Below are 72,089 nucleotides of genomic sequence, written 5' to 3' on the forward strand. Positions count from 1 at the left end.
GTGGTTCTATTGGTGGTTTTCTGGGTAGCTTGAATGTTGGTTCCTGGTGGCAGAGGGCTCTGAAAACTTGCAGAACCCAGCGGCAGAGGCAGAACAGGGGATAAAAATGACCATTGACATGGATGAATTGCTTCAGAACCAGAATAATATCCTCAGCAAGCTCCAACGACCTTCCCAGAGACAGCTACGGTGGTGCAGTGGTTTGGCGACGGCGTTACAGCCCTTGTCAAGCTGCGGTGTCAACAACAGTGATGTCTCTCAGTACCGTCGAGTTCTATTTGGTGACGGCCAAGCCTCCTTCCCAGCGACGGCATTCGGGCTCCCTTCCTCACCGGCGGCTGAAGCTTCATCGACGGTGAAAAACTCTAGTAGCAGCATGATGACAAGTCATCTTATGCTAGTTTTACAAGCATTTTTCATTATTTTCATTAAGTTTTATGCACTTTCTTACACCATAAGTAAGTAATAGGAGTGGATTTTCATGATTATCTTGAATCAATCAAACATCATTCATTTTACACAAAATCATAGGTTTTGTGCTAGAATTAATTAATTTTTTTAATGATGCAAAGATCTAGTGATTTTGGTGAGACTTTGATTTGTTGTTTGGTTGCTTGTAGGTGAAGAAATGGTGAAAAGAGGAATTTTTGGCACACTTTTGAAGTTTGAGCACACTTTGGACCTTAGGCCACGCTTTAAAAAGCGTGGCCCATAAAAATAAAGCGTGGCGCATCGAAGCTCACACGGAGCGCCCAAGAGGAAGCACCGAATGGTGCAACAAAAGCAAAGGCCAAGGCATAGCATTCGAGGAAGAGAACGCTACGTTGCCTTCCCTTCACTTTTTTGTGCCTCATCAAGAAAAGCAAAGCGCTGCACAATAGGAGAGGCTCGAAGAGGGAACAAGCGCATGCCAAGGAATAGCGCTCATAAGACTGAACATGGCGCTCATTCTTTTCACCTTTTTTGTGACATCCTTGGCAAGGAAACAAGGGAGCAAGGCCAGTGCTAAAAGGGTGCAACGTAGCGCTCGAAGAGGGGAACCAAGCAAGGCTAAGCACATCAAGACAAGGAGGAGTAGCGCTCAAAAATTCGAGCGTAGCGCTCCCTTTTGCTCACTTTTTCGAGCTTGGAACCAAGGGAAGCCAAGCATGCACAAAGCAAAACACAAGGGCAGCGTTTGAAAAAGGCAACATAGCGCTCCCTTTTGCTACCTTTCTCGTGCTCTTGGAACCAAGGAAATCTGAGTTCAAAGCAAACCAAGGCAGCGTTCACAATTTAAACGTAGTGTTCACTTAGTGAACGCTATGTACAAGGAGCTATGGGAAAGGAGACTTGGCACATGACAAGGCTAAGTGAACGTAGCGTTCACAAGACCAAACGGAGCGCTCCCCTGGGAGCGGACGCATACCTCCAACTCATTTGAACCAAGGCCAACCGGACCCATCTCTCTTCAAATCCAAAAACCAAAAGGCCCACTCCAAGCTTTGAAGACCAAAAAATAGAAAGTGTATAAATAGGAGTTTATTCAATTTGTAAAGGACCTTTTTGCTCATTTTTAGTTTTCACTTCTAATTTTCATTTGTCTTTGAATTTGGGATTTGGGAATTGGATCTAGCTTTCTGTTTTCATTTTTCTTTTCTTCTACAACTTCTACAGTCTGTTCTTGGATTTCGAATTGCGATTGAAGAGCTCCATTGATTCTAAATCTGGGAATCATCTTTCACTCTTCTTCTCAATTGTTCTAAGAATTGGATCTAAGTTTCATTTACTGTTTTCCTTTTCATTTCTTCTGCAATTATTTTTCTGCTTGATCAAGAGAGAAATTGAGATCTAGATCCGCTTTCTAATCTCATTTCTCTTCTTCGATCTTCAATTTCTCCTTAGGATTTCATAATTAAATCTGGTTTTCTTGCTGTTTGTTTCTTCAAGAAATTTTCCTTTCTGTTTTGCTACTGAACTAAATCCCTTCATCTAATAGCTTTTTGAGTTGCTTCAATTTACATTTTCTGGTTGAGTTCTGAATCCCAGCACCCAAATCCCTTTTACTCTTCAAGCAATTTACATTTCTCAGCAATTTAGATTCAGCAAATTTAAGTTTCTTGCACTTTAAGTTTCTGCAATTTATATTTCTTGTAATTTAAGTTTCAACTCATTTACTTTCTTGCACTCTAAGTTTCATGCAATTTACTCTTTCTGCACTTTAGATTATGTCAATTTCCCCTCTCCCTTTCATTTACATGCAATTTAACTTCTGTTAATCAAAATTCACTCAAATTATCAACTATTTGCTTAACTAAATTCATCACCTAACTAAAATTGCTCAATCCATCAATCTCTGTGGGATCGACCTCACTCTTGTGAGTAATTATTACTTGATGCGACCCGATACACTTGCCGGTGAGTTTGTGTGGAATCATTTTTCCCTCATCACAGCAGCGGCAGGAGTTGCTTCAACAGTAGCACCCAGGCGCGACAATGGCACGGTGGCGATGCAGTAGAGGCTCCCTCCTCCCCTGGTCTTCACGCGGTTCCTCCTTCCTCCTTGAACAGCGTCAACGGCATCCCTCTTCGTCGGCAATAATAGCGACAGCGGTGGCGAGGTAGGCTGGATGCGATGTAACTCTATTCACGGTGTGTGGGTATGTGACGGAAGGAGTGTGGGCTGAGTGGGTGTAGTGTCCTGAGTGTGTGTGTGCCGCGGTGAAGCTGAGGGAGAGAAGGTGAGTTCGTGTGTGTGTTGTGGGTGATAATAATGAGCGGTGCAGTGCTGAGGAGAGTGGGAGAGGGTTAGGGTTTCTCAATTAATTCGGGAATTAGGGTTAGAAATTAGGAATTTTATAAAAGAATATGGATAGATATGAATAGATATTTTGATAAAATTGGAGGATAGAGTAATTTTAAAACCAAATATACTCTCTTAAAAATATTTAAGAACATTATTTATCAACATATTGCTAAGTTGTATTAATTATTTCTAATTTAAATTATAAAATAAGCATATTAATCACATTTTTATAAAATATAGTTTAAACTCAATTTAATGAATAAATAAATTGAATTTATTTCATAATAAGATTTTCTAAAAATTATGGGTCTTACATAAGGTGTTTGTATTATTGTCTCACTAAGAAATCTTTAGTTGCGACATAAGGAACTTCAATTTCTCTTGGTGAGTGTGTTTGATACAAAATATTTTCAAGTACGAATGGTGGTTACCTCGTCTTTTGATCAAGCAAATTTCATGGGATATTGCCCACCACCACAAAATGATTTAAGTCATTATCCTAATGGTGGCTGGGAATTTCAACAAGGAATTATAGAGTATGAGCAATCAAACCAAATGGGATATTTCTCAGGGCCACAAAAAGATTCATATTTTGATGAATTTAACAATTACTCAGGTTGTGGCTAGGAAGATCAAAACCAAAGAGATTTTAATGCTCCACATTCTATTCATCAAGAGCATCATCACTTGATTGTGCCTTAAATACATTCATGCAAAATTGTCTAATCCCACCTCATGATTTTTCATATCAAAACTCTTCATCACTTGAGTATGCCTCAGCACAAAATTTTTTTCAAAATCTATACAATTTACTTCACCAACTACAAAATTCATTTTACTATGCACAAACTTCATTTTAGAATCCACAAAATTTATTTTGCTACCCACAAAACTCATTCTATACCCCTTCAAAACAACTTTATCACAACATACACATATCCACAGAAGTATTATCAACCTTCATCTCTTGAGCTAGCAGTAGAAGATCACCTTCAAAGGTCCAGAGAATCCTTGGAAAGATAAGAACAATCCTAGAAAAAATAAGAAATCTTCTTTCCAAGGTGAGAGGTCTCCTAGAAGCAAGGAGAGAGGTCTCCACCTCGGGTGACATTGATGAGAGAACTCTTCGAAGAATAAGAAGAGAAGCTAGAGGAAAGGGAGTTATTGGTGGAGAGGAATCAGAGGAAAAGAACCAGGAAATGAAAGGAAATGCTCCTAATCCACCAGAGGGAGTGGCTAACAACAATGGCCAGTCTCATAGGAGGATTCTAGCCTCCTACACTTTCCTAATCCAAGGCACTGTGGGAGTAGCATTCTTACTCCCAATATCAATACAAACAATTTTGAAGAAGCCTCAACTCATTACTCTCGTGTAGAACAATTGTTCTTATGGAGGAGGCCCACTTGAAGATCCAAACCAACACTTATCCACCTTTCTGAGAATATGTGACACAATGAAAACCAATGGTGTGCATCCTGACATTTACAAATTATTGCTGTTTTCTTTTTCCCTAAGAGACAAAGCTACTCAATGGTTAGAGTCATTTCCAAGAGAAAGCATCAACAATTGGGAAGATCTAGTGAACAATTTCTTAGCCAAGTTCTACCCCCCTAAAGGATCATCAGACTCAAAACAGAGGTCCAAACATTCACTCAGATGGATGGAGAGTCATTGTATGAGGCATGGGAGAGATACAAAGCTCTAGTTAGGAAGTGCCCACCAGAAATGTTCAGTGAATGAGATAGACTCCAAAACTTCTATGAAGGATTGACATTGAGAGCTCAAGAAGCACTTGATTACTCTGCTGAAGGCTTAGTATAACTCATGAAGACAGCTGAAGAGGCTCAAAATCTCATTGACACTGTAACAAACAACCAATACTTCTATGGTCATCAGAGGCAATGCCAACCAGGTCAAAGGAAAAGTGTATTGGAGCTTGAAGGTGTGGACACTATTTTAGCTCAAAACAAGGTGATGCACCAACAAATTCAGCAGCAAATGGAGATGATGGCCAAGAGGATTGATGGCCTCCAAGTTGCAGCAGTGAATATAAGTCAACCATCACCCACATGGGGGCAAAATGAAGAAAACCAAGAAGATCAACAGCAGGAACAAGTTTAATATGTGCACAACCAAGGTTTTGGATCAAATGACTTTCATAGAGATACCTACAATCCTTCTTGGAGAAACCACCCAAACTTGAGATGGGGAGACAGTCAAAACCAGCAACCATGGCAAAGAAACTCAAACCAAAATAACTCCAGAAACACAAACCACCAAAACTATCAAAACACTAACCAAAACCAGTACAAAAAACTACAAAATAACCAACCTCAACCCAACCACTATCCACCCAACAATTCATCTACTAACCAAAATAACTATCATCTACCCTCAACTACATCCTATAACCAACCACAACCACCCCCAGAGTCTCAAAGGATCTCCAACTTGGAGATACTGATGGAGAAGATGATGAAGCATCAGGAGATAACCAAGCAAGCAGTAATTGAAAGACCAACCAGTTCACTTCCAAGTGATACCATTTCTAATCCTAAAGAAGAATGCAAGGCTATCTAATTGAGGAGTTGAAGAACTTTGGTGAATGACAAAGAAGCCACCAAAAAGCCAATAGAGGATGACAAGACCAGTAGTAAAGAGCAAGTGACAATTGAAAAAAAGAACCAAGAGAAGATCAAGGAGAAAGAGGAACCTCAAGCTTCAAAGAAGGGGAAGCAAATCATGGAGGGGCCATCACAAGAACAGAGGAAAATGGTGAAGACATACACTCCTACCATTCCATACCCTCAAAGGTTTAACAAGGAGATCAAAGACCAACAATTCCCTAAGTTCTTAGAGGTATTCAAGAAGCTAGAGATCAATATTCCACTTGATGAAGCTCTAGAACAAATGCCTCTATATGCTAAATTCCTCAAAGAGCTCATCAACAAGAAAAAAGAGTTGGAATGAGAAGGAGACGGTAATTTTAACACAAGAATGCAACGTTGTCATCCAAAGAGGCCTTCCTCCAAAGCTCAAAGATCCAGGAAGCTTCATCCTATCCTGTACTATAGGCAATAGAACATTGGATAAAGCTCTCTGTGACTTAGGAGCTAGCATCAATTTGATGCCCCTCTCATTAATGAAGAAGCTTGCAATAGAGAAAGTCAAGCCCACCAGGATGTCACTCCAAATGGCTGACAGATCACTCAAGATACCAAATGGGGTTGTGGAAAATTTATTAGTGAAGATTAGAGAGTTTATTTTCCCTACTGACTTTATTATCCTAGACATGGAAGAAGAGGGACACAGTTCGATTATATTGAGACGGCCTTTCTTAGCAATAGCAAGAGCCATTATTGATGTGGAGAAAGGGGAGATGACACTCAGGGTGCATGATGAAAAGATGATCATCAATGTCTTCAAGGCCATGCAATACCCTCTAGAGAAGGAGGGGCATATGAGAGTGGAGATGATAGAAGAAGTGGAGGAGGAACTACTAGAAGATGACAACCAGGAGGAACAAGAAGAGGAAATAGAGGTGGAACAAGAGTTCATAGAAGAGAAAGTGGTAGAGATCTCCATTGAAGGCAAGGAAGAGGAAAAGCCAAAACAAGAGTTAAAGCCTATTCTCCCTCATCTCAAATACGTGTTTCTTGGAGAAGCAGAGGCCCTGCCAGTGATCATAAATTCCTCATTGAACATGGAAGAAGAAATAAAGCTGATTGAAGTGTTAAAAGCTCACAAGACAGCCTTGGGTTGGACAATTGATGATATCAAAGGCATCAACCCTGCCATTTGTATGCATAAAATTCTATTGGAGGAAGATTCAAAGCCTGTAGTTCAACCCCAAAGAAGACTTAACCAAACCATGAAGGAGGTGGTTCAGAAAGAAGTGATGAAGCTATGGAATGCTGGGATAATCTTTCTAATCTCTGACAGCTCATGGGTGAGTCCGATTCAAGTTGTACCAAAGAAGGGATGAATGAAAGTCATCTCCAATGAAAAGAATGAGTTGATTCCCACCAAGATAGTGACTGGGTGGAGGATGTGCATAGATTATAGAAGACTAAATGATGCTACAAGGAAAGATCATTTTCCTCTCCCATTCATCGACCAGATGCTAGAAAGATTGGCTGGTCATGCCTATTATTGCTTCCTGGATGGGTACTCTGGGTATAATCAAATAGTGGTGGATCCCAAGGATCAAGAAAAGACTTCCTTCACCTGTCCATTTGGAGTTTTCGCTTACAGAAGGATGCCCTTTGGTCTGTGTAATTCCCCTGTAACTTTTCAAAGGTGTATGCTTTCTATATTCTCTGACATGGTGGAAAAAATTTTAGAAGTCTTCATGGATGATTTTTCTGTCTTTGGCAATTCATTAACACTTGCTTGCATCATTTAACTCTTGTTTTGAAAAGATGCCAATAAACTAACCTGGTATTGAATTGGGAGAAATGTCATTTCATGGTTCCTGAAGGGATAGTTCTTGGGCATAAAGTTTCAAGCAAAGGTATAGAATTTGACAAAGCTAAAATAGAAATCATTGAAAAGCTTCCTATACCTGTTAATATGAAAGCAGTAAGGAGTTTTCTTGGGCATGCTGGTTTTTATAGGAGGTTCATCAAAGATTTTTCAAAAATAGCAAAATCATTGAGCAATTTGCTAATGATTGATAGTCCTTTCATCTTTGATGACAATTGCAAGCATGCCTTTGAAACTTTAAAGAGAAAACTCATTACAGCACCAATTATCACACCCCCTGATTGGGAATTACCTTTTGAACTTATGTGTGATGCAAGTGACTTTGCAATTGGTACTGTATTGGGGCAAAAGAAAGACAAGCTGCACCATGTTATATATTATGCTAGCAAGGTGTTAAATGAAGCACAGAAAAATTATACCACCACTGAGAAAGAGCTTTTAGGAATTGTATATGCATTTGATAAATTTAGACAATACTTGATTGGTTCAAAGGTTATAGTGTATACTGATCATGCTACTCTCAAGTATCTAATGTCTAAACAGGATTCAAAGCTAAGGCTTATTAGGTGGGTGCTGCTACTACAAGAGTTTGATATTAAAGTAAGAGATAGAAAAGGGAATGAAAACTAAGTAGCAGACCATTTGTCAAGAATATCACAAGAAGCTAATCAAGCTCCACACTTAGTGAATGAAAGCTTTCCAGGTGAACACCTCCTACAAATCCAACAAGCTCCATGGTTTGCAGACATTGCAAACTACAAGGTTGGAAGGAAGATCCCTCAAGAATTCACCAAGTAATAAGTGAAGAAGCTGCACAATGAATCCAAGAAGTTCCTATGGGATGAACCATTCTTGTTCAAGAGGTGTCCAGATGGAATGATTAGAAAATGTGTTCCTGAGAGTGAAATGAGGGACATACTATGGCATTGTCATGGTTAAGCTTATGGAGGACACTTTGGACCAGAAAAAACAACAGCCAAAGTACTTCAAAGTGGATTTTATTGGCCAACCATCTTCAAGGATGCTAGAGAGTTTGTTCATCAATGCAATGAGTGCCAAAGAACTGGAGGAAAGAGATGCCTCAGAACTACATCTTAGAAGTAGAACTCTTTGATCTGTGGGGAATAGATTTTATGGGCCCCTTCCCATCCTCATATTCTTTCAAATACATACTTGTGGCAGTAGAATATATCTCGAAGTGGGTGGAAGCCATAGCAACAACCACATGTGATGCACAAATTGTCCTTCAATTCCTTAAGAAGTACATTTTTACTAGATATGGAGTGCCTAAGGGTCTTGTCAGTGATGGTGGTAGTCATTTTTGCAACAAACAAATGGAGAAACTACTTCACAAATATGGGGTGATGCATAAAGTAGCTACACCATACCATCCACAGACCAATGGCCAAGCAGAGCTTGCAAATAGGGAGTTGAAGAGGATTTTGGAGAAAACAGTGGGGAGTACAAGAAAGGATTGGGCCAGAAAACTAGAAGATGTACTCTGGACATATAGGACAGCCTTCAAAACTCCTATTGGAAAGTCACATTTTCAGTTTTTGTATGGCAAGTCATGCCACCTTCCTGTAGAACTTGAACACAAAGCCTTCAGAGCCACTAAACTCCTCAACCTTGATTTTCAAGCAGCAGGAGAGAAGAGGTTATTGCAATTAAATGGGTTGGATGAGTTTAGACTGGAAGCCTATGAAAATGCTAAGATATACAAGGAAAAAGCTAAAAGATGGCATGAAAAAAAGATCTCAAAGAAGGAGTTCAAACCAGGACAGCAAGTACTCTTGTACAACTCCAGACTCAAAGTTTTTCCTGGCAAAATCAAGTCTAAATGGACTGGTCCCTACTTGGTGACAAAGGTTCTTCCTTATGGAAGCCTTGAACTATTAGATGAAACAACAAAGAACAATTTCACAGTAAATAGTCACAGGACAAAGCATTACTTGGGAGGCCATTGGGACAAAGAGAAGGAGAATCAGAAATTAAGCTGAGCAAGAATGAAGGATGTCAAGCTAGTGTTAAAACAGCGTTTGTTGGGAGGCAACCCAACCAAAGGTAGTTTTCTTTTCTTAACTATTTTAATAAGAGGATTAGGTAGTTTTATCTGTATTACAAGGAGCTAAGTTTGGTGTTACACACCAAAACAATTTAAGGGGGAATGAAGGATGCTAAGTTTGGTGTTCTGCCCATTTAAAAAGACATTTAAACCCTCTGCACAAATGGTTACTAGCTCTAAGCAATCAGGAAAACCACTAAACCACTGTTTGTTTTCTAGTTTTTAGCTTTATTACTTTCAACAAAAGCACAAGGTTTCATGTAACTGATGCATCATAGACAGTAGCTAGGAACTAAGTTTGGTGTTCCCTTACCAAAGTAAGTTCAAGTTCATGCTAACCATTTGCCTAAGTACTTGGAAAAACAAGCAACTTTCAAAAATTTATGCAAAAAAAGACACTCAGCATCTTCAAAGGATCATCACTAAGAGAAAGGCAAAGGTAAAAGAAGATGATGACAAAAGAGAAGCTGCAAGACATTCCTAAGAGGTTGTATTGTCACAAAACTCACTTTGTTTTGAAACATTCTGCATAAGAAGTTGCTGGTTGCCTTGATGCTTAGTTCAAATAATGCAAATTTTGATGTCTGCCCTAGTATGAATGCTTGTTATCAATCATCTGCTTTAAATTCATGTCTTGTTTCCCCGTTGCATGAATAAAGAGAAAATGTCTGAAATAGAAAATGAATGTTCAATGTTGTAGAAATTAGAATGAAACTTGTGGCAGTGATTGCTTGATTTAAATGGAAAGCTCAATAATAAAAGCTGCATAATAGAGTGTTCTTTGTAGTGTGAACTTGGTTGCTGTCATAGAACCTTTCATAAATGAAATTCCCTGGAAAATGAAGCAAAGTGAGGAAGAAAAAAAAAAAGAAAAGCCAAGAATTGGCAAAGAAACAAACAATAAAGCTAGACACCAATAGCTTGGACCTTAGGACATAAGTCTGTGGTGCTTTTTGTACTAGGATATGCTTGGACAATTAGGTTCTATGGAGTCTTTTAAAACTTGGTAACTTGGATTAACTAATCTGGGATTATCAACTGAAAGTCCATTATCAAGAACAACCTAGCTACAAAGTATTTAGTTATCCAAAGAGATGCTGGGCATCAATGTTCCTAAGAGAATTTGTGAGCCAAGTGTCTGTAGTGAAGGAGTGTTGAGCAAAATTGAGCCAAAAGGTTGCTGCAACATTTGACACTGAGTATCATCAAGAAATAAGCTTGCTAAGCAAAAGAAAGAAAGGAAATCAAAAGGGGATCAATCAGAGAGCAAGGCATTATGACAGCAACTCTAGTGAATCATCAAAAAGGCATTTCTTATCTATCAGCAAAGAATAATTGAGCTGCAATTTTATCTGCATAAAACCTCATGGTTCAAATTCTATTATCTGCTAAATAAGGACATGTATGCTTCCCTGTTTCATTTCATTTTTTCTCATGTTTAGTGCTTGCTTGGGGACAAGCAAGTTTTAAGTTTGGTGTTGTGATGACAAGTCATCTTATGCTAGTTTTACAAGCAATTTTCATTATTTTCATTAGGTTTTATGCACTTTCTTACACCATAAGTAAGTAATTGGAATAGATTTTCATGATTATCTTGAATCAATCAAACATCATTCATTTTACACAAAATTATAGGTTTTATGCTAGAATTAATTGATTTTATTAATGATGCAAAGATCTAGTGATTTTGGTAAGACTTTGATTTGTTGTTTGGTTGCTTGTAGGTGAAGAAATGGTGGAAAGAAGAATTTTTGGCACACTTTTGAAGTTTGAGCACGCTTTGGACCTTAGGCCACGCTTTTTAATAAAGCGTTGCATTAAAGCTCACACGGAGCGCCCAAGAGGAAGCACCAAATGGTGCAACAAAAGCAAATGCCAAGGCATAGCGATCTAGGAAGAGAACGCTACGTTGCCTTCCCTTCACTTTTTCGTGCATCATCAAGAAAAGCAAAGCGCTGCACAATGGGAGAACCAAGGCTCGAAGAGGGAACCAGCGCATGCCAAGGAATAGCGCTCACAAGACTGAACGTAGCGCTCATTCTCTTCACTTTTTTCGTGACATCCTTGGCAAGGAAACAAGGGAGCAAGGCCAGCGCTAAAAGGGTGCAATGTAGTGCTCAAAGAGGGGAACCAAGCAAGGCTAAGCGCATCAAGACAAGGAGGAGTAGCGCTCAAAAATTCGAGCGTAGCGCTCCCTTTTGCTCACTTTTTTGAGCTTGGAACCAAGGGAAGCCAAGCATGCACAAAGCAAAACACAAGGGCAGCGTTTGAAAAAGGCAACGTAGCGCTCCCTTTTGCTACCTTTCTCGTGCTCTTGGAACCAAGGAAATCTGAGTTCAAAGCAAACCAAGACAGCTTTCATAATTCGAATGTAGCGTTCCCTTAGTGAGCGCTATGTACAAGGAGCTATGGGAAAGGAGGCTTGGGACATGACAAGGCTAAGTGAACGTAGCGTTCACAAGACCAAACGGAGCGCTCCCCTGGGAGCTGACCCATGCCTCCAACTCATTTGAACCAAGGCCAACCAGACCCATCTCTCTTCAAATCCAAAAACCGAAAGGCCCACTCCAAGCTTTGAAAACCAAAAAATAGAAAGTGTATAAATAGGAGTTAATTCAATTTGTAAAGGACCTTTTTGCTCATTTTTAGTTTTCACTTTTAATTTTCATTTGTCTTTGAATTTGGGATTTGGGAATTGGATCTAGCTTTCTATTTTCATTTTTCTTTTCTTCTGCAACTTCTACTATCTGTTCTTGGATTTTGAATTGCGAGTGAAGAGCTCCATTGATTCTAAATCTGGGAATCATCTTTCACTCTTCTTCTCAATTGTTCTAAGAATTCGATCTAAGTTTCATTTACTGTTTTCCTTTTCATTTTTCTTCTTCGATCTTCAATTTCTCCTTAGGATTTCATAATTGAATCTTGTTTTCTTGCTGTTTGTTTCTTCAAGAAATTTTCCTTTCTGTTTTACTACTGAACTGAATTCCTTCATCTAATAGCTTTCTGAGTTGCTTCAATTTACATTTTCTGGTTGAACTCTGAATCCCAGCACCCAAATCCCTTTTACTCTTCAGGCAATTTACATTTCTCAGCAATTTAGATTTAGCAAATTTAAGTTTCTTGCACTTTAAGTTTCTGCAATTTATATTTCTTGCAATTTAAGTTTTAGCTCATTTACTTTCTTGCATTCTAAGTTTCATGCAATTTACTCTTTCTGCACTTTAGATTATGTCAATTTCCCTCTCTCTTTCATTTACATGCTTAATCAAAATTCACTCAAATTATCAACTATTTGCTTAACTAAATTCATTACCTAACTAAAATTGATCAATCAATCAATCTCTGTGGGATCGACCTCACTCTTGTGAGTAATTACTATTTGATGCGACCCAGTACACTTGTCGGTGAGTTTGTGTGGAATCGTTTTTCCCTCATCACAGCAGCGGCAGGAGTTACTTCAACAGCAGCACACAGGCGTGGCAATGGCACGGTGGCGACGCAGTAGAGGCTCCCTCCTCCCCTAGGCCTCGTGCGGTTCCTCCTTCCTCCTTGAATAGTGTCGACAACATCCCTTTTCATCGGCAAGAATGGCGGCAGCGGTGGCGAGGCGGGCTGGACGTGATGTAACTCCGTTCACGGTGCGTGGGTGTGTGATGGAAGGAGTGTGGGCTGAGTGGGTGTGGTGTCCTGAGTGCGTGTGTGCTGTGGTGAAGCTGAGGGAGAGAAGGTGAGTTCGTGTGTGTGTTGAGGTTGATAATACTGAGGGGTGCAGTACTGAGGACAGTGGGGGAGGATTAGGGTTTCTCAATTAATTCGGGAATTAGGGTTAGAAATTAAGGATTTTATAAAAGAATATGGATAAATATGAATAGATATTTTGATAAAATTGGAGGATAGAGTAATTTTAAAACCAAATATACTCTCTTAAAAATATTTAAGAACATTATTTATCAACATATTGCTAAGTTGTATTAATTATTTCTAATTTAAATTATAAAATAAGCATATTAATTACACTTTTATAAAATATAGTTTAAACTCAATTTACCGAAATTTGCTTTAATTATCTTTAATAAAATAAGTTCTGAGATTAAAGTCTTTAATGAATAAATAAATTGAATTTAGTTCATAATAAGATTTTCTAAAAATTTTGGGTCTTACATAAGGTGTTTGTATTATTGTCTCACTAAGAATTTCTTAGTTGTGATATAAGGAACTTCAATTTCACTTGGTGAGTGTGTTTCATACAAAATATTTTCAAGTACGAATGGAGGTTACCTCATCTTTTGATCAAGCAAATTTCATGGGATATTGTCCACCACCACAAAATGATTTAAGTTATTATCCTGATGGTGGCTGGGAATTTCAACAAGGAATTATAGAGTATGAGCAATCAAACCAAATGGGATATTTCTCAGGGCCACAAAATGATTCATATTTTGATGAATTTAACAACTACTCAGGTTGTGGCTAGGAAGATTAAAACCAAAGAGATTTTAATGCTCCACATTCTATTCATCAAGAGCATCATCACTTGATTGTGCCTTAAATACATTCATGCAAAATTGTCCAATCCCACCTCATGATTTTTCATATCAAAACTCTTCATCACTTGATTATGCCTCAACACAAAATCCCTTCCAAAATTTATACAATTTACTTCACTGGTGTGCGAAATTGTGATCACTACTTTTCACAACTCAAATAATCCCTAGTAATGGCCCAAAAAACTTGGTGCTCAATACCATGGCATAAACACAACTTTGCACAACTAACCAGCAAGTGCACTGGGTCGTCCAAGTAATAAACCTTACGCGAGTAAGGGTCGATCCCACGGAGATTGTTGGTATGAAGCAAGCTATGGTCACCTTGTAAATCTTAGTCAGGCAGACTCAAATGGGTATAGATGATATATGAATAAAAAATAAAGATAAAGATAGAGATACTTATGTATATCATTGGTGAGAGCTTCAGATAAGCGTATGAAGATGCTTGTCCCTTCCGTCTCTCTGCTTTCCTACTGTCTTCATCCAATCCTTCTTACTCCTTTCCATGGCAAGCTTATGCAAGGGTTTCACCGTTGTCAGTGGCTACCTCCCATCCTCTCAGCGGAAATGTTCAACGCACCCTGTCACGGCACGGCTATCCATCTGTCGGTTCTCGATCAGGCCGGAATAGAATCCAGTGATTCTTTTGCATCTGTCACTAACGCCCCGCCCTCAGGAGTTTGAAGCACGTCACAGTCATTCAATCATTGAATCCTACTCAGAATACCACAGACAAGGTTAGACCTTCCAGATTCTCTTGAATGCCGCCATCAGTTCTTGCCTATACCACGAAGACTCTGATCTCACGGAATGGCTGGCTCATTTGTCAGGCGAGCGCTCGGTTGTCAGGCGACCAACCATGCATCATGTATCAGGAATCCAAGAGATAAACATTAGAGCCTTGTTGCTTGTAGAACAGAAGTGGTTGTCAGTCACTTGTTCATGAGTGAGAATGATGATGAGCGTCACATAATCATCACATTCATCATGTTCTTGGGTGCAAATGAATATCTTGGAATAAGAACAAGCAGAATTGAATAGAAGAACAATAGTAATTGCATTAATACTCGAGGTACAGCAGAGCTCCACACCTTAATCTATGGTGTGTAGAAACTCCACCGTTGAGAATACATAAGAACAAGGTCTAGGCATGGCCGTGAGGCCAGCCTCCCAAAGAGGGTTCAATCATAAAAACATGATCAAAAGCTCCTAAGATTGAAAGATTCAAATACAATAGTAAAAGGTCCTACTTATAGGGAACTAGTAGCTTAAGAATTACAAAGATGAGTAAATGACATAAAAATCCACTTCCGGGCCCACTTGGTGTGTGCTTGGGCTGAGCAATGAAGCATTTTTCGTGTAGAGACTCTTCTTGGAGTTAAACGCCAGCTTTTGTGCCAGTTTGGGCGTTTAACTCCCACTTTGGTGCCAGTTCCGGCGTTTAATGCTGGGAAATCTAAAGGTGACTTTGAACGCCGGTTTGGGCCATCAAATCTTGGGCAAAGTATCGACTATCATATATTGCTGGAAAGCCCAGGATGTCTACTTTCCAACGCCGTTGAGAGCGCACCAATTGGGCTTCTGTAGCTCCAGAAAATCCACTTCGAGTGCAGGGAGGTCAGAATCCAACAGCATCTGCAGTCCTTTTCAGTCTCTGAATCAGATTTTTGCTCAGGTCCCTCAATTTCAGCCAGAAAATACATGAAATCACAGAAAAATACACAAACTTATAGTAAAGTCCAGAAAAGTGAATTTTAACTAAAAACTAATAAAAATATACTAAAAACTCAACTCAAACTACTAAAAACATACTAAAAACAATGCCAAAAAGCGTACAAATTATCCGCTCATCACAACACCAAACTTAAATTGTTGCTTGTCCTCAAGCAACTGAAAATCAAATAAGATAAAAAGAAGAGAATATGCAATGAACTCCAAAAACATCTATGAAGATCAGTATTAATTAGATGAGCGGGGCTTTTAGCTTTTTGCCTCTGAACATTTTTGGCATCTCACTTTATCCTTTGAAATTCAGAATGATTGGCTTCTTTAGAAACTCAGAATCCAGATAGTGTCATTGATTCTCCTAGTTAAGTATGATGATTCTTGAACACAGCTATTTTATGAGTCTTGGTCGTGGCCCAAAGCACTCTGTCTTCCAGTATTACCACCGGATACATACATGCCACAGACACATAATTGGGTGAACCTTTTCAGATTGTGACTCAGCTTTGCTAGAGTCCCCAATTAGAGGTATCCAGGGTTCTTAAGCACACTCTTTTTGCCTTGGATCACAACTTTATTTCTTTCTTTTTCTTTCTTTTTCGTTTTTTTTTTCACTGCTTTTTCTTGCTTCAAGAACCATTTTTATGATTTTTCAGATCCTCAGTAACATGTCTCCTTTTTCATCATTCTTTCAAGAGCCAACATTCATGAACCACAAATTCAAAAGACATATGCACTGTTTAAGCATACATTCAGAAAACAAAAGTGTTGCCACCACATCAAAATAATTAATCTGTTATAAAATTCAAAATTCATGCAATTCTTCTCCTTTTCAATTAAGAACATTGTTAATTTAAGAAAGGTGATGGATTCATAGGACATTCATAACTTTAAGGCATAGACACTAAGACACTAATGATCATAAGACACAAATATGGATAAACATAAAGCATAAATTTTCGAAAAACAAGAAAATAAAGAACAAGGAGATTAAAGAACGGGTCCACCTTAGTGATGGCGGCTTGTTCTTCCTCTTGAAGGTCTTATGGAGTGCTTGAGCTCCTCAATGTCTCTTCCTTGTCTTTGTTGCTCCTCTCTCATGATTCTTTGATCTTCTTTAATTTCATGGAGGAGGATGGAATGTTCTTGGTGCTCCACCCTTAGTTGTCCCATGTTGGAACTCAATTCTCCTAGGGAGGTGTTCAGTTTCTCCCAATAATCTTGTGGAGGAAAGTGCATCCCTTGAGGCATCTCAGGGATCTCATGATGAGAAGGGTCTCTTGTTTGCTCCATCCTCTTCTTAGTAATGGGCTTGTCCTCATCAATGGGGATGTCTCCCTCTATGTCAACTCCAACTGAATAACAGAGGTGACAAATGAGGTGAGGAAAGGCTAACCTTGCCAAGGTAGAGGACTTGTCCGCCACCTTATAAAGTTCTTGGGCTATAACCTCATGAACTTCCACTTCTTCTCCAATCATGATGCTATGAATCATGATGGCCCGGTCTAGAGTAACTTTGGACCGGTTGCTAGTGGGAATGATTGAGCGTTGGATAAACTCCAACCATCCTCTAGCCACGGGCTTGAGGTCATGCCTTCTCAATTGAACCGGCTTCCCTCTTGAATCTTTCTTCCATTGGGCGCCCTCTTCACAAATGTCAGTGAGGACTTGGTCCAACCTTTGATCAAAGTTGACCCTTCTTGTGTAAGGATGTTCATCTCCTTGCATCATAGGCAAGTTGAATGCCAACCTTACATTTTCCGGACTAAAATCCAAGTATTTCCCCCGAACCATAGTAAGCCAATTCTTTGGGTTCGGGTTCACACTTTGATCATGGCTCTTGGTGATCCATGCATTGGCATAGAACTCTTGAACCATTAAGATTCCGACTTGTTGAATTGGGTTGGTGAGAACTTTCCAACCTCTTCTTCGAATCTCATGTCGGATCTCCGGATATTCACTCTTTTTGAGTGAAAAAGGGACCTCGGGGATCACCTTCTTCAAGGCCACAACTTCATAGAAGTGGTCTTGATGCACCCTTGAGATGAATCTCTCCATCTCCCATGACTCGGAGGTGGAAGCTTTTGCCTTCCCTTTCCTCTTTCTAGAGGTTTCTCCGGCCTTGGATGCCATAAATGGTTATGGAAAAACAAAAAGCAATGCTTTTACCACACCAAACTTAAAAGGTTTGCTCGTCCTCGAGCAAAAGAAGAAAGAAGAGAGTAGAAGAAGAAGAAATGAGGAAGAAGGGAATGGCTTTGTGTTCGGCCAAAGAGGGAGAGAAGTGGTGTTTAGGTTGTGTGAAAATGAAGGGGTGAAGAAGGGTTTATATAGGAGAGGTGGGCTCATGGTTCGGTCATGTATGGGTGGGTTTGGGAGGGAAAGTGGTTTGAATTTGAAGGGTGAGGTAGGTGGGGTTTTATGAAGGATGGATGTGAGTGGTGAAGAGAAAGATGGGATTTGATAGGTGAAGGGTTTTTGGGGAAGAGGTGTTGAGGTGATTGGTGAATGGGTGAAGAAGAGAGAGAGTGGTGGGGTTGGTGGGGATCCTGTGGGGTCCACAGATCCTGAGGTGTCAAGGAAAAGTCATCCCTGCACCAAATGGCATGAAAAAAACACATTTTGAGCCAATTCTGGCGTTAAACGCCGGGCTGGTGCCCATTTCTGGCGTTTAACGCCAGGTTCTTGCCCTTTCCTGGCGTTTAACGCCAGTCTGGTGCCCCTTTCTGGCCTTAAACACCCAGAATGGTGCCAGACTGGGCGTTAAACGCCCACCTGCTAGCCTTACTGGCGTTTAAACGCCAGTAGGTTCTTCCTCCAGGGTGTGCTGTTTTTCTTCCTGTTTTTCATTCTGTTTTTGCTTTTTCAATTGATTTTTTGACTTCTTATGATCATCAACCTACAAAAAACATAAAATAACAAAAGAAAATAGATAAAATATAACATTGGGTTGCCTCCCAACAAGCGCTTCTTTAATGTCAGTAGCTTGACAGAGGGCTCTCATGGAGCCTCACAGATACTCAGAGCAATGTTGGAACCTCCCAACACCAAACTTAGAGTTTGAATGTGGGGGTTCAATACCAAACTTAGAGTTTGGTTGTGGCCTCCCAACACCAAACTTAGAGTTTGACTGTGGGGGCTCTATTTGACTCTGATTTGAGAGAAGCTCTTCATGCTTCCTCTCCATGGTGACAGAGGGGTATCCTTGAGCCTTAAACACAAGGGATTCTTCATTCACTTGAATGATCAGTTCACCTCCATCAACATCAATCACAGCCTTTGCTGTGGCTAGGAAGGGTCTGCCAAGGATGATAGATTCATCCATGCATTTCCCAGTCTCTAGGACTATGAAATCAGTAGGAATGTAATGGTCTTCAACTTTTACCAGAACATCCTCTACAAGTCCATAAGCTTGTTTTCTTGAGTTGTCTGCCATCTCTAGTGAGATTCTTGCAGCTTGTACCTCAAAGATCCCTAGCTTTTCCATTACAGAGAGAGGCATGAGGTTTACACTTGACCCTAAGTCACATAGACCCTTCTTGAAGGTCATGGTGCCTATGGTACAAGGTATGGAAAACTTCCCAGGATCTTGTCTCTTTTGAGGTAATTTCTGCCTAGACAAGTCATCCAGTTCTTTGGTGAGCAAAGGGGGTTCATCCTCCCAAGTCTCATTACCAAATAACTTGTCATTTAGCTTCATGATTGCTCCAAGGTATTTAGCAACTTGCTCTTCAGTGACATACTCATCCTCTTCAGAGGAAGAATACTCATCAGAGCTCATGAAAGGCAGAAGTAAGTCCAATGGAATCTCTATGGTCTCATTTTGAGTCTCAGATTCCCATGGTTCCTCATTGGGGAACTCAGTGGAGGCTAGTGCACGCCCATTGAGGTCTTCCTCAGTGGCGTTCACTGCCTCTTCATCCTCTCCAAGTTTGGCCATGTTGATGGCCTTGCACTCTCCTTTTGGATTTTCTTCTGTATTGCTTGGAAGAGTACTAGGAGGGAGTTCAGTAATTTTCTTACTCAACTGTCCCACTTGTGCCTCCAAATTCCTAATGGAGGACCTTGTTTCAGTCATGAAACTTTGAGTGGTTTTGATTAGATCAGAGACCATGGTTGCTAAGTCAGAGTGGCTCTGCTTAGAATTCTCTGTCTGTTGCTGAGAAGATGATGGAAAAGGCTTGCCATTGCTAAACCTGTTCCTTCCACCATTATTGTTATTGAAACCTTGTTGAGGTCTCTCTTGATCCTTCCATGAGAAATTTGGGTGATTTCTCCATGAAGAATTATAGGTGTTTCCATAGGGTTCTCCCATGTAATTCACCTCTTCCATTGAAGGGTTCTCAGGATCATAAGCTTCTTCTTCAGATGAAGCATCCTTAGTACTGCCAGGTGCATTTTGCATTCCAGACAGACTTTGAGAAATCAAATTGACTTGCTGAGTCAATATTTTGTTCTGAGCCAGAATGGCATTCAGAGTGTCAATCTCAAGAACTCCTTTCTTCTGACTTGTCCCATTGTTCACAGGATTCCTTTCAGAAGTGTACATGAATTGGTTATTTGCAACCATTTCAATTAGCTCTTGAGCTTCTGTAGGCGTCTTCTTCAGATGAAGAGATCCTCCAGCAGAGCTATCCAAAGACATCTTGGATAGTTCAGACAGACCATCATAGAAAATACCTATGATGCTCCATTCAGAAAGCATGTCAGAAGGACATTTTCTGATCAATTGTTTGTATCTTTCCCAAGCTTCATAGAGGGATTCTCCTTCCTTCTGTCTGAAGGTTTGGACTTCCACTCTAAGCTTACTCAATTTTTGAGGTGGAAAGAACTTTGCCAAGAAGGCATTGACTAGCTTTTCCCAAGAGTTCAGGCTGTCTTTAGGTTGTAAGTCCAACCATATTCTAGCTCTGTCTCTTACAGCAAAAGGGAATAGCATAAGTCTGTAGACCTCAGGGTCAACCCCATTAGTCTTGACAGTGTCACAGATTTGCAAGAATTCAGCTAAGAACTGATGAGGATCTTCCAATGGAAGTCCATGGAACTTGCAATTTTGTTGCATTAGAGAAACTAATTGAGGCTTAAGCTCAAAGTTGTTTGCTCCAATGGCAGGGATAGAGATGCTTCTCCCATAGAAGTCGGAAGTAGGTGCAGTAAAGTCACCCAGCACCTTCCTTGCATTGTTTGCATTGTTGTTGTTTTCGGCTGCCATGTCTTCTTCTTCTTTGAAGATTTCTGTTAGGTCCTCTACAGAGAGTTGTGCCTTAGCTTCTCTTAGCTTTCGCTTCAAGGTCCTTTCAGGTTCAGGGTCAGCTTCAACAAGAATGCTCTTGTCTTTGCTCCTGCTCATATGAAAGAGAAGAGAACAAGAAAATGTGGAATCCTCTATGTCACAGTATAGAGATTCCTTGAGGTGTTAGAGAAGAAGAAAAATAGAAGGAAGAAGGAGAAGAATTCGAACTTAATCAGATAGAGTTCGAATTGTGCATTGAGAAAGAGTGGTACTCCATAAATAGAAGGATGTGAAAAGAGAGGAAGAAATTTTCGAAAATTAAGTGAAAGATTTTGAAAACATTTTGAAAAACTTTAATTGATTTTCGAAAACCAAGAGTGGGAAAGAAATCAAGTAATTTTTGAAAAAGATTTTGAAATTAGAAATAAAAAAGATATGATTAAAAACTGTTTTGAAAAAGATGTGATAAAAAAAATTATGCTTTTAAAAAGATATAATTGAAAAGATATGATTTGAAAACAATTTAAAAAGATTTGATTTTTAAAAATTAATGACTTGCCTAACAAGAAAAGATATGATTCAAACATTAAACCTTTCTCAACAGAAAAGGCAACATACTTAAAATGTTGAATCAAATCATTAATTGATAGTAAGTATCTTTGAAAAAGGAAAGAAATTGATTTTGAAAAAGGTTTGATTGAAAAGATATGATTTGAAAAAGATTTGATTTTGAAAAACTTTGAAAACTTGGAAAAAATTGATTTGAAAACAAAATCCTCCCTCTTGTGCCATCCTGGCGTTAAACGCCCAGAATGGTGCACATTCTGGCGTTTAACGCCCAATGCACTACCCTTTTGGGCGTTAAACGCCCAACCAGGCACCCTGGCTGGCGTTTAAACGCCAGTCTGTCCTTTTTCACTGGGCGTTTTGAACGCCCAGCTTTTTCTGTGTAATTCCTCTGCTGCATGTTCTGAATCTTTAGTTCCCTGTACTATTGACTTGAAAATAGAACCAAGATCAATTAAACAATGCATGCAAGACACCAAACTTAAAATTAGACACTAGACTCAAACAAGAAACATAAAATATTTTTGGTTTTTATGATTTTGAAATTTTTTTTTTGGATTTTTTCGAAAATTATATGAAAATAGAAAATAAAGGTTTCAGAATTCTCAATTTGGATTCCAGGAATCATTGCAATGCTAGTCTAAGACTTCGGTCCAGGAATTAGACATGGCTTCACAGCCAGCCAAGCTTTCAAAGAAAGCTTCGGTCCAAAACACTAGACATGGCCAATGGCCAGCCAAGCCTTAGCAGATCATTGCTCCAATAGCAAGATTGATAGAAATCAACAAGCTCTTGTGATGATAAGTTGAAACCTCGGTCCAATAAGATTAGACATGGCTTCACAGCCAGCCAGACTTCAACAGATCATCATGAAACTCTAGAACTCATTCTTAAGAACTCTGAAAAAAATACCTAATCTAAGCAACAAGATGAACCGTCAGTTGTCCATACACGAAACAATCTCCGGCAACGGCGCCAAAAACTTGGTGTGCGAAATTGTGATCACTACTTTTCACAACTCAAATAATCCCTAGTAATGGCCCCAAAAACTTGGTGCTCAATACCATGGCATAAACACAACTTTGCACAACTAACCAGCAAGTGCACTGGGTCGTCCAAGTAATAAACCTTACGCGAGTAAGGGTCGATCCCACGGAGATTGTTGGTATGAAGCAAGCTATGGTCACCTTGTAAATCTTAGTCAGGCAGACTCAAATGGGTATAGATGATATATGAATAAAATATAAAGATAAAGATAGAGATACTTATGTATATCATTGGTGAGAGCTTCAGATAAGCGTATGAAGATGCTTGTCCCTTCCGTCTCTCTGCTTTCCTACTGTCTTCATCCAATCCTTCTTACTCCTTTCCATGGCAAGCTTATGCAAGGGTTTCACCGTTGTCAGTGGCTACCTCCCATCCTCTCAGCAGAAATGTTCAACGCACCCTGTCACGGCACGGCTATCCATCTGTCGGTTCTCGATCAGGCCGGAATAGAATCCAGTGATTCTTTTGCGTCTGTCACTAACGCCCCGCCCTCAGGAGTTTGAAGCACGTCACAGTCATTCAATCATTGAATCCTACTCAGAATACCACAGACAAGGTTAGACCTTCCGGATTCTCTTGAATGCCGCCATCAGTTCTTGCCTATACCACGAAGACTCTGATCTCACGGAATGGCTGGCTCGTTTGTCAGGCGAGCGCTCGGTTGTCAGGCGATCAACCATGCATCATGTATCAGGAATCCAAGAGATAAACATTAGAGCCTTATTACTTGTAGAACAGAAGTGGTTGTCAGTCACATGTTCATGAGTGAGAATGATGATGAGCGTCACATAATCATCACATTCATCATGTTCTTGGGTGCAAATGAATATCTTGGAATAAGAACAAGCAGAATTGAATAGAAGAACAATAGTAATTGCATTAATACTCGAGGTACAGCAGAGCTCCACACCTTAATCTATGGTGTGTAGAAACTCCACCGTTGAGAATACATAAGAACAAGGTCTAGGCATGGCCGTGAGGCCAGCCTCCCAAAGAGGGTTCAATCATAAAAACATGATCAAAAGCTCCTAAGATTGAAAGATTCAAATACAATAGTAAAAGGTCCTACTTATAGGGAACTAGTAGCTTAAGAATTACAAAGATGAGTAAATGACATAAAAATCCACTTCCGGGCCCACTTGGTGTGTGCTTGGGCTGAGCAATGAAGCATTTTTCGTGCAGAGACTCTTCTTGGAGTTAAATGCCAGCTTTTGTGCCAGTTTGGGCGTTTAACTCCCACTTTGGTGCCAGTTCCGGCGTTTAACGCTGGGAAATCTGAAGGTGACTTTGAACGCCGGTTTGGGCCATCAAATCTTGGGCAAAGTATGGACTATCATATATTGCTGGAAAGCCCAGGATGTCTACTTTCCAACGCTATTGAGAGCGCGCCAATTGGGCTTCTGTAGCTCCAGAAAATCCACTTCGAGTGCAGGGAGGTCAGAATCCAACAGCATCTGCAGTCCTTTTCAGTCTCTGAATCAGATTTTTGCTCAGGTCCCTCAATTTCAGCCAGAAAATACCTGAAATCATAGAAAAACACACAAACTCATAGTAAAGTCCAGAAAAGTGAATTTTAACTAAAAACTAATAAAAATATACTAAAAACTCAACTCAAACTACTAAAAACATACTAAAAACAATGCCAAAAAGCGTACAAATTATCCGCTCATCATTCACCAACCACAAAATTCATTTTACTATGCACAAACCTCATTTTAGAATCCACAAAATTTATTTTGCTACCCACAAAACTCATTCTATACCCCTTCAAAACAACTTTACCACAACACACACATATCCACAGAAGTATTGTCAACCTTCATCTCTTGAGCTAGCAGTAGAAGATCACCTTCAAAGGTCCAGAGAATCCTTGGAAAGATAAGAAGAATCCTAAAAAGAACAAGAAATCTTCTTCAATAAGATTGAGGGATATTTAGATCAAATGAGGAAACACTTAGGATTGCTAAGTAAGCAGGATGAAGACCACATGGTGGGTACAAAGGAGGAATTAGAAGATAAAAAAAGAGGCCCCTATATCAACTGAAACTTCAATGAAGAAGGAGGTTGTGGAGGCATATGAGCCTAGGAATCCATATCCCCAGAGGATACTAGAGGTAACAAAAGAACATGCAAACTCACTCTCAAAAGAAGCAATGCAAGATCTCACAAAAGAAAAGGAGAAAATCAATCAAGAGAATGAATCAGAGAGTTGCATGATGGATGACTTCTTTGAAGCATTACCCCAAGAAGTTCTTGACAAAGGAAACACTCCAAACATCACACAAAAACCAAGTCTGGATATCAAAGAAGTGAAGGCAACCATTAAAAGCACTAAAAAGAGAATTGTGACCAAGATACGAAGGACAATATCCATGAAGAAGAAAAGGTCAACCATAAACAATCCAATCCCTACCCCAAAAAGCAAAGCAAATCACGCCAATAATAAAAGAAAGCTTGCTGGGAAGAGGCCAAAACAGGGGACATTAACTTACTTTTTTTTCCCTTGAGTTATTTCCTCTTAACCAACTGGAAGAAGAGGAAGAAAGTCATGAACAACATGTCAAGCTAATGACATTAAAAGAGCATTTGTTGGGAGAAAACCCAACCGTAGGTAATATTTTCTTTCTTTGCTTGGTTTATTTTCAATAATTTGGCATATAATTGCATTCTAAGTTAGGTGTTGTCATGCAACAAATTGATTATCAATCTTTATTGGGTAACTGCATCATTCTAAAATGAAAGTGTCACATTAAGTTTGGTGTTGCCACTTACCTTTCATGCAAAGTACCATGCATACACCATTTATTAATGCAATCACATTGTCTCTGTTTTCTTTCTTGTGCCTTTATTGTTAGTCTTAATTTTGCTTGGTTAAGCACATGCATTACTCACATTTCATTGTTTAAGACATTAATGACCCATCATAAACCCCATCACCACTGTTTTATTTACTGTTTAAGGACAAGCAATCATTCTAAGTTTGGTGTGGAAAGGGGAAGAATAGGAGGAAAGTGACAACCACAATGAAGATGAATTACAAGGTGGTAAAGTTCCTTTTCCTCTTATTTGTTTTCAGTACTTTAAATTGTATGATTGTCTTCTATTCTTTTTATATGCATGTGTGGGTATTCCTTGTGAATAAGTATAGTTTGATTCTTGAATTGTAACATGTTGCTGTGACATTGATGAGCGGATAATTTATACGCTTTTTGGCATTGTTTTTAGTATGTTTTTAATATGTTTTAGTTAGTTTTTATTATATTTTTATTAGTTTTTAGTTAAAATTCACTTTTTTGGACTTTACTATGAGTTTGTGTGTTTTTCTGTGATTTCAGGTATTTTCTGGCTGAAATTGAGGGACCTGAGCAAAAATCTGATTTAGAGGCTGAAAAGGACTGCAGATGCTGTTAGATTATGACCTCCCTGCACTCGAAGTAGATTTTCTGGAGCTACAAAAGCCCAATTGGCGCGCTCTCAATTGCGTTGGAAGGTAGACATCCTGAGCTTTCCAGCAATGTATAATAGTTCATACTTTTCCCGAGATTTGATGGCCCAAACAGGCGTTCCAAGTCAGCTTAAGAATTTTGGCGTTTAACGCCGGAACTGGCACAAGAATGGGAGTTAAACGCCCAAACTGGCACAAAAGCTGGCGTTTAACTCCAAGAAAAGTCTCTACACATGAAAGCTTCAATGCTCAGTCCAAGCACACACCAAGTGGGCCCGAAAGTGGATTTTTATGTCATTTACTCATTTCTGTAAACCCTAAGCTACTAGTTCTCTATAAAATAGGACCTTTTGCTATTGTATTTTCATCTTGGTTCTTCTGGTTCCCTCTCTGGGGCCGAAGCCAATGATCACTATTATCACTTATGTATTTTTAACGGTGGAGTTTCTACACACCATAGATTAAGGTGTGGAGCTCTGCTGTACCTCGAGTATTAATGCAATTACTATTGTTCTTCTATTCAATTCAGCTTATTTTTGTTCTAAGATATTCATTCGTACCCAAGAACATGATGAATGTGATGATTATGTGACACTCATCATCATTCTCACTTATGAATGCGTGCCTGACAACCACTTCCGTTCTACAAGCAAACAAGGCTTGAATGTTTATCTCTTGGATTCCTTAATCAGAATCTTCGTGGTATAAGCTAGAATTGATGGCGGCATTCAAGAGAATCCGGAAGGTCTAAACCTTGTCTGTGGTATTATGAGTAGGATTCAAGGATTGAATGACTGTGACGAGCTTCAAACTCGCGATTGTGGGGCGTTAGTGACAGACGCAAAAGAATCACTGGATTCTATTCCGACATGATCGAGAACCGACAACTGAATAGCCGTGCTGTGACAGAGCGCGTTGAACATTTTCACTGAAAGGACGGGACTGTAGCCATTGACAACGGTGATGCCCAACATACAGCTTGCCATGGAAAGGAGTAAGAAGGATTGGATGAAGATAGTAGGAAAGCAGAGAGACGGAAGGGACAAAGCATCTCCATACGCTTATCTGAAATTCTCACCAATGAACTACATAAGTATCTCTATCTTTATTTTATGTTTTATTCATCTTTTAGTCATTAATCCTCCATAACCATATGAATCCGCCTGACTGAGATTTATGAGATGACCATAGCTTGCTTCATACCAACAATCTCTGTGGGATTGACCCTTACTCGCATAAGGTTTATTACTTGGACGACCCAGTGCACTTGCTGGTTAGTTGTGCGAAGTTGTGATAAAGAGTTGAGATTGCAATTGAGCGTACCATGTTGATGGCGCCATTGATGATCACAATTTCGTGCACCAAGTTTTTGGCGCCGTTGCCGGGCATTGTTCGAGTTTGGACAACTGACGGTTGATCTTGTTGCTTAGATTAGGTAATTTTTTTCAGAATTTTTAAGAAAGAATTCTAGAGTTTCAAGGTGATGTTTTCATCATCACCAAAGCTGATTGATTCTCATCAATTTAGCCCTTGAATGTAATGTCCTGCTGAAGCTTGGCTAGCCATGTCTAATTTCTTTAGACTAAAGCTTTAGACTAACATTGCATGATTCCTGGAATTCTCATTAAGAATTTTGATATCCTTATTTTCTTTTTCACTCAATTTTCAAAAAAAAAATCCAAAAAAATTTATAAAATCTTAAAACCAAAAATATTTTTATTTCTTGTTGAGTCTAGTGTCTCATTTTAAGTTTGGTGTCAATTACATGTTTCTATTCTTCTTGCATTTTTTTTCGAGTTCATTCATGTGTCTTAATTGATCTTCAAGTTGTTCTTGATGATTTCCTTGTTCTGATCTTTAAATTCTCTTGTCTTGAGTGTTTTGTTGTTTCTCATATGCATTTTCAATTTGTTAGTGTCAATAGTATACAAACTTCTAAGTTTGGTGTCTTGCATGCATTGTTTATTTGATCTTAGTTTCATTTTGATTATTCCTCATTATTAAAAATCCAAAAAATTTTTTAATTTGTGTCTTTTCAAGTCAATAATATAGAGAATTGAAGATTCAGAACATACAGCAGAGGAATTACACAGAAAATGGCTGGGCGTTCAAAACGCCCAGTGAGGAAGGAAAAAGGTAGAGTTTTGGGCGTTAAACGCCAGAATGGATACCATTCTGGGCGTTTAACGCCAGGATAGCACAAGAGGGAAGATTTTGTTTTTAATTCAAATTTTTTTCAAGTTTTCAAAATTTTTCAAAATCAAATCTTTTTCAAATCATATCTTTTCAATCATATATTTTCAAAATCAATTTCTTTCAATTTTCAAAAATACTTGCTAACAATTAATGATTTAATTCAACATTTCAAGTATGTTGCCTTTTTTGTTGAGAAAGGTTTAATGTCTGAATCATATCTTGTAAATTTCTTGTTAGCCAAGTCATTAATTTTCAAAATCAAAATTTTTAAATTGTTTTTCAAACCATATCTTCTCAATCATATCTTTTTAAAACTATATCTTTTCAATCATATCTTTTTATCACAATTTTTTTTAAAAATAGTTTTCAATCATATCTTTTTAATTTCTAATTTCAAAATCTTTTTCAATTTCACTTTATTTCTTTCCCAATCTTAGTTTTTGAAAATCAATTACTTTTTTTCAAAATTTCTTTTAATTAATTCACTTTAATTTTTGAAAATTTCTTCCCCTCTTCTCACATCCTTCTATTTATGGACTAACACTCCTCTTCAATGCACAATTTGAACTCTATCTTTCTTGATAAGTTCGAATTCTTCTACCCCTTCCTTCTATTTTTCTTTTCCTCTGACACCTCAAGGAATCTCTATACTGTGACATAGAGGATTCCATACTTTCTTGTTCTCTTCTCTTTCATATGAGCAGGAGCAAAGACAAAAGCATTCTTGTTGAGGCTGACCCTGAACCTGAAAGGACCTTGAAGCGAAAGCTAAGAGAAGCTAAAGCACAACTCTCTGTAGAGGACCTAACAGAAATCTTCAAAGAAGAAGAACCCATGGCAGCCGAAAACAACAATAATGCCAACAATGCAAGGAAGGTGCTGGGTGACTTTACTGCACCTACTCCCGACTTCTATGGGAGAAGCATCTCTATCCCTGCCATTGGAGCAAACAACTTTGAGCTTAAGCCTCAATTAGTTTCTCTAATGCAACAGAATTTCAAGTTTCATGGACTTCCATTGGAAGATCCTCATCAGTTTTTAGCTGAATTCTTGCAAATCTGTGACACTGTCAAGACCAATGGGGTTGACCTTGAGGTCTACAGACTTATGCTATTCCCTTTTGCTGTAAGAGACAGAGCTAGGATATGGTTGGACTCACAACCTAAAGAAAGCCTGAACTCTTGGGAAAAGCTAGTCAATGCCTTCTTGGCAAAGTTCTTTCCACCTCAAAAATTGAGTAAGCTTAGAGTGGAAGTCCAAACCTTCAGACAGAAGGAAGGTGAATCCCTCTATGAAGCTTGGGAAAGATACAAACAATTGATCAGAAAGTGTCCCTCTAACATGCTTTCTGAATGGAGCATCAAAGGTATCTTCTATGATGGTCTGTCTGAACTATCCAAGATGTCATTGGACAGCTCTGCTGGAGGATCTCTTCATCTGAAGAAGATGCATGCAGAAGCTCAAAAGCTCATTGAAATGGTTGCAAATAACCAATTCATGTACACTTCTGAAAAGAATCCTGTGAACAATGGGACGAATCAGAAGAAAGCAGTTCTTGAGATTGATACTCTGAATGCCATACTGGCTCAGAACAAAATATTGACTCAGCAAGTCAATATGATTTCTCAAAGTCTGTCTGGAATGCAAGCTACACCAGGCAGTACTAAGGACGCTTCATTTGAAGAAGAAGCTTATGATCCTGAGAACCCTTCAATGGAAGAGGTGAATTACATGGGAGAACCCTATGGAAACACCTATAATCCTTCATGGAGAAATTATCCAAATCTCTCATGGAAGGATCAACAGAGACCTCAACAAGGTTTCAACAACAATAATGATGGAAGAAACAGGTTTAGCAATGGCAAGCCTTTTTCATCATCTTCTCAGCAATAGACAGAGAATTCTAAGCAGAGCCACTCTGACTTAGCAACCATGGTCTCTGATCTAATCAAAACCACTCAAAGTTTCATGACTGAAACAAGGTCCTCCATTAGGAATTTGGAGGCACAAGTGGGACAGCTGAGCAAGAAAATTACTGAAATCCCTCCTAGTACTCTTCCAAGCAATACAAAAGAGAATCCAAAAGGAGAATGCAAGGCCATTAACATGACCCACATGGCCGAACTTGGAGAGGAGAAAGAGGCAGTGAGCGCCACTGAGGAAGACCTCAATGGACGTCCACTGGCCTCCAATGAGTTCCCTAATGAGGAACCGTGGGAATCTGAGGTTCACACTGAGACCATAGAGATTCCATTGGAGTTACTTCTGCCATTCATGAGCTCTGATGAGTATTCTTCCTCAAAAGAGGACGAAGATGTCATTGAAGAGCAAGTTGCTAAGTACTTTGGAGCAATCATGAAGCTAAATGACAAGTTATTTGGTAATGAGACTTGGAAGGATGAACCCCCTTTGCTCACCAAAGAACTGGATGACTTGACTAGGCAGAGATTACCTCAAAAGAGACAGGACCCTGGGAAGTTCTCAATACCTTGTATCATAGACACCATGACCTTTGAAAAGGCTTTGTGTGACCTAGGGTCAAGCATAAACCTCATGCCTTTCTCTGTAATGGAGAAGCTAGGGATCCTTGAGGTACAAGCTGCAAGAATCTCACTTGAGATGGCAGACAATTCAAGAAAACAAGCTTATGGACTTGTAGAGGATGTTCTGGTAAAGATTGAAGACCATTACATCCCTACTGATTTCATAGTCCTAGAGACTGGGAAGTGCATGGATGAATCCATCATCCTTGGCAGACCCTTCCTAGCCACAGCAAAGGCTGTGATTGATGTTGACAGAGGAGAATTGATCATTCAAGTGAATGAAGAATCCTTTGTGTTTAAGGCTCAAGGATATCCCTCTGTTACCATGGAGAGGAAGCATGAAGAGCTTCTCTCAAAACAGAGTCAAACAGAGCTCCCACAGTCAAACTCTAAGTTTGGTGTTGGGAGGCCACAACCAACTTCTAAATTTGGTGTTGAACCCCCACATTCAAACTCTAAGTTTGATGTTGGGAGGTTCCAACATTGCTCTGAACATCTGTGAGGCTCCATGAGAGCCCACTATCAAGCTATTGACATTAAAGAAGTGCTTGTTGGGAGGTAACCCAATGTTATATTTATCTATTTTCCTTTGTTATTTTATGTTTTTTTTAGGTTGATGATCATGGGAAGTCACAAAATCAATTGAAAAAGCAAAAACAGAATGAAAAACAGAAAGAAAAATAGCACACCCTGGAGGAAAACTTGATGGCGTTTAAACGCCAGTGAAGACAGCAAAATGGGCGTTTAACGCCCAGTTTGGCACCATTCTGGGCGTTTAACGCCAGAAAGGGGCACCAGACTGGCGTTTAACGCCAGGAATGGGCAAGAAACTGGCGTTAAACACCAGAAATGGGCACCAGCCTGGCGTTTAACGCCAGGATTGGCAAAAAGAGCATTTTTGCTCGCCACTTGGTGTAGGGATAAATTACCCTTGACACCTCAGGATCTGTGGACCTCACAGGATCCCCACTTACCCCACCACTCTCTCTCTCTTCTTTACCCATTAACCAATCACCTCAACACCTATTCCCCAAAAACCCCCTCACCTATCAAATCCCACCATTCTCTTCACCACTCACATCCATCCTTCATAAAACCCACCTACCTCACCATTCAAATTCAAACCACTTTCCCTCCCAACCCACCCATAATGGCCGAACCATACACCCCCTCTCCACTCCTATATAAACCCATCTTCACTCCTTCATTTTCACACAACCTACACACTACTTCTCCCCCTTGGCCGAAAAACAAAGCCACCTCCATCTCCTCTATTTTCTTCTTCTTCTACTCTCTTCTTTCTTCTTTTGCTTGAGGACGAGCAAACCTTCTAAGTTTGGTGTGGTAAAAGCATTGTTTTTATTTTTCCATAACCATTTATGGCACCTAAGGCCAGAGAAACCTCTAGAAAGAGGAAATGGAAGGCAAAAGCTTCCACCTCTGAGTCATGGGAGATGGAGAGATTCATCTCAAGAGTGCATCAAGACCACTTCTATGAAATTGTGGCCATGAAGAAGGTGATCCCCGAGGTCCCTTTCAAACTCAAAAAGATTGAATATCCGGAGATCCGACATGAGATTCAAAGAAGAGGTTGGGAAGTTTTTACCAACCCCATTCAATAAGTCGGAATCTTAATGGTTCAAGAGTTCTATGCCAATGCATGGATCACCAAGAACCATGATCAAAGTGTAAACCCGGACCCAAAGAATTAGCTTACAATGGTTCAGGGGAAATGCTTAGATTTTAGTCCAGAAAATGTAAGGTTGGCATTCAACTTGCCCATGATGCAAGGAAATGAACACGCTTACACTAGAAGGGTCAACTTTGATCAAAGGTTGGACCAAGTCCTCATAGACATTTGTGAAGAGGGCGCTCAATGGAAGAGAGATTCAAGAGGGAAGCTGGTTTAACTGAGAAGGCATGACCTCAAGCCCGTGGCTAGGGGATGGTTGGAGTTTATCCAACGCTCAATCATTCCCACTAGCAACCGGTCCGAAGTTACTATAGACCGGGCTATCATGATTCATAGCATCATGACTGGAGAGAAAGTAGAAGTTCATGAGGTTATAGCCCAAGAACTTTATAAGGTGGCGGACAAGTCCTCTACCTTGGCAAGGTTAGCCTTTCCTCATCTCATTTGTCACCTCTATTATTCAGTTGGAATTAACATAGAGAGAGACATCCTCATTGATGAGGACAAGCCCGTCACTAAGAAAAGGATGGAGCAAACAAGAGATCCCACTTATCATGAAATCCCTGAGATGCCTCAAGAGATGCACTTTCCTCCACAAAACTATTGGGAGCAAATCAACACCTCCCTAGGAGAATTGAGTTCCAACATGGGACAACTAAGGGTAGAGCACCAAGAACATTCCATCCTCCTCCATGAAATTAGAGAAGATCAAAGAATCATGAGAGAGGAGCAACAAAGGCAAGGAAGAGACATTGAGGAGATCAAGCACTCCATAAGATCTTCAAGAGGAAGAACAAGCCGCCATCACTAAGGTGGACCCGTTCTTTAATCTCCTTGTTCTTTATTTTTCTTTTTTCAAATTTTTTATGCTTCTGTTTATTTATGTTTGTGTCTCATGATCGTTAGTGTCTTAGTGTCTATGCCTTAAAGTTATGAATGTCCTATGAATTCATCATCTTTCTTAAATTAAAAATGTTCTTAATTAAAAAAGAGAAGAATTGCATGAATTTTGAATTTTATAACAGATTAATTATTTTGATGTGGTGGCAATACTGTGACTTCTGAATGTATACTTGAACAGTGCATATGTCTTTTGAATTTGTTGTTCATGAATGTTGGCTGTTGAAAGAATGATGAAAAAAAGGAGACATGTTACTGAGGATCTGAAAATCATAAAAATGATTCTTGAAGCATAAAATAATAATAATAATAATAATAATAATAATAATAATAATAATAATAATAATAAAGTCGTGATCCAAGGCAAAAAGAGTGTGCTTAAGAACCCTGGACACCTCTAATTGGGGACTTTAGCAAAGCTGAGTCACAATCTGAAAAGGTTCACCCAGTTATGTGTCTGTGGCATGTATGTATCCGGTGGTAATACTGGAAGACAGAGTGCTTTGGGCCACGGCCAAGACTCATAAAGTAGCTGTGTTCAAGAATCATCATACTTAACTAGGAGAATCAATAACACTATCTGGATTCTGAGTTCCTATAGAAGCCAATCATTCTGAATTTCAAAGGATAGAGTGAGATGCCAAAACTGTTCAAAGGCAAAAAGCTAAAAGCCCCGCTCATCTAATTAATACTGATCTTCATAGATGTTTTTGGAATTCATTGCATATTCTCTTCTTTTTATCTTATTTGATTTTCAGTTGCTTGGGGACAAGCAACAATTTAAGTTTGGTGTTGTGATGAGCGGATAATTTATACGCTTTTTGGCATTGTTTTTAGTATGTTTTTAATATGTTTTAGTTAGTTTTTATTATATTTTTATTAGTTTTTAGTTAAAATTCACTTTTCTGGACTTTACTATGAGTTTGTGTGTTTTTCTGTGATTTCAGGTATTTTCTGGCTAAAATTGAGGGACCTGACCAAAAATCTGATTTAGAGGCTGAAAAGGACTGCAAATGCTGTTGGATTTTGACCTCCCTGCACTCGAAGTGGATTTTCTATAGCTACAAAAGCTCAATTGGCACGCTCTCAATTGCGTTGGAAAGTAGACATCTTGGGCTTTTCAGAAATGTATAATAGTTTATACTTTGTCCAAGATTTGATGGCACAAATAGGCATTCTAAGTCAGCTCAAGAATTTTGGCGTTTAACGCCGAAACTGGCACAAGAATGGGAGTTAAATGCCCAAACTGACACAAAAGCTGGCGTTTAACTCCAAGAAAAGTCTCTACACATGAAAGCTTCAATGCTCAGCCCAAGCAGACACCAAATGGTCCCGGAAGTGGATTTTTATGTCATTTACTCATTTCTGTAAACCCTAAGCTACTAGTTCTCTATAAAATAGGACCTTTTGCTATTGTATTTTCATCTTGGTTCTTCTGGTTCCCTCTCTGGGGCCGAAGCCAATGATCACTATTATCACTTATGTATTTTCAATGGTGGATTTTCTACACACCATAGATTAAGGTGTGGAGCTCTGCTGTGCCTTGAGTATTAATGCAATTACTATTGTTCTTCTATTCAATTCAGCTTATTCTTGTTCTAAGATATTCATTCGTACACAAGAACATGATGAATGTGATGATTATGTGATGCTCATCATCATTCTCACTTATGAACGCGTGCCTGACAACCACTTCCGTTCTACAAGCAAACAAGGCTTGAATGTTTATCTCTTGGATTCCTTAATCAGAATCTTCGTGGTATAAGCTAGAATTGATGGCGGCATTCAAGAGAATCCGGAAGGTCTAAACCTTGTCTGTGGTATTCTGAGTAGGATTCAAGGATTGAATGACTGTGATGAGCTTCAAACTCGCGATTGTGGGGCGTTCGTGACAGATGCAAAAGAATCACTGGATTCTATTCCGACATGATCGAGAACCGACAGCTAAATAGTCGTGCTGTGACAGAGCGCGTTGAACATTTTCACTGAGAGGACGGGACTGTAGCCATTGACAACGGTGATGCCCAACATACAGCTTGCCATGGAAAGGAGTAAGAAGGATTGGATGAAGACAGTAGGAAAGCAGAAAGACGGAAAGGACAAAGCATCTCCATATGCTTATCTAAAATTCTCACCAATGAACTACATAAGTATCTCTATCTTTATTTTATGTTTTATTCATCTTTTAGTCATTAATCCTCCATAACCATTTGAATCCGCCTGACTGAGATTTACGAGATGACCATAGCTTGCTTCATACCAACAATCTCCGTGGGATCGACCCTTACTCACGTAAGGTTTATTACTTGGACGACCTAGTGCACTTGCTGGTTAGTTGTGCGAAGTTGTGATAAAGAGTTGAGATTGCAATTGAGCGTACCATGTTGATGGCGCCATTGATGATCACAATTTCGTGCACCAGACATCATAAATACCATCATGAAATTTGTGAGTCAAAGTAACTAAGTATCATGATCATAAATAAACAAGGTAATTAAAGAATAAGTTAGCATGAACTTATAAGTATTGGGAGGCTATTATGATTAATTTTTCCTTGCTCAATTGTATTCGAATTTGTTTAATTGAAGTTTTCATCTAGGATATTTTTTGAAATTTTTGAAATCTTGAAAACCTTGAAGAAGCAAATCAATTAATGATCAAGAAAGAAAAAAATGGGGAATGAATGAGAAAGCTGAAGGCTCTGAGTAACAAGGACATTTTATTTGTCAAGTACTTGTGGTGTTTATGTATCAAGCAAAAAGCTTGAAAATAAAACACTTAGAATCAAGACTAGGCTCAAGTGCAAAGCACTCCCTCAAAGCTCAAGGCTCTGAGCATCAATGATTAGAGAGTAAAGAAAAGAAACAAATGAGCTAAAAGAGTCCTCTAATTAAATGCTTGTGGTGCTTATGTTTTAAGTGGTAATACTTGAAAACAAAGCATTTAGAGTCAAAGTGTTTAACTAATGGTGCAAAGTACCGAAGAAGCTAAGCTAAGAAAAAGATGAAAAGCTTGTTTCAAGGAAGGAATATAAAGAAAAGATTTCATAAAGTGAGCTAGATAGAAACATCAATCATCTGAATTTCTTTTGTGATTGTTGCATGTATAGTAAACTAGCCAACCATGAACATTAATTTGCTATTCTTCTCACTTTGGATTGTCAAAATTTATTACATGATTCTTTATTTTCTTGAGGACAAGCAAAGTTTAAGTTTGGTGTTGTGATGCGTGCGCATCATGTTGTGTTTTTTTATGCTTTTTCATATCAAAACTTAATTAATCATGCTTAATTATTGAGTGTTTTTGTGCTTAAGTCATAGATTACTTTCACCTCTTGGATTTGATTTATTTTGTAGAAAATGGTGGAAAGAGAAGTAAAAAGCACAAAACAAGCATGAAAAATGAAAGGAGCAACTTCACCATGGAAGAGGCACTGGTCTTAGGCACTCGAACTAAAGTTGGCGCTGCCATGGAAGGCCTAACGCTTGTATCTACGCTCACCTCCACGCTCAGTTATGAGCGCCAGCAACGAAGGCCACGCGTACGCGTGGGAGACACGTACGCATGGGGGAAGCGTACGCGTGAGGATGGCAACAATGGCGCTCGTGATAACCGCTCGTTTCCATGCTCGTGCACATTGAGCATCCAGCCTAGCGCTCATGCCAGTATTCCCTTTCACGCTCGCTCGTGAGCACCCTTGACTAAGGTCACGCGTACGCTAGGCAACACGTACGCGTGACAAGGAAAAATGCCTAGCGCTCATCATCCACGCTCGCAAGACAGCGCAACGCTCTCCTGGAGTAGCCTACACTCGTGTCAGCGCTCGCCCCTCACGCTCGTTCAAGAGCGCCAACCACAAGGGTCACATGTACGCGTCGGCAATGTATACGCGTGACAAGGGAAATCAGCATTCAAATTGAAAGGCGCTTGCTTCCACGCTCGCACACCAGCACCCATGCAAGCGCAAAGCACCCCTGGAGCTTGTCACCAATGCTCGCCAAACCAGCGTTTGCCCCCAAGAGCGCCCATACATGCAAATGACCCCTGGAGCTTGGTTTTGATTCAATTAAATTGCATCAAGGTCCACTCAAATCTCAAGCAAGCAAAGCCCATAATCTCAACCAATCAAGGCCACAAGAATTATCTAGAATAGTTAATTTTTATTTGATTGTAATTTTTTTTCAATTTCATTTCAATTTGTAATTTAGGCTAGCTTATAAATAGGCTTTAGTTCATCATAGGAAAGGGGGGGACTCTTGGTTGGAAACACTACTTGGAGGGGTCTTCGGACCCTCTCTCCACACTTCTCTTCTCTTCCATTTTCTTACTTTGTAAATATTTAGTTATGAGCTATTAACTCTTTCCATTGGGAAAGAGAGCTTTATTGCAATTTAATGGGTTGATTTATTTTCATTCTTCATCTTCAATTCTTCTTTTATTGTTTCTTTAGAAAGAATCTTTGTTCTTCATCATAAGGTTTAAATTATCTTGAGAAAGAAATTGAATCCAACTTGGATTCTATGAGAGCCTTGAGAGAGGGAACATAGAATTGTGCTTGAAGTTCTTTCTTACAATGGTTATGAAATTGAGTTTGGGATTGGTACATGACATATAACCTTCTCAATACTTGACTCTTGAAGTTGTGTGGCCTTTGAATAAGAAATTGAATTTCATCTTTTCTCATGGAAAATTAGATCAAGAGATTGGAAATTGATAAAGTTAAGAGAAATCAAATCACCAAGAGATTGGAATTTGATTATTTATGATTTTCTAAGAGATCAATGATTGCATGATTGAAGAGGAGATGAGAATTGTTGATCGTGAGAATGCAATATCTCTTGACTTTCTAGTATTTTACCTTTCCGTCATTTACTTTCCTGCACTTTACTTTCTTGCAATTTACTTTCCCGTAGTTTACTTTCTTGCTATTTAATTTTCCAGCACTTTACTTTCTTTCACTTTACATTTATGTCATTTACTTTTCTTGTACTTTATTACTTCCCTTTAATTTCAAGTCATTTACATCTCTTGTTGCTCATCACTCCAAATTGAACTGTCTAACTAGAATAATCAATTAACTATTGATTGCTTAATCCTTTAATCCTAGTGGGATCGACCTCACTCTTGAGTTTTATTTCTTGATACAACCCGGTATACTTGCTAGTAGTTATGCGGAATTAAAATTTTTCCGTATCAGGCACCCAATTTGGACATGGGCTTGGGGATAGGGCACTGGGCACCACTTCCTTGGAGTTGGTGATGAGTTCATATTTGATGATAATTTTTTGCTTGAATTGGACGGATTTCCTCACATAAACTCACACTTAATCACCAAAATAGCATACTTTTGTGATTTCTCTCTATTTTGAACCTAAATATGAAAATATGCATTTTTGTGCTTAGATTGATCATTTTAATTCCACTTTTATTCCATTTGATGCCATGATATATTTTGTGAGTGATTTCAGGTCAATTAGGCATGAATAGTTTGGTAGAAGTGGAAGAAATCATGTAAGAAGGGAGAACACATGAAGAAAACAATGGATAAGTACACAGTCAAGTGTGCGTATACACAACCTTCTCTAAAAGGTAATTGCAAAAATTTTTTATGGTTACGAAGCTTCTTATGAAGTTTTGCCTTCATGGTTTGAAGCAATGGTACAAAAAGAGCCATCGATAGCAGTCGAGATTGAAATTGCACCAGCATACCAAGGGGATGAGATTATCCAGGATATTAGGATACTCACACAAGTGTTTTGAAATTTTTACCTTTGCATTAGAGCATTTAGGAGCTACAAACCAATCGTACAGGTAGATGGCACACATATGTATGAAAAATAAAGGAGCTCTATTAGTTGCAGTTTCTCAGGATGACAATGGCAATATTGTGCCTCTTGCATTTGCTATTGTTGACGGTGAGACTTCTAATACATGACACTTCTTTCTTATCCATTTGCGCACACATGCGGTGACTCAGAATAGTGTTAAGCTTATCTCTGATCGGCACGAATCTATTAACTCAGCAATAGCATGTAGCAATGGATCATGGGATCCTCCGAGAACTATCCATGTTTTGCGTTAGGCACATATTATTCGATTTCTGAAGAATGTTCAAGGCATTGTATTTGCAGAAGCTGTTACTCAAGATCGATACGTAAGTTATAGTGAAATAACAACATTAGCATTGTGTGGTGATATATATTATTTTTGTTTTTTTATAGGCTATTCTAAGATTGTGCATAAATTTAATGTGCAGTATGCAAGATTACATGATCATGGTGAAGCTTACATTCAATAGCTTAATCGAATCCCACAACAACAATATGCTTTGGTGTTTGAAAATGGATCACTGGAGTTATATCACCACAAACTTAGTAGAGTGTATCAATGAAATATTAAAGGGGCGTGCAATCTTCCTATCACATCACAAACTCAGTACAAATTAACCACACAAACACGATTCAATTATCCAAAAACACACATCCAAATCATTTTTTAAATTTAGAACAAGTAATCAATGTGAGTTAGATAACAACAAAAGGACTATAACTATCTTGCATGAACTAATACACCAAATACAAGTCAATGATATCAAATGCACCTCATTCTAACTTAAAATATCCCGAAATTAATTCATGATGATGACACACAAGCTCAGTACAATCAATTACACAAACAAGATTCAATCATAAAAAAACACATTCTAATTAATTTTAAATCTTGAAAAATGACCAATATGAGTTAGATAACACCAAAAGGAATACAACTATCTTACATGAATTAATTATACCAAATACAAGTCAATAATATCAACTATGGGTAGTAATAGGTAGGGAAGGATATGGTAGGGTAGGGTAGGATAAGGTTTGAATCCAACCCTAACCTTATCCACGGGTTGAGAAATACCCAATCCTAACCCTACTCGCACTCAACCCACGGGCATCTGACCCTACCTACAGGTTGACAAAAAGAAACATCATTATTATGTAATCTAAACAGTATACAAATTAAAAATTTAATTCAAACATTCAAGCAACACAAATTATCCCATGTAACACCTCAATTTTCCTAAGCTTTACCTCTAACCGTAAGGCAAAGGTTAATCAGAGGTTACGATAATTCTAAGGCTTATACATATTTATATATAGAAATAAATAATATAATCTAGAACCCTGATGAAGAAGTGAGCTCAAAAACAGAATTTCAGAAGTGCGAAACGTTCACACGAAACTAACGCACAAGATACAAGATATAGGTGCAAGAGAATAGAACAACTGTATAGATATAGTAATATAAACATAGGAAACTAGCCGCAGCTTGCGGAGTTTAAGCCGACTAGTTACAAATAGAGAGATACAGAGTTTTAGAATCAAAACAGCTTATACACCTATCTCTCAAGTAAGCCTCTAAGGCCATAAAGATAAATATACAAAAGGTGAGAGAATACTATGACGAAAGCAAAACAAAAATAAACAAGGAACAAACCATGCTTCGCTCTGTCACCATATCCGCAATCTCATCGAAGTAGATTACGACCAGCATCTGAAAAACAACAACAAAGTATGGAATGAGAACCGAAGGTTCTCAATATGGTAACAGTGCCCAATGATGTATGATGTAAGGCCCCGGGACACCGAAGGCAATCCTAGAACTTAACATCATATACTGATATTCAAGCTTAACGATATAAACAAATAAAGAACTTAAACCATAAACAGGGTTATCTAACTTAGGGGAGTTCTAACTAATACTAATCACACCGCTATATCCCACAGCCTTTGCAAACCTAACCTCCGTGCGATCCCATCGCCACCGCCTACCTAACCTCCTAAGCACCAGTCAAACACAATTAATGCAAGCAAATAAAACACAGATAATATTCATATATAGCAAATAGTACAGGAAGTAATTATTCATGTTATACAATTAGGCAAACTCAAGTAAGCAAAGCAAGCAAGCATATAAAAGATGCGTATGATGAATGTCTATCCTATTTGGCTTGTGATATCACTTGTCGGTCTATAAAGGCCAACCTGACACATCCTTTCGGATGTAGCTTTTCTGCCGCACCCACGGATATAGTGCTGGGCACACTCTACTAACCCACGGATATGGTACAGGGCACACCCTATTCATCCACGGATATAGTGTCTGGCATACTCTTGCAGCAGAAAAGATTATCAATCATAATTCAATCCCAGCGGCATAATACCCTGCACACAATCATACTTAACCCAAGGATATAGTGCTTGACACACTCTCAACATCCATTAAGATCATCATTTCTCTTCGAGTCCTCAACTCGTCACAACCATCATCAATTCATGATTCTCCATTCTGAATCCCTCAATTCATCACTTTCTCAATTCGTCGTCCGTAATCATCAAGTTCACTACTCTTCCTTCTCGCTCAACCAAACTCATCCTCAATACACCAGAAACCTAAGTTTCCGTTCGCTAAGATTTCAATTAATAATCCAATTAAACTCTCCTAAGATCTTCTCCCATGTTTCAATGCTCAAAGATAAGCCCAAGAGTCTTAAAGTGGTGTTATAGAAGCTTACAACCTTGTCGGGAAGGTGAAATAGTTGAAAACAAAGTTTAAAATAATGAAACAGGGCGTGCGCACGCCCAGAAAGATTTTAAAAGTGTGAGTATGCATAGGGGTGTGCGTACGCACTGGTACTAAAAATTTACAAGCCTGTTCACTCGCACATGCTGTGCGAGCGCCCCCAACAAATGACCCTTCCCGACTTGTGCGTGCGCACAGGGCTGTGCGTCCACACAGGTCGCAATTTTTTATTGATGTGTGCACGCACAACTTATGCTAGCGCTGCTGCCAGAGCCCTTTTCCCCTGCCTGTGCGTATGTACAGGTCTGTGCATCTGTACAGGAAAACATTTTCACAAGGTTGTGCGTGCGCACATATCAGAAAATCCTAAAATTCTGCAACTTTGCAGAATTTCAGAATTTTAACACTAACTTTGAATGATCATAACTCCCTCTACAAAAATCCATTTTCCTCAAATTTTATATCAATTTAAAGGGTTTTCAAAGATCTTTATTTCTAAACAAGTTTCATTATATTTTGAAAATCAAGGCAAAAGTTATGATCAGACAAAGTTCACCAAAAACCAACTTTTACCCAAAAACCGCATAACCTCAATTTTAAACAAAACTTAATCCAATACCAATTTAATCACATTTCAACCATACCCAAAATAGCCCAAATTCATACAAATACTACCTCAACCATTTGCTCAATCACACAACCTTCTAAACCATTCAACCATTCAAAAGTCTAATCTTATATCTCATGCCATTCCCTTAATACCACCATCCAAATTCTCAACATTGATCAATGATACAAGTACCAATTCTTTTATTCCATTATCATCATCCAATCTATTCAAATAATCAAACTTCCTTACTCACTTAATTTCAATATGAACCATAATAACCAATAATCAAAATAATCATCAACGTCCAAAACCATCATAAATACTCATAATCATCACCAACCATCATCAACATCAACAATCACTACAAATCTTCATAAAACTCCCATCCTTCAATAATATTTATCAAATAACGTCAATTTTAGCATTCATTATCATTTATCAACATACACTCTCAATAACATCAACTCACATCATAATATTTCATTAACACTAATAATTCCCAACAATTCTCATTAACCACAATATTCATTTTCAATCATCAATTAACATCAATCTCACTTCAACATATATAATTTCTTCAATCCCCATCAACATGCATACACCACCATATTAATTCAAACAACCATACATGCAATCCAATCCTATCCTATGGGCCACTAGCCTAAGTGTCCATGAATATTACATATTACATAAAAGAAATTGAAACCGTACATTGGTCAATTCCCAAAACGTTCTCAACATCAAAACAAAGCCACCAAGCTTGCTCCAAAGCCTCAATCAACTCCAACAAACACCAAAACTCAATCTAATATCACATATACATACCAACATCAAAACCTAAGATATACAAAACAACTAAACACAAGGGTTTAGTGAAACCTTACCTTACCTAACATGATTAAAGGTAAAATCCAATATTTACCCGCTACTAGAGATCAGCTAAACAAGTAAAACCACAAAACTTGCTCAAGAACTAAACTTAAAAATGCAGAACTGCTAGGGCACGAAACTGGAGAGTGAACAGCAATTTTTTACCAGAAAAACTTAGATAGAAAGGAAGAGCTCGTCAAGAGCTTCGCGTGGCTGCAAACGGCTCGTCAATCGGAGCTCCGGATCAAAAGTTATGGCTCCCGGAAGGTAGAGGTGAAAAGTAACTACTCCCCTCTTCTCCTCTCATCTCAAAACCGCGGCCCCCTCTCTCAAGTTAGATCAAAATGACCTCAAAGCTTATCAAATGAGCTTATATATGTTGGGTCTTGGGCCTGGTTTGGGCCCCATCCAACCCGTTAGCGTTCTTGGTCCATTTGGCCCACTTTGGACTAAACCTTTAAGATTAGTGCCCAGTTTTCAAATTCCAAAATTATTTTTTCAAGGCAACATTTATATCAGATATTTTGTTAAAATAAATATTGGCTATTGGAACTTGATTACCCGAAAATAATTGTATCACATTATAAAACAATTTTAATTTACCACAAATTTCTTTAGCAATGTCCCACTCCTCATTCCTTGGCAAACTTTTGTAATTAGGATCCTTTTGTCTTAATTGAGGAAACAAATTTTCATACAACCATGCAGTCTCTAACATCACATAAGTGGAGTTCTATCTAGTTGGATAATCAAGAGCTAATTTTTTTGTAAATTGAATATTTGACTTACTACACCAACTCACAAATGTTTCATGTCTTTTAGAGGTTGAAGTCCAATTCACCACACTACCATGAATTTTTTTTCACACTTTTTTTAATCAAATTTAAACCATCTTTCACAATTAGGTTCAAGATATGAGCACAACAACGCATATGTAATATGGAACCCCCAACAACAAATATTTTGAATCTAAATGTTCCAACAACTCATTAACCATAGAATCATTAGTAGAGCAATTATCTAATATAATAGTTGACAAATTTCTATCTATGTTCCACTCTAACAAAACTTTCATTAATGTATTAGAGAGAACTTCACTTGTATAAGGAGTAAGAACATAAGTAAAACTAAAAATTATTCAAAAAAATTTCAATTATTATCTAAAAAAATTAATTTCAAGTAAAAAGATATGAAAAGTCATATCAATTACTAGAAGTATAATTTAATAAATTACCTTAATACGCGCATTTGCAAAATCTATGAACTATCAATGTAGTGTGCCTTGACAATTAAGTATCCTTTTTCTTGGTTGAAAGTCCACATGTCGGTTTTAACTGCTACTCGACTATCATTTTCATCCATTAGCTTAGTCATGTTAAGCTTCTCCAACTCATATATTTCAAAAATTTCTTTCTTGATTGTGTTTCGGCTAGGCACCTTAAAAATTGGTTGTATTGATGCATATACTTCTTTTATTCCAACATGTTTCACAAAAGATAAAGGGTACTCATGTATACAAATGGCCTTGGCAATACACCTTCTTGTATAAGATGGATCAAATACAAAAGCATCCGCATCACTCCTTGTATGTTTAGCAATTGTTGATTGCCTAGAGTTTGCTAATTTGATCCTTTTACAATAGTGGAGCACATGATTCTTCAAATTTGTAGTCACATTTCTTGGATTGGCTCCAAGAACAGATTTGTAATAGTTGCATTTTGTCATCACTCTTTTTCCTCTTGAAATTGACTAAAGTATTGCCAATAAATACTCTTCAAGCTCGATTTGTTGTTATTTTCAATCGAAATGAACTCATCTGGAACAAAATTAGCAATTGCTTCCACTGAGGTTCTTGTTGTTTTTCTGCAATCACATCTTATGTCACTACATCAATGTTGGTACTTGACATTTCAAAGTGAATTTCCTACAAATATATACAAATGTAACATATTGGGATAAGTACTGAAATCATCCCTAACGTCTTGGATCGAAATCAAAATCGCCCCCGACCTTTTTTCGTTATTAAAATCATCCTCAACGTTCAAAAACGCTTTAAAATCATCCTTTTTACCAATTTTATATTTTTATTACCAAACTACCCTCATTAAAAAATTATAAAATAAAATAAATATAATTATAAAATAAAATAAATATAAAATAAATAAAAGAAAGGAAAGAAAGGGATAGATCAGAGAAGGGGTGGGGAGAGAAAGAAAGGGGGCGAGAAAAAGAGGACGGGGGGGGAGGGGGGAGGGAAGGGGACCGCCACACCGCCGCACCGCCGCTCGCCGCCTTGCCGCCCTGCTATACCGCATCACCACCACCTTCTTCTTCTTCTTCTTCTTCTTCTTCTTCTTCTTCTTCTTCTTCTCTCCTTGCCGCGGCCACCGGTCTTCATTACCGCCGCCGCTCTTCGCTGCCGCCGCCGCTCTGCTCCTCGAGGAAAGGGGGAAGAGAACGCGAAGGGAGAAGAGGGGGGAGGGGGGTTTCGGGAAGAAGAGGGGGAAATGGAAGGGTCATCGCCGCCGCCACCGCTGTTCCTCGTCGTCTCCGCTGGATCCCCGCCGTTTTTGCTCCTCCTCCTCGCTCGGCCGCTGGTGTCGCTACTCCTCACCGGTTTCTGGTTTCTGGTTTCTTATGATTTCTTTGGGTTCTGCTGCTTCTGCATGCTTCTGATTATCAATCTGGTTTCTGTGTTGTTGTTCTTCTTCTGTGATTGACTGCCTCTGCTTCTCCTTCTGCTTCTGCTTGAACTTTTTCCACTGGAAAAGAAGATTCAATTTGCTGGATTTATTGTTGTTGCTGGTGAAAAAAAGAAAAAGAATTGTTGTTGTTGCTAGAATTGTTGAACTGCTATATTTGTTTTTTCCCCATTGTGTCTCGGTTTTGTTAATTGGACTAGTGATTCTAGATTAAGTATAATTGATTAAGTTGCTGAATTAGTTTTGATATTTGAGGGAGAAAACGAAGGACCTTTCAAAATTTTTTATAGAAGCTGTTCTCCCAAGTTATTGGTTTATTCATATGAAATGAGTTTGTTCTTAGCTGGGTTAGATTCATTCATGCCCCTATTTTTGTTCTTTTTATATTGATCATTTCCTAATATATAGTAGTAACTGCTACAACTGAAAAGGAACCATTTTTTTCCTAATATATAGCACCACTGTGAATTCATCACTTTGATAGGGATGAGTACGAGGATATTGTGTTGGTTCCATCTGATGGTTCTGACTCTGATTATGATTATGATTCTGATTGGTCCATTGGGTGGTTAGAGCCACTTGGTTCTGATTTTCAGAGTAGTGATGTTGATGATGATGACGATGATAGTTTTGCAGTCCTGGTTCCTTGCTATAGACATGGCTGCAAGGAGGTGGAAGAAGCTTCAAACAACGTGTGGGGGTAAGGGTGGAGGGAGGAGTTTTTTTTGTTTTTCTTTTTATTTTTTATTTTTTTATTAATAGTTAAGGGTAATTTGGTCAAAAAATAAAATTGAGACAAAAAAGGATGATTTTATAACGTTTTGTAACGTTGGGGATGATTTTAATAACAAAAAAAGGTCGGGGACGATTTTGATTTTCATCCCAGACCTTAGGGAAGATTTCAGTACTTATCCCTAACATATTCAAATAACAGAAACAGCATAAAGTCATGAACTCAAATTAAAATCAAATTAAAATCTACATATGTATTTAAACAGCATAAAGTCATGAACTTAAACTAAAATTAAAATCAAATTAAAATCTGCATATAAAGTTAACAGAATTTAACACTAATTTGTTCATTTATTTCTGTTTATTGAACATTTCTATGCGCCATCACTGATTCACTTCATACATCTTCATATAAACTTAAAAAGAACTCAACATCTATTCCAATTTTCAACTAGTCCAAATAAAATTTCCAATTACAAGGTCATTTAAAATCATACAAACAAGAACACAAATAAAAATTAAATTACACACACATATATATAAAATAAAGAAAAAAAAAAGAAAATAATCATCTTGTTATAGCTAGTCGAAAATTCTATTTTCTCGTAACAATATTTTAACTTCACTCTTTTTAAAAGATATAAGAAATTAAGAATTATTGTTGTAGAAATGAGTCAAAATTAATTAAACAAATATTATTAAATAATTAACAGATAAACAATCAGCGTTTAAGTATTCGTTAGAGACAAAATTTAACAAGGTGTATGCCAAGTATTACCCTAAAACTAAGTAGTAGCAGGTCAATTTTTTTTATCAATGTTTCCATTTTTTTTAAATTACTTCTCTTTTTTAACTTATCTCCCACAATTATTTGCGCTCTGTCCTCTCTTACTCTTTCTTTTCATCACTTTAGCTTCTTCCCCTCTTTTCTTGTTATACATCTCCACAGCAATGATAAAGGCTTCTTTTCTTGTTATACATCTCCACAGCAATGATAAAGGCTTGTTCATTGTCTTAATTAATATTCTTAGAGAACTATTTTAATTAAATCTAATTATTAATTTGTTAAAGCACATAAACACGTACGCGCGCACACACATACATATCTAATTAAAATCAAATTAAATAATAACTGAGTTTCAGTTTTGAAGGCAGATAAACATACTTTTAGAATTTCATCATAAGGAGCAGGCGCTGAACAGAAGAACGAAGCACAAGGTAGGGTGCAGTAGAGCCGGCTACACAACGTGGGTACGCTGCAGCAGAGCTGGCAACGAGAATGAGGGGAGACTACAACACGCGGGCGACGAGAGTGGAGGTAGACGTGGGTAACGTGTGTAGCACCGGTGACGCAGTTAGAGTACAAAGAGATTTGAATTTAACAGAAGAGGATTAAGGTTCATGAGGGATTAAGCCGCTGAGGACTGTGAAATAAGGTTTGTAATCTGAATAGATTGAGAACAAGTAGGTTGTTAAAGTTGTATTTATATCTCATTAAATGAGAAATGAGTTTTATAAAAATAGTGTTAACATTACAACTTTATAAGTGGTTCAATGGCTAAATCTTTTTGCACATGCTGAAGGTTCTTGATTCAACTCCTATATGTAACATTTTTAAACATATAACACATTCATGATTTCTACTTTATCGTGAGAACACAAACTAAATCTACTAAATATATAGAAATATGATTATCTAGTATTTCGCGATAGAGAATACGAGAGAGAAAGGAAAAACATAACAGAAATGGATGACTTACTTTTTTTTATTACCTTTAGTAATGCGTCACAATGTTTTTTATTGAAGATTTGAACCTAGCCAATAGTTTCTTTGAGTTTTCGCAGAAATTTTAAGAGATTTTTGAGAGAGGAGTCATTTTAAGTTTTTGTGTTGAAGTTATAATGAGTTTAAAAACCATTTTTCATATAAGAGAGCGCACCATGCAAAACGTTAGTGGAGAGTTGGCACGTTGTAATACTATTTTATTAGTGAGACTAATTTTTATTGGATTTAGACTAATTTAGTTAGACTTGATTGTAAAAAAAATTTAGATGTATAGTATAATTATGTTTTTTTGTTATAAAATATTTTCATTTAATTAAGATGTAGCAATAAATGTCAATAATAAACTAGAGATCGTAAATTTAAATCGCTATGATATATACGAGTTTAGTTAACATATGCTTTACAGATATGGATTTTTTATTTAAATAAATAAATAAATCTAATAATTACTGAAATAAATAATTTTAAAAATATTTAGCGATTCAAATACATGAGTCTTATCTCATTTACAGTGTAAACGAGATAGACCCTTATCTCGTTTACACTATAAACGAGATAAGGCCGTACAGCACCTATAAATATAACTCTTTTATAGCGTGTGTCTGGGCCCCAATTTGACTTAGGCAAGCTCTTTCTCCCCTCTTTCAACCCTTTCCCACCATATTTGAGACTAATACAATGATGGCACTCCAGTGGGGAACGACGGAGACATCAATAGACTGAACGAGTCGTTGTATTACGCCGAGACGGCTGACTTCGAGGTTAGTTGCGCACTGTTTGGTTAATCTAAGTATGTGGACATTGTTAGGGTAGTCCCATAGTGACAAGCAATGAGTAAAATACTTTAGGGATTGGTTTATAGCATGAATTTAGAACTGTATTTGCTTGTGTAAGATTGTTATGACTTTATTAGGATTTGCTATGTGTAGACTAGAAACATGGAAGTATGTTCTTAAGTAGAAGTAGTTCTATGTTCTTAAGTATACTTCAGAAATTTTTTATTATCTCTATATAAGTAAAAATAATTTTTTTATTCCATAGAGGTCTCGCCTTCTACTGATCGGCGAGTCAGCCATACCCTTTCTCCACCAGACGCCATCGTCCCGTATCTGGCTGAGGCCAGATTCGGCGACACGGTGCCCCTCAAGGACTTTACTTTTGACAATTACCTGATTTCGGCACTCGTGGAGCGATGGCGTCCGGAGACGCACACGTTTCATCTCCCGTGGGGTGAGGTCACTATCACCCTGCAGGACGTGGCGTACCACCTAGGCCTACGGGTGCACGGGAACCCAGTTGGGGACTGCCTTCATGACTCGATAGGTGGTACGGCACGGAGACGTGGGCCATGGTGGAGCAGCTGCTTGGTGTCAGGCGGCCACCAGTGGAAGGAGCCCTTCACGTTGAAGCTGGTGTGTTGCATTATCATATCCGCCAGATACCCCCGACCGACGACCTAGAGACCCTCCAACAGTACGTGATGAGCGAATATTTTATACGCTTTTTGGTGGTATTTTCTTGTAGTTTCTAGTATGCTTTAGCTACTTTTTAGCATATGTTTATTAGTTTTCATGAAAAAATCACATTTTTGGACTTTACTATGAGTTTGTGTGTTTTTCTATGATTTCAGATATTTTCTGGCTGAAATTGAAGGACCTGAGCAAAAATCTAATTCAGAGGCTAAAAAAGGACTGCAGATGCTGTTGGATTCTGACCCTCCTGCACGAAAAATGGATTTTCTAGAGTTGCAGAAGCCCAATTAGCACGCTCTTAAATGCGTTAGAAATTAGACATCTTGGGCTTTCCAGCAATGTATAATAGTCCATACTTTGCTTGAGATTTGATAGCACAAACTGGCGTTTAAACGCCCACTTTTTTACCCTTTTCTGGCGTTAAACGCCAGAACTGGCATAAAAGCTGGAGTTAAACGCCCAAACTTGCACCAAAGTTGGCGTTTAACACCACAAATAGCCTCTACACGTGAAAGCTTCAATGCTCAGCCCAAACACACACCAAGTGGGCCTTGGGAGTGGATTTTTGCACTATCTATCTTAGTTTACCCATTTTCTGTAAACCTAGGTTACTAGTTTAGTATAAAACTACTTTTAGAGATTCATTTTGTACCTGATGACATTTTACATCTGAATTTGTATCTTCTATGGCATGAGTCTCTAAACCCCAAGGTTAGGGGTGAGGAGCTCTGCTGTATCTCAATGGATTAATGCAATTACTTCTGTTTACTATTCAATCACGCTTGTTTCGATTCTAAGATATTCATTTGCACTTCAACATGATGAATGTGATGATCTGTGACACTCATTACCATTCTCAATTTATGAACGCATGCCTGACAACCACCTCCGTTCTACCTTAGATTGAACATGTATCTCTTGGGTTCCTGGTTCACGAGTTTGATTATTTCTCCTGACAACAGAGTGTTCAAATCCGTGAAACCAGAGTCTTTGTGGTATAAGCTAGAATCACATGGGCAGCATTCTTGAGATTTGGAAAGTCTAAACCTTGTTTGTGGTATTCCGAGTAGGATCTGGGATGGGATGACTGTGACGAGCTTCAAACTCACAAATGCCGGGCGCAGTGATAGTGCGCAAAAGGATCAATAGATCCTATTCCAGCACGAGTGAGAACCGACAGATGATTAGCCCTATGCAATCTGTAGTTGGATCATTTTCACTAAGAGGACGGATGGTAGCCATTCACAACGGTGATCCACCAACATACAGCTTGCCATGGAAGGAACCTTGCGTGCATGAAAAAGACAACAGTAGGAAAGCAGAGATTCATAAGACAAAGCATCTCCAAAACCTCAACCTATTCCTCATTACTGAATCACAAGTACTTTTTATTTCATGTCTTTCACTATTCATAAACAAAAATCATTTTTATCATTAATCTCGTGACTAAAAGTTACAAGATAACCATAGCTTGCTTCAAGCCGGCAATCTCCGTGGGATCGACCCTTACTCACGTAAGGTATTACTTGGACGACCCAATGCACTTGCTGGTCAGCTACACGAAGTTGTGTATCACGATTTAGTGTACCAAGTTTTTGGCGCCGTTGCGAGGGATTATTTGAGTTTGGACAACTGATGATTCATCTTGTTGCTTAGATTAGGAATAGTTTATTTTTGTTGGTTTGGAGTCACTAAGTTTGAGTCTTTTATTTGAGTTTAGTTTCATGTTTTAAGTTTGGTGTCCTCTTTGTGTTTTTCCTTTTAATTTTTGAAAAAATTGTGTTTGGTTTTCTAAAATTCTAAGTTTGGTGTCTTTTGTTGCTTATTATCTTATACATTTTTGAATTGTTAGTGTTCCAAGTATAAAAATTTTTTAAGTTTGGTGTCCTTGGTGTTTTTCTTTTCTTAAAAATTTTCCAAAATTTGTTCTTGGTGTTCATCTTGATCTTCAAAGTGTTTTTGGTGTTCATCTTGATCTTCAAAGTGTTCTTGGTGTTCATCTTGACTTTCAAAGTTTTCTTGTTTGTTTCCATTGTTTTAATCTAAAAAAGTTCAAGTTTGGTGTCACTTTGTTATTTTTCTCTCTCCATATTAAATTCAAAAATAAAAAATATCTTTTCCTTTAATTCCTCATAAAATTTTGAATCCCTTGTGTTGACTTGGTCAAAATTTTTAAAATCATATCTTTTCCAAAATTTCCTAACTACTTTCTCTCTCTCTAGTTTTCGAAAATATTCTACAAAATTTTTCAAAATCTTTTTAATTAATTAATTATTTTAGTTTTCAATTTCCTTTAATCTCATTTTTTAATTTTTTTTATTTTATTTTCGGTTTTTAAAATAAATAAATATAATAATAAATAAATAAAAGAATATTTTTTTTCTACAATCCACATCATCTCCCTTTCTCCATCATGGATCTAAGTGGAAATGAACAGTCCAGAAGGACTCTGAGGTCATATGCTAACCCCACTACTGCTTCATATGGGAGTAGTATCTGTATACCCCCATAAGAGCTAACACTTTTGAGCTAAATCCTCAACTCATTATCATGGTGCAGCAAAACTGCCAGTATTCCGGTCTCCCACAGGAAGAGCCTACTGAGTTTCTGGCACAATTCTTATAAATTGCTGACATAGTATATGATAAGGAAGTAAATTAGGATATCTACAGATTATTGCTATTTTCCATTTGCTGTAAAAGACCAAGCTAAGAGGTGGTTAAATAACCAACCCAAAGCCAGCATAAGAACATGGAAACAGTTATCAGACAAATTCCAGAATCAATATTTCCTTCTGAAAAGGATAACACAGCTAAGGCTGGACATTCAAGGCTTTAACTAAGATGATCATGAATCTCTTTATTATGCCTGGGAGAGGTACAGAGAGATGCTAAGGAAATGCCCCTCTGAAATGTTTTCAGAGTGGGTGCAGTTAGACATCTTCTACTATGGACTTACAGAAAAAGCCCAGATATCTCTAGACCACTCAACTGGTGGATCTAGACCCCACTACTTATTGGCATTTGAACGCCCAGTGGATGCCCATTTTTGGCGTTCAAACGCCAGAAAATGATGAAAAACTGGCGTTGAACGCCCAATCCATGACCAGTTCTGGCGTTCAAACGCCAAAAAAGGGTGGAAAATTGGCGTTAAACGCCATCCAACCCCTAATCATGGCGTTCAAATGCCAATAAGGGATCAGACACCTGCAAGTGCTGATAGTAACCCTCCTAAAAAGGCTTTTCCAACCACCTCTGTAGGAAATAAACCTGCTGCAACTAAAGTTGAAGAATACAAAGCCAAAATACCTTATCCTCAGAAACTCCGCCAAGCGGAACAGGATAAATAATTTGCCCGCTTTGCAGACTATCTTAGGATTCTTGAAAAAAAGATTCTGTTTGTAGAGGCACTTGAGCAAATGCCCTCTTATGCAAAGTTCATGAAAGAGATTGATGAGCGGATAATTTATACGCTTTTTGGCATTAGTTTTAGATAGTTTTTAGTATAATCTAGCTATTTTTAGGGATATTTTCATTAGTTTTTATGATAAATTCATATTTCTGGACTTTACTATGAGTTTGTGTGTTTTTCTGTGATTTCAGGTAATTTCTGGCTGAAATTGAGGGACCTGAGCAAAACTCTGATAGAAGGCTAACAAAGGACTGCTAATGCTGTTGGATTCTGATCTCCCTGCACTTGAAATAGATTTTCTGGAGCTACAGAACTTCAAATGGCGCGCTCTCAACGGCTTTGAAAAGTAGACATCCAAAGATTTCCATCAATATATAATAGTCCATACTTTACTCGTGATTAGATGACATAAACTGGCGCTGAACGCCAGTTCCATGCTGCATTCTGGAGTCAAATGCCAGAATCACGTCACGAACCAGAGTTGAACGCCAAAAACACGTTACAACTTGGCGTTCAACTCCAAAAGAAGCCTCTGCACATGTAAAGCTCGAGCTCAGCCCAAGAACATACCAAGTGGACCCCAGAAGTAGATTTCTGCATCAATTACTTACCTCTGTAAACTCTAGTAGCTAGTCTAGTATAAATAGGACATTTTATTATTGTATTATACATCCTGGATCTGGGATTGTATTTTTGATCCTATGATCACGTTTTGAGGGCTGGCCATTCGGCCATGTTTGAACCTTCATCACTTATGTATTTTCAATGGTGGAGTTTCTACACACCAGAGATTAAGGGGGTGAAGCTCTACTGTACCTCGAGTTTTAATGCAATTACTACTATCTTTTATTCAAATTCAATCTTATTTCTGTTCTAAGATACTACTCGTACTTCAACCTGATGGATGTGATGATACGTGACACTCATCATCATCCATCCCTATAAACGCGTGCCTGACAACCACTTCCGTTCTACAAGCCAAAGCTAGAGTGTGTATCTCTTGGATACCTGATGCACGACGCATGGTTGCCCTCGCCTGACAACCGAGCCTTCCATTCCATGAGATTAGAGTCTTCGTGGTATAAGCTAGAATTGATGGCGGCATTCATGAGAATCCGGAAAGTCTAAACCTTGTCTGTGGTATTCTGAGTAGGATTCCAGGATTGAATGACTGTGACGAGCTTCAAACTCGCGATTGTTGGGTGTGATGACAAACGCAAAAAATCAAGGGATTCTATTCCAACATGATCGAGAACAGACAGATGATTAGCCGTGCCGTGATAGAGCGTTTGGACCTTTTTCACTGAGAGGATGGGATGTAGCCATTGACAACGGTGATGCCCTACATACAGCTTGCCATGGAAAGGAGTAAGAAGGATTGGATGAAGGTAGTAGGAAAGCAGAGATTCAGAAGGAGCACAGCATCTTCATACGCCTATCTAAAATTCCCATCGATGATCTACATAAGTATTTTTATCTTTATTTTCAGTTTATTTATTATTATTATTCAAAAACTCCATAACCATTTGTTATCCGCCTGACTGAGATTTACAAGATGACCATAGCTTGCTTCATACCAACAATCTCCGTGGGATCGACCCTTACTCACGTAAGGTTTATTACTTGGACGACCCAGTGCACTTGCTAGTTAGTTGAGCGAAGTTGTAAAATTATGTTTAGACCATGGTATTGAGCACCAAGTTTTTGGGGCCATTACCGGGAAATCAATTTCGAACAACAATTTAATTATGAATCACAATTTCGTCCACCAAGTTTTTGGCGCCATTGCCGGGGATTGTTCGAGTTTGGACAACTGACGGTTCATCTTGTTGCTCAGATTAGGTAATTTTCTTTTCATTTATTTAAAAAAAGTTTTTTTCAAAAAAATTTTCTCCTTCTATTTTCGAAAAATCCTTCAGAGTTTTTAAGAATGAATTCTAGAGTTTCAAAATGGTATGCTGAAGCTTGGCTAGCCATCAAGCTTTAGACTAACCTGGTATGATTCCTGGAATTTTGATTGAGGACTTTGAATTCATTACTTCCTTTTTTCTATATGTTTTCGAAAAAAAAATAAAATAAAATAAAATAAATTAATAAAATCATAAAAACCAAAATATTTTGTGTTTCTTGTTTGAGTCTTGAGTCAATTTTTAAGTTTGGTGTCAATTGCATGTTTTAAAAATTTTTGCATTTTTTTTCGAAAAATTCATGCATTGCTTTCTTCGTGATCTTCAAGTTGTTCTTGGTAAGTCTTCTTGTTTGATCTTTAATTTTTCTTGTTTTGTGCCTTTTCTTGTTTTGCATATGCATTTTTGCATTCATAGTGTCTAAGCATTGAAGATTTCTAAGTTTGGTGTCTTGCATGTTTTCTTTGCATAAAAAATTTTTCAAAAATAAGTTCTTGATGTTCATCATGATCTTCAAAGTGTTCTTGGTGTTCATCTTGACATTCATCGTGTTCTTGCATGCATCATGTGTTTTGATCCAAAATTTTCATGTTTTGGGTCATAATTGTGTTTTTCTCTCTCATCATTAAAAATTCAAAAATCAAAAAAATAAATATCTTTTCCTTTTTTCTCTCAAAATTTCGAAAATTTGAGTTGACTTAGTCAAAAAAATTTTAAAATTAGTTGTTTCTTGTAAGTCAAGTCAAATTTTCAAAGTTTAAAAATCTTATCTTTTTCAAAACTTTTTCAAAAATCAAATCTTTTTCATTTTTCTTATTAATTTTCGAAAATTCTTTAAAATATTTTTCAAAAAATCTTTTTCTTAATTTTATCTTTATTTTCAAAAATTATGCTAACAATTAATGTGATTGATTCAAAAATTTGAAGTTTGTTACTTTCTTGTTAAGAAAGGTTCAATCTTTAAATTCTAGAATCTTATCTTTTAGTTTCTTGTTAGTCAAGTAATTAATTTTAATTTTAAAAATTAAATATTTTCCAACCATATCTTTTTAATTATATCTTTTTATCATATCTTTTTAAATTTTATCTTTTTAAAAAATTTGATTTCAAAATATCTTCTTATCTTCTTATCCTTTCAAATTTGATTTTCAAATCTTTTTTAAACTAACCAATTAACTGTTGTTTATTTTTTATCATTTTCAAAACCACCTAACAACTTTTCTCTCTCCAATTTTCGAAAATACCTCCCTCTTTTTCCAAAAAAAATTCTTTTTAATTAATTAATTGTTTTAAATTTTAATTTTAATTTTATTCCCCCTTTAATTTTCGAAAATCATTAACTCCTTTTCAAAAATTATTTTCGAAAACTTCTCTCTCTCATCTTATTCTATTTATTTATTCATTTACTAACACGTCTCTTCATCTCAAATCTCAGCTCCTATCCTCACCCTTGTGTTTGGATTATTCATTCTTCTTCATTCTTATTCCCTTTCTTCTTCTACTAACATAAAGGAATCTCTATACTGTAACATAGAGGATTCTTCTTTTTTTTCTGTTCTCTTCTTTCTCATATGAGTAGGAACAAAGAAAAAGGCATTCTTATTGAAGCTGATCTAGAACCTAAAAGGACTCTGAAGAGGAAACTAAGAGAAGCTAAATTACAACAATCCAGAGACAACCTTGCTGAAATTTTCGAACAAGAAAAGGAGATGGCAGCCAAACCCAACAACAATAATGCAAGAAGGATGCTTCGTGATTATACTGCACCTACGTCCAAGTTTGATGGAAGAAGCATCTCAATTCCTGCCATTGGAGCAAACAATTTTGAGCTGAAACCTCAATTAGTTGCTCTAATGCAACAGAACTACAAGTTTCATGGACTTCCATCAGAAGATCCCTACCAGTTCTTAACTGAGTTCTTGCAGATCTGTGAGACTATTAAGACTAATGGAGTAGATCCTGAAGTCTACAGGCTCATACTTTTCCCTTTTGCTGTAAGAGACAGAGCTAGAACATGGTTGGACTCTCAACCTAAAGATAGCCTGGACTCCTGGAATTAGCTGGTCACGGCCTTCTTGGCTAAGTTCTTTCCTCCTCAAAAGCTGAGCAAGCTTAGAGTGGATGTTCAGAGCTTCAAACAAAAAGATGGTGAATCCCTCTATGAAGCTTGGAAAAGATACAAGCAGATGACCAAAAGATGTCCTTCTGACATGTTTTTAGAATGGACAATGATAGATATATTTATTATGGTCTGTCTGAGTTCTCTAAGATTTCACTAGACCATTCTGCAGGTGGATCCATTCACCTAAAGAAAATACCTGCAGAAGCTCACGAACTTACTGAAATGGTTGCAAATAACCAATTCATGTACACTTCTGAGAAGAATTTCGTGAATAATGGGACGCCTCAGAGAAAAGGAGTTCTTGAAATTAATGCTCTGAATGCCATATTGGCTTAGAACAAAATGTTGACTCAGCAAGTCAACATGATTTCTCAAAGTCTGAATGGATGGCAAAATGCATCCAACAGTACTAAAGAGGCATCTTCTGAAGAAGAAGCTTATGATCCTGAAAAACCTGCAATGGCAGAGGTAAATTACATGGGTGAACTGGTGGACGAAATTGTGATCCATGTTCTTTTGTTTTTGTATGAAATCATTATTATGGCATCGATTGTTTTCACAACTCCGTTCAACTAACCAGCAAGTGTACTGGGTCGTCCAAGTAATAAACCTTACGCGAGTAAGGGTCGATCCCACAGAGATTGTTGGTATGAAGCAAGCTATGGTCACCTTGTAAATCTCAGTCAGGCAGATTAAATTTGTTTATGGTTTCGAAAATTAATAATAAGAAGAAATAATAAAAGGGATAGAATACTTATGCAGATTCATTGGTGGGAATTTCAGATAAGTATATGGAGATACTGTATGGCCCAAGGACGCCTGCTCTCCTATTGCTTCAACTCAATCCTTCTTACTCCTTTCCATGGCAAGCTGTGTATAGGGGTTCACCGTTCGACGATGGCTACTTTCAATCCTCTCGGGAAAATGGTCCTCTGCGGCTGTCACTCGCATGGCTAATCGTCTGGAGGCATCACCTGGCCGAAGGCTACATCCCATCCTCGCAGTGAAAACTACGCTCACGCGCTCTGTCACAGAACGGCTAATCACTGGTTGGTTCCCGCGCCTACTGGAATAGAATCCCTTGATTCTTTTGCGTTTGTCATCACGCCCAGCACTTGCAAGTCTGAAGCACGTCACAGTCATTCATTACCGGAATCCTACTCGGAATACCACAGACAAGGTTAGACTTTCCGGACTCCCAGGATCCTACTCGAAATACCACGGACAAGGTGAGACTTTCCGGATCCTCATGAATGCCGCCATCTATCTAGCTTATACCACGAAGATTCTGTTGGGGAATCTAAGAGATACACATTCAAGCTCTGTTGCATGTAGAACGGAAGTGGTTGTCAATCACACGCGTTCATAGGTGAGAATGGTGATGAGCGTCACATAATCATCACCTTCATCATGTTCTTGGGTGCGAATGAATATCTTGGAATAAGAATAAGAGAGATTTGAATAAAAGGAAATAGAATTGCATTAATACTTGAGGTACAGCAGAGCTCCACACCCTTAATCTATGGTGTGCAGAAACTCCACCGTTGAAAATACATAAGTAAAAGGTTCAGGCATGGCCGAGAGGCCAGCCCCCATGTGGTCACAAGACCGAATGATCAAAGATATCTAATACATTAGTTAAATGTTCTATTTATAATAAACTAGCTCCTAGGGTTTACATGAGTAAGTAATTGATGCATAAATCCACTTCCGGGGCCCACTTGGTGTATGTTTGGGCTGAGCTTGTTCAATCCACGAGCTGAGGCTTCTCTTGGAGTTGAACTCCGAGTTATGACGTGTTTTGGGCGTTCAACTCCGGATCATGACGTTTTTCTGGCGTTTAACTCCAGACAGCAGCATGAACTTGGCGTTCAACGCCAAGTTACGTCGTCAATTTCCGAATAAAGTATGGACTATTATATATTGCTGGAAAGCCCTGGATGTCTACTTTCCAACGCCATTAAGAGCGCGCCAATTGGAGTTCTGTAGCTCCAGAAAATCCATTTCGAGTGCAGGGAGGTCAGATTCCAACAGCATCAGCAGTCCTTTTGTCAGCCTTTTTCAGAGTTTTGCTCAAGTCCCTCAATTTCAGCCAGAAAATACCTGAAATCACAGAAAAACACACAAACTCATAGTAAAGTCCAGAAATGTGAATTTAACATAAAAACTAATGAAAACATCCCTAAAAGTAGCTTAAACTTACTAAGAACTAACTAAAAACAATGCCAAAAAGCGTATAAATTATCCGCTCATCACAACACCAAACTTAAATTGTTGCTTGTCCCCAAGCAACTGAAAATCAAATAGGATAAAAAGAAGAGAATATACTATAAATTCCAGAATATCAATGAATATTAATTATAATTAGATGAGCGGGACTTGTAGCTTTTTGCTTCTGAACAGTTTTGGCATCTCACTTTTTCCTTTGAAGTTTAGAATGATTGGCTTCTCTAGGAACTTAGAATTTCGGATAGTGTTATTGATTCTCCTAGTTAAGTATGTTGATTCTTGAACACAGCTACTTATGAGTCTTGGCCGTGGCCCTAAGCACTTTGTTTTCCAGTATTACCACCGGATACATAAATGCCACAGACACATGACTGGGTGAACCTTTTCAGATTGTGACTCAGCTTTGCTAGAGTCCCCAGTTAGTGGTGTCCAGAGCTCTTAAGCACACTCTTTTGCTTTGGATCACGACTTTAACCACTCAGTCTCAAGCTTTTCACTTGGACCTTCATGACACAAGCATATGGTTAGGGACAGCTTGATTTAGCCGCTTAGGCCTGGATTTAATTTCCTTGGGCCCTCCTATCCATTGATGCTCAAAGCCTTGGATCCTTTTCACCCTTGCCTTTTGGTTTTAAGGGATCGTGGCTTTTTCTATTGCTCCTTCTTTTTTTTTTCACTGCTTTTTCTTGCTTCAAGAATCAATTTTATGATTTTTCAGATCATTAATAACATTTCTCTTTGTTCATCATTCTTTCAAGAGCCAACAATTTTAACATTCATAAACAACAAGATCAAAAGACATATGCACTGTTCAAGCATTCATTCAGAAAACAAAAAGTATTGTCACCACATCAATATAATTAAACTAAATTCAAGAGCTATTTTCGAAATTTATGTACTTCTTGTTCTTTTGAATTAAAACATTTTTCATTTAAGAGAAGTGAAGGATTAATGGATTTTATTCATAGCTTTAAGGCATGGTTACTACATACTAATGATCATGAAATAAAGACACAAAACATAGATAAACACAACATTAAAAACCGAAAACAGAAAGAAGTAAAGAACAAGGAATGAATCCACCTTTAGTGGCGTCTTCTTCTTGAAGGACCAATGATGTTCTTTAGCTCTTCTATGTCCCTTCCTTGCCTTTGTTGCTCCTCCCTCATTGCTCTTTGATCTTCTCTTATTTCTTGGAGAATGATGGAGTACTCATGATGTTCAACCTTAATTGTTCCACATTGTGGCTCAAACCTTCTATGGAAGTGTTGAGTTGCTCCCAATAGTTGTTTGGAGGAAAGTGCATCCCTTGAGGCATCTCAGGGATTTCTTGATGATGAGCTCCCTCATGCACCTCTTGAGAACCGTGAGGGGCTTCTCTTGCTTGCTCCATCCTCTTCTTGGTGATGGGCTTGTCCTCTTCAATGGAGATGTCCCCTTCTATGATAACTCCAGCTGAGTAACATAGATGTCAAATAAGGTGAGGAAAAGCTAGCCGTGCCATAGGTGAAGGCTTGTCGGCTATTTTGTAGATTTCATTGGAGATGACCTCATGAACTTCTACTTCCTCTCCAATCATGATGCCATGAATCATGATGGCCCGATCCACAGTAACTTCAGATCGGTTGCTAGTAGGAATGATGGAGCGTTGAATGAACTCCAACCATCCTCTAGCTATAGGCTTGAGGTCCAGTCTTCTTAGTTGGACTGGCTTGCCTTTGGAGTCTCTCTTCCATTGAGCTCCTTCCACACAAATGTCCATAAGGACTTGGTCCAACCTTTGATCAAAGTTGACCCTTCTAGTGTAGGGGCGTTCATCACCTTGCATCATGGGCAAGTGGAATGCCAACCTTACATTTTTCGGACTGAAATCCAAGTATTTCCCCCGAACCATTGTGAGATAATTCTTTGGACTCGGGTTCATACCTTGATCATGGTTCCTAGTGATCCATGCATTGGCATAGAACTCTTGAACCATTAAGATTCTGACTTGTTGCATGGGGTTGGTTAAGACTTCCCAACCTCTTCTTCGGACTTCATGTCGGATCTCCGGATACTCATTTTTCTTGAGCTTGAAAGGGACCTCAGGGATCACCTTCTTCTTTGCCACAACATCATAGAAGTGGTCTTGATGGCTCTTGGAGATGAATCTTTCCATCTCCCATGACTCGGAGGTGGAAGCTTTTGTCTTCCCTTTTCCTTTTCTAGAGGATATTCTGGCCTTAGGTGCCATTGGTAATGGAAAAACAAAAAAAAGCTTATGCTTTTACCACACCAAACTTAAAATATTGCTCGCCCTCGAGCAATAAAAGAAAGAAGAGAAGAAGAAGAAGAAGAAAATATGGTAGAGAGGGAGAGAGGTAGGTTCGGCTTTAGGTGAAGAAGAAGGGGTTTGTGTTGTGTGAAAATGAAGAAGAAAGGAAGGGTATTTATAGGGAGAGGGAGGGGGTATGTTCGGCCATTTGGGTGGGAATGGGAGGGAAATTGGTTTGAATTTTTGAAGGTAGGTGGGGTTTATGGGGAAGAGTGGATGGATGTGAGTGGTGAATGGGGTAATTGGGAAGAGGAATTGAGGTGATTGGTGAAAGGTGTTGAGAAGTGTGACATGGGGAAGAGTGAATTTGGATTAGGAGAGTGTGATTAGGATTAAAAGGTAAGGTGGGAATATGGTAGGTGGGGGTCCTGTGGGGTCCACAGATCTTGAGGTGATCCTGTGGGGTCCACAGATCCTGAGGTGTCAAGGAATTTCATCCCTGCACCAAATAGGCATGTAAAATGCCTTTGTGCATCATTCTGGCGTTTAAACGCCCATTGGTGCACATTCTGGGCATTCAACGCCCATGTAAAGCATGTTTCTGGCGTTGAACGCCAGTTTCATGCTTGTTACTGGCGTTCAGCGCCAGTTTTTCCTCTCTGGGCACATTCCTGGCGTTCAGCGCCAGAATGTTGCTTGTTTCTGGCGTTCAGCGCCAGAATGGTGCTCTGTTCTGGCGTTGAACGCCAGCCAGATGCATCTTACTGGCGTTGAACGCCAGCCTGTGCGTCCTCCAGGGTGTGAATTTTTTCTTCTGCTGTTTTTGATTCCGTTTTTAATTTTTATGATTTTTTCGTGACTCCTCATGATCATGTACCTAATAAAACATAAAATAACAATAAAATAGAATAAAATAAAATTAGATAAATAAAATTGGGTTGCCTCCCAACAAGCGCTTCTTTAATGTCAATAGCTTAACAGTGGCTCTCATAGAGCCACAAGGTGATCAGGTCAATGTTGTATAGTTGTCCACACCAAACTTAGAGTTTGGATATGGGATCTTAACACCAAACTTAGAGTTTGGTTGTGGCCTCCCAACACCAAACTTAGAGTTTGGTTGTGGCCTCCCAACACCAAACTTAGAGTTTGACTGTGGGGGCTCTTCTTGACCCTGAACTGAGAGAAGCTCTTCATGCTTACTCTCTTCTGTCACAGAGGGATGGCCATGTGCCTTAAACACAAGGTAGTCCCCATTCAATTGAAGGACTAGTTCTCCTCTGTTGACATCTATCACAGCTCCTGCTGTGGCTAGGAAAGGTCTTCCAAGGATGATGCAATCATCCTCTTCCTTCCTAGTGTCTAAGATTATGAAATCAGCAGGGATGTAAAGGCCTTCAACCTTTACTAACACGTCCTCTACTATTCCATAAGCTTGTCTCAATGACTTGTCTGCCAATTGTAATGAGAACAAGGCAAGTTGTACCTCAATGATCCCCAGCTTCTCCATTACAGAGAGTGGCATTAGATTTATCCCTGACCCCAGATCACACAGAGCCTTTTTAAAGATCATGGTGCCTATGGTACAGGGTATTAAGAACTTGCCAGGATCTTGTTTCTTTTGAGGTAGAATTTTCTGAATCCAAGTATCCAGTTCATTAATGAGCAAGGGAGGTTCACTTTCCCAAGTCTCATTACCAAATAACTTGGCATTCAGCTTCATGATAGCTCCTAAGTATTGAGCAACTTGCTCTCCAGTTACATCTTCATCCTCTTCAGAGGAAGAATAGTCTTCAGAGCTCATGAATGGCAGAAGGAGATTTAATGGAATCTCTATGGTCTCTGTATGAGCCTCAGATTCCTTTGGATCCTTAATAGGAAACTCCTTCTTGCTTGAGGAACGTCCCAGGAGGTCTTCCTTACTAGGATTTTCGTCCTCCTCCTCCCTTGTGCATTCGGCCATATTGACTATGTCAATGGCTTTGCACTCTCCTTTTGGATTTTCTTCTGTATTGCTTGGGAGAATACTGGGAGGAGTTTCAATGACTTTCTTACTCAGCTGGCCCACTTGTGCCTCCAGATTTCTAATGGAGGATCTTGTTTCACTCATGAAACTGAAAGTGGCCTTTGACAGATCAGAGACTATATTAGCCAGATTAGAAGTATTTTGTTCAGAAGTCTCTGTCTGTTGCTGAGAAGATGATGGATATGGCTTACTATTGTTCAGCCTGTTGCGTCCACCATTGTTAAAGCCTTGTTGAGGCTTTTGCTGATCCTTCCATGAGAAATTTGGATAATTTCTCCATGATGAGTTATAGGTGTTTCCATAAGGTTCACCCATGTAATTAACCTCTGCCATGGCAGGGTTCTCAGGATCATAAGCTTCTTCAGAAGCTGCCTCTCTAGTACTGTTAGATGCATGTTGCCATCCATTCAGATTTTGAGAGATCATGTTGACCTGTTGAGTCAACACTTTGTTCTGAGCCAATATGGCATTCAGAGTATCAATTTCAAGAACTCCTTTCTTCTGAGGTATCCCATTGTTCACGGAATTCCTCTCAGAAGTGTACATGAATTGGTTGTTTGCAACCATGTCAATGAGTTCTTGAGCCTCTTCAGGCGTTTTCTTCAGGTGAATAGATCCACCTGCAGAATGGTCCAATGACATTTTCGAAAATTCAGAGAGACCATAATAGAATATATCTAAAAGGGTCCATTCTGAAAACATGTCAGATGGACATCTTTTGGTCAGCTGCTTGTATCTTTCCCAAGCTTCATAGAGGGATTCACCATCTTTTTGTTTGAAGGTTTGAACATCCACTCTCAGCTTGCTCAGCTTTTGAGGAGGAAAGAATTTATCTAAGAAGGCAGTGACAAGCTTATCCCATGAGTCCAGGCTATCCTTGGGTTGTGAATCCAACCATACTCTAGCTCTGTCTCTTACAGCAAAAGGGAAAAGCATGAGTCTGTAGACTTCAGGATCAACTCCATTCGTCTTTATAGTCTCACAGATCTGCAAGAACTCAGTTAAGAACTGATAGGGATCTTCAGATGGAAGTCCATAAAACTTGCAGTTTTGTTGCATTAAGGCAACTAGCTGAGGTTTCAGCTCAAAGTTGTTGGCTCCAATGGCAGGAATGGAGATGCTTCTTCCATCAAACTTGGACGTTGGCTTTGTGAAGTCACCAAGCATTCTCCTTGCATTATTATTATTTTCAACTGCCATCTCCTTCTCTTGTTCTAATGTTTCTGAAAGGTTACCTTTAGAATAATTTAATTTAGCTTCTCTTAATTTTCTCTTAAGAGTCCTTTCAGGTTCTGGATCAATTTCAACAAGAGTGCCTTTATCCTTGTTCCTGCTCATATGAAAGAGAAGAAAACAAGAAAAGAAGAGGAATCCTCTATGTCACAGTATAGAGATTCCTTTATGTTAGTAGAAGAAGAAAGGGGTAGAAGAATGAAGAGGGAGATTCGGATTTTTGGATGAAGAGAGGTGAAGAGAAGTGTTAGTAATTAAATAATTAAATAGAAGAAGAAAGGAGGAGGGAGATTTCGAAAATAATTTTTGAAAAGGGGTTAGTGATTTTCGAAAATTAGAGATAAAATGTAATTAAAATTAAAACATGAAACAATTAATTAATTAAAAAGAATGTTTGAAAAAGGGATGAGATATTTTCGAAAATTAGAGAGGGAAAAGTAGTTAGGTGGTTTTGAAAAAGATAAGAAACAAACAAGAAGTTAGTTAATTGATTGAAAAAGATTTGAAATCAAAATTGAAAAAGATAAGAAGATAGCAAGTTAGATAGGATATTTTGAAAAAAATTTTGAAAAAGATAAAATTTTTGAAAAAGATCAAATAAAAGATAAAAAGATTTAATTCAAAAATTTTGAAATTATTTACCTCACTAACAAGAAACTACAAGATAAGATTCTAGAACTTAAAGATTGAACCTTTCTTAACAAGAAAGTAACAAACTTCAAATTTTTGAACCAATCACATTAATTATTAGTGAATTTTCGAAAATTATGATGTAAGGATAAGGAAAAGATTTTGAAAATAATTTGAAAAATATTTTTGAAATTTTCGAAAAATAGAAAAAATGAAAAAGATATGATTTTTGAAAAAGATTTTAGAAAGATAAGATTTTTAAAATTGAAATTTTGACTTGACTTGTAAGAAACAACTAATTTTGAATTTTTTTTTTTGACCAAGTCAACCCAAAATTTCGAAAATTTGGAGGGAAATAAGGAAAAGATATTTTTTTGATTTTTGAATTTTTAATTATGAGAGAGAAAAACAACAAAAATACTCAATGCATGAAATTTTTAGATCAAAACCATGAATGCATGCAAGAATGCTATGAATGTCAAGATGAACACCAAGAACACTTTGAAGATCATGATGAACATCAAGAACATATTTTTGAAAAATTTTTGATGCAAAGAAAACATGCAAGACACCAAACTTAGAAATCTTTAATGCATGGACTCTAACAAACAAAAATGCATATGAAAAACAACAAACAACACAAAACAAGAAATCATCAAGATCAAACAAGAGGACTTATCAAGAACAACTTGAAGATCATGAAGAACACTATGAATGCATGGGATTTTCGAAAAATGCAAGAAAAATTTTTAAAGCATGCAATTGACACCAAACTTAAAAATTGACTCAAGACTCAAACAAGAAACACAAAATATTTTTGGTTTTTTATGATTTTATGATTTTTTAGTATTTTTATTATTTTTTTTTTCAAAAATTATATTAAAAAAAAGCGAAAATAATAAAAAAATATTTTTGAAAGATTTTAGAAAACTTTTTGAAAAGAAAATTACCTAATCTGAGCAACAAGATGAACCGTCAGTTGTCCATACTCGAACAATCCCCGGCAACGGCGCCAAAAACTTGGTGGACGAAATTGTGATCCATGTTCTTTTGTTTTTGTATGAAATCATTATTATGGCATCGGTTGTTTTCACAACTCCGTTCAACTAACCAGCAAGTGTACTGGGTCATCCAAGTAATAAACCTTACGCGAGTAAGGGTCGATCCCACAGAGATTGTTGGTATGAAGCAAGCTATGGTCACCTTGTAAATCTCAGTCAGGCAGATTAAATTTGTTTATGGTTTCGAAAATTAATAATAAGAAAAAATAATAAAAGGGATAGAATACTTATGCAAATTCATTGGTGGGAATTTCAGATAAGTATATGGAGATACTGTATGGCCCAAGGACGCCTGCTCTCCTATTGCTTCAACTCAATCCTTCTTACTCCTTTCCATGGCAAGCTGTGTATAGGGGTTCACCGTTCGACGATGGCTACTTTCAATCCTCTCGGGAAAATGGTCCTCTGCGGCTGTCACTCACATGGCTAATCGTCTGGAGGCATCACCTGGCCGAAGGCTACATCCCATCCTCGCAGTGAAAACTACGCTCATGCGCTCTGTCACAGCACGGCTAATCACTGGTTGGTTCCCGCGCCTACTGGAATAGAATCCCTTGATTCTTTTGCGTTTGTCATCACGCCCAGCACTTGCAAGTCTGAAGCATGTCACAGTCATTCATTACCGGAATCCTACTCGGAATACCACAGACAAGGTTAGACTTTCCGGACTCCCAGGATCCTACTCGAAATACCACGGACAAGGTGAGACTTTCCGGATCCTCATGAATGCCGCCATCTATCTAGCTTATACCACGAAGATTCTGTTGGGGAATCTAAGAGATACACATTCAAGCTCTGTTGCATGTAGAACGGAAGTGGTTGTCAATCACACGCGTTCATAGGTGAGAATGGTGATGAGCGTCACATAATCATCACCTTCATCATGTTTTTGGGTGCGAATGAATATCTTGGAATAAGAAAAGAGATTTGAATAAAAGGAAATAGAATTGCATTAATACTTGAGGTACAGCAGAGCTCCACACCCTTAATCTATGGTGTGCAGAAACTCCACCGTTGAAAATACATAAGTAAAAGGTTCAGGCATGGCCGAGAGGCCAGCCCCCATGTGGTCACAAGACCGAATGATCAAAGATATCTAATACATTAGTTAAATGTTCTATTTATAATAAACTAGCTCCTAGGGTTTACATGAGTAAGTAATTGATGCATAAATCCACTTCCGGGGCCCACTTGGTGTATGTTTGGGCTGAGCTTGTTCAATCCATGAGCTGAGGCTTCTCTTGGAGTTGAACTCCGAGTTATGACGTGTTTTGGGCGTTCAACTCCGGATCATGACGTTTTTCTGGCGTTTAACTCCAGACAGCAGCATGAACTTGGCGTTCAACGCCAAGTTACGTCATCAATTTCCGAATAAAGTATGGACTATTATATATTGCTGGAAAGCCCTGGATGTCTACTTTCCAACGCCATTAAGAGCGCGCCAATTGGAGTTCTGTAGCTCCAGAAAATCCATTTCGAGTGCAGGGAGGTCAGATTCCAACAGCATCAGCAGTCCTTTTGTCAGCCTTTTTCAGAGTTTTGCTCAAGTCCCTCAATTTCAGCCAGAAAATACCTGAAATCACAGAAAAACACACAAACTCATAGTAAAGTCCAGAAATGTGAATTTAACATAAAAACTAATGAAAACATCCCTAAAAGTAGCTTAAACTTACTAAGAACTAACTAAAAAAATGCCAAAAAGCGTATAAATTATCCGCTCATCATGAACCTTATGGAAACACCTATAATTCTTCATGGAGAAATTGATGAGCGGATAATTTGTACGCTTTTTGGCATTGTTTTTAGTATGTTTTTAGTATGATCTAGTTAGTTTTTAGTATATTTTTATTAGTTTTTAATTAAAATTCACTTTTCTGGACTTTACTATGAGTTTGTGTGTTTTTCTGTGATTTCAGGTATTTTCTGGCTGAAATTGAGGGATCTGAGCAAAAATCTGATCCAGAGACTCAAAAGGACTGCAGATGCTGTTGGATTCTGACCTCCCTGCACTCGAAGTGGATTTTCTGGAGCTACAAAAGCCCAATTGGCGCGCTCTCAACGGCGTTGGAAAGTAGACATCCTGGGCTTTCCAGCAATATATGATAGTCCATACTTTGCCCAAGATTTGATGGCCCAAACCGGCGTTCAAAGTCACCTCAAGAAATTCCAGCGTTAAACGCCGGAACTGGCACCTAAATGGGAGTTAAACGCCCAAACTGGCATAAAAGCTGGCGTTTAACTCCAAGAGGAGTCTCTACACGAAATGCTTCATTGCTCAGCCCAAGCACACACCAAGTGGGCCCGGAAGTGGATTTTTATGTCATTTACTCATCTTTGTACACCTTAGGCTACTAGTTTTCTATAAGTAGGACCTTTTACTATTGTATTTGACATCTTGGTAGCTATCTTTGAGTTTTATGCTATCTTAGATCACTGGGAGGCTGGCCTCACGGCCATGCCTAGACCTTGTTCTTATGTATTTTCAACGGTGGAGTTTCTACACACCATAGATTAAGGTGTGGAGCTATGCTGTACCTCGAGTATTAATGCAATTACTATTGTTCTTCTATTCAATTCCGCTTGTTCTTTGTCCAAGATATCACTTGTTCTTCAACTTGATGAATGTGATGATCCGTGACACTCATCTCATTCTCACCTAACAAGGTGACTGACAACCATTCTTGTTCTACAAGCATTCGAGGCCCTAGTGTTTATCTCTTGGATTTCTGATTGCACGATGCATGGTTGATCGCCTGACAACCGAGTGCTCGCCTGACAAACGAGCCAGCCATTCCGTGAGATCAGAGTCTTCGTGGTATAGGCAAGAACTGATGGCGGCATTCAAGAGAATCCGGAAGGTCTAACCTTGTCTGTGGTATTCTGAGTAGGATTCATGATTGATGACTGTGACGTGCTTCAAACTCCTGAAGGCGGGGCGTTAGTGACAGACGCAAAAGAATCACTGGATTCTATTCCGGCTGATTGAGAACCGACAGATGGATAGCCTATGCTGTGACAGAGCATCAGGGACGTATTTCCAATGAGAGGATGGGAGGTAGCCACTGACAACGGTGAAACCCTACACAAGCTTGCCATGGAAAGGAGTAAGAAGGATTGGATGAAGACAGTAGGAAAGCAGAGAGACGGAAGGGAAGGCATCTTCATACGCTTATCTGAAGCTCTCACCAATGATATGCATAAGTATCTCTATCTTTATCTTATTGCTTTATTCGTTTACCACTATACCCATTTGAGACTGCCTGACTGAGATTTACAAGGTGACCATAGCTTGCTTCATACCACCAATCTCCGTGGGATCGACCCTTACTCGCGTAAGGTTTATTACTTGGACGACCCAGTGCACTTGCTGGTTAGTTGTGCGAAGTTGTGTTTATGCCATGGTATTGAGCACCAAGTCTTTGGAGCCATTACTAGGGATTGTTTTGAGTTGTAGTGATCACAATTTCGTGCACCAAGTTTTTGGCGCCGTTGCCGGGGATTGTTCTTGTGTATGGACAACTGACAGTTCATCTTGTTGCTTAGATTAGGCATTTATTTTTTTTTCGAAATTCTTGAAGATGAATTCTAGAGTTTCATGATGATTTGTTGAAATCTGGCTGGCTGTAAAGCCATGTCTAATTTCATTGGACCGAGGTTTCAACTTATCATTACAAGAGCTTGTTGATCTTGCTTTTGGAGCAGTAATCTGCTAAGGCTTGGCTGGCCTTTGGCCATGTCTAGTGTTTTGGACCGAAGCTTTCTTTGAAAGCTTGGCTGGCTGTGAAGCCATGTCTAATTCCTGGACCGGAGTCTTAGACTAGCATTGCACTGATTCCTGGAATTCTCATTAAGAATTTTGATATCTTTTTCCACTTAATTTTCGAAAAAAAAAATTTTTAAATTCATAAAATCCAAAAATATTTCTTGTTTGAGTCTGGAGTCCCACCTTAAGTTTGGTGTCAATTGCATGTTTTTGTTATATTTTTCGAATCCATGCATGTATTTCTTTGTTTTGATCTTTGAATTCTATTGACTTGAGTATCTATGTGTTTCATATGCATTCTCATTGGTGTCAGTAGTATACAAACTGCTAAGTTTGGTGTCTTGCATGCATTGTTATTTGATTTTAGTTACATTTTGATTATTCTTTATTATTAAAAATCAAAAAAATATTTTCAATTTGTGTCTTTTCAAGTCAATAATACAGAGAATTGAAGATTCAGAACATACTGCAGAGGAATTATACAGAAAAAGCTGGGCATTCAAAAATGCCCAGTGAAGAAGACAGACTGGCGTTTAAACGCCAGCCAGGGTACCTGGTTGGGCGTTTAACGCCCAAAAAGGGTGCATTTTGGGCGTTAAACGCCAGAATGGATACCATTCTGGGCGTTTAACGCCAGGATGGCTAAAGGGGGAAGATTTTGTTTTCAAATCAATTTTTTTTCAAGTTTTCAAAGTTTTTCAAAACCAAATCTTTTTCAAATCAAATCTTATCAATCAAATGTTTTCAAAATCAATATCTTTCCTTTTTCAAAGATACTTACTAACAATTAATGATTTGATTGAACATCTCAAATTTGCTACCTTTTCTGTTGAGAAAGGTTTAATGTTTGAATCATATATTTTCTTGTTAGGCAAGTCATTAATTTTTAAAATCATATCTTTTCAAATTGTTTTCAAATCATATCTTTTCAATCAAATCTTTTTTCTCAATCACATTTTTTTCAAAATAAGTTTTCAATCAAATCTTTTTAACTTCTAATTTCAAATCCTTTTTCAAAAATCACTTGATTTCTTTTCCACTTTTATTTTCGAAAATCAATTAGTGTTTTTCAAAAATGTTTTCAAAATATTTTAATTAATTTTCGAAAAATTACTTCCCTCCTTCTCACATCCTTCTATTTATGGAGTACCACTCCTTCTCAATGCACAATTCGAACCTTATCTAATTAAAAGTTCGAATTCTTCTTCTCCTTCTTCTTTCTATTTCTCTTTTCCTCTGACACCTCAAGGAATCTCTATACTGTGACATAGAGGATTCCACATTTTCTTGTTCTCTTCTCTTTCATATGAGCAGGAGCAGAGACAAAGGCATTCTTGTTGAAGCTGACCCTGAACCCGAAAGGACCTTGAAGAGAAAGCTAAGAGAAGCCAAAGCACAACTCTCTTTAGAGGACCTGACCGAATTCTTCAAAGAAGAAGAAGACATGGCAGCCGAAAACAACAATAATGCAAACAATGCAA

General features: G+C 38.3%; 1 protein-coding gene and 3 non-coding genes across 4 annotated transcripts; 1 reads left to right on the forward strand and 3 right to left on the reverse strand.

Moving 5' to 3' along the window:
* The first annotated feature begins 20,307 nt into the window (after positions 1-20,307).
* On the forward strand, positions 20,308-20,415 carry LOC130971501 (small nucleolar RNA R71). The gene has a single exon (XR_009082717.1). It is a non-coding gene; the product is annotated as a small nucleolar RNA R71 (small nucleolar RNA).
* An 8,920-nt stretch (positions 20,416-29,335) lies between these two features.
* On the reverse strand, positions 29,336-29,443 carry LOC130971941 (small nucleolar RNA R71). The gene has a single exon (XR_009083144.1). It is a non-coding gene; the product is annotated as a small nucleolar RNA R71 (small nucleolar RNA).
* Positions 29,444-44,540: 15,097 nt separating this feature from the next.
* Positions 44,541-45,008, reverse strand: LOC130966751 (zinc finger BED domain-containing protein DAYSLEEPER-like). The gene has a single exon (XM_057891577.1). The coding sequence runs from the start codon at positions 45,006-45,008 to the stop codon at positions 44,541-44,543; it is 468 nt and encodes a 155-aa protein (XP_057747560.1).
* A 12,393-nt stretch (positions 45,009-57,401) lies between these two features.
* Positions 57,402-57,505, reverse strand: LOC130971018 (small nucleolar RNA R71). The gene has a single exon (XR_009082257.1). It is a non-coding gene; the product is annotated as a small nucleolar RNA R71 (small nucleolar RNA).
* Positions 57,506-72,089: the final 14,584 nt, after the last annotated feature.

The sequence above is a fragment of the Arachis stenosperma genome, chromosome 3 (assembly GCF_014773155.1).
Source record: "Arachis stenosperma cultivar V10309 chromosome 3, arast.V10309.gnm1.PFL2, whole genome shotgun sequence".
Taxonomy (NCBI): domain Eukaryota; kingdom Viridiplantae; phylum Streptophyta; class Magnoliopsida; order Fabales; family Fabaceae; genus Arachis; species Arachis stenosperma.

Coding starts and splice junctions, on each gene's coding strand:
- LOC130966751 (XM_057891577.1), bottom strand. CDS start 45,008: ATGACAAAATGCAACTATTACAAATCTGTTCTTGGAGCCAATCCAAGA.